Source organism: Nilaparvata lugens, chromosome 6 (genome assembly GCF_014356525.2).
Source record: "Nilaparvata lugens isolate BPH chromosome 6, ASM1435652v1, whole genome shotgun sequence".
NCBI lineage: Eukaryota > Metazoa > Arthropoda > Insecta > Hemiptera > Delphacidae > Nilaparvata > Nilaparvata lugens.
Window position 1 is genome coordinate 23,226,770 of NC_052509.1, and position 72,089 is coordinate 23,298,858.

The 72,089-nt window shown below is 34.9% G+C and overlaps 1 protein-coding gene across 3 annotated transcripts; it reads left to right on the top strand.

Annotated features, from left to right (window-relative positions):
* Positions 1–16,782: 16,782 nt before the first annotated feature.
* On the top strand, positions 16,783–32,765 carry LOC111048519 (translation initiation factor IF-2). 3 transcript variants are annotated; one of them, XM_039430463.1, is made up of 4 exons: positions 16,808–16,926; positions 28,901–29,076; positions 31,077–31,606; positions 31,637–32,765. In XM_039430463.1, the coding sequence occupies exons 1-4, from the start codon at positions 16,897–16,899 to the stop codon at positions 32,518–32,520; spliced, it is 1,620 nt and encodes a 539-aa protein (XP_039286397.1). In that variant the 5' UTR covers positions 16,808–16,896; the 3' UTR covers positions 32,521–32,765. The 3 variants fall into 3 exon arrangements, with proteins under 3 accessions (XP_022190115.2, XP_039286397.1, XP_022190114.2); XM_022334423.2 differs by having other exon boundaries at positions 16,783–16,920; positions 31,077–32,765; XM_022334422.2 differs by having other exon boundaries at positions 31,077–32,765.
* The last annotated feature ends 39,324 nt before the right edge of the window (positions 32,766–72,089 follow it).

Consider the following 72,089-nt stretch of genomic DNA (forward strand, 5'->3'; position numbering starts at 1 on the left):
GTAGCAGACACACTGCAGACGGCGATAGTAGCGGAGATCGACGCTGAGGGGGGCGCGATGGAGTCCAACGCCCAGATATCTTCAATCACCGCCAAGAATCCTGTGAACAGTAATAAACCGTTAAATGTCTCCCAAGAAGCAATAAGGAGGGTTATAGTAGAGGGGATGATCAAGTCATTTTCTAATAGTTTAGAAAAAACAATGACCACAGTAATGAAGAACTTAAAGGCGGAAATGAAGGAAATGCGGGAATCACTGAAGGATACATCGGTAAGAATGGGTAAGGAGACTGCGGAAAGAATAGATAACCTACCAGCACAAAACACTTCACAAATTCATGAAATAGCTACAAACAGGAACAATAGTCAACTTATTTCCATAAATAAACAACAGAATAGTAAATCTACACAAATAGCTCACCTAAATTCTGATATAAATCAAAACAAAGTACAACTTAATTCATTGGAGACAGCCGTTGGAGAACAGCAATTATTTTCATCTGAATTAAATGCCGAAGTAGTAGATAATGAAACAGAAGCTTCTAGTCATTGGAAACAGGCCCAAGAGAAGTTAGTACAACTTGAAAGTCAAATACATCAATTCCGCACGAGAATATAGAGCCTATTCCCATAGCAACGTTTGATTCACTACACAGTTTCAATGAATTAGGCCGTTTTGACAATACAGACCGCTATCTCCAACCTAAAGAATTTATAGATCAGATAAAACTAGTTCAATCATTAACACCCACCTCTTGGAATTTTTGGCGTCTTCGTTTGACTAGTTTATTGATTGGCGAACCCCTGATGTTCTTTCGGAGTAGAGCCCATGAATTTACATCATTGGATGAGTTTGTAGCTGTCTTCCTGGAACAGTATTGGAGCAGAAGTAAACAGTTGGACGTGCTAGCGGACATTATATCATGCGATTTCAACCCTAACTTAGACGGTGCATGTACCACTTTCGTCACTGCCCTACAGTTTAAAAATTCTCAATTGAGCGAGCCCATTAATGAATCGGCATTAGCAAGTATTATTTTAAAGAAGCTACCGTATCAAGTTAGAATGGCACTCGCCACACAACCCATTACTGATTGCAAACAGCTGATAAATCATTTATATGGCATACAGTCTGTGATGGCAATATCAAACCACCGTTCAGACCAGAGATACGCACCAAATCAACATAACTCAAAATTTAATCAATATAACAGCCAAAATTATGAATCAGTACCATATGATTGCTCACGATCTACTCCTCAATTTGAACGCCGCTATATCATAAACACAATAATAATTGGAATAATAGAAGCTTTCAAAATTGTCAAACAAATCATTATCCACAGCAAACCTACAAAGAATTATTATTATGGCCGTGATCGATTTAACACAAATAATGATTACACTCAGAATAATTACAATAGAAATTACAAACCGCCACCTCATCAAATAAGTACAAACTACACATTAGAGCATGCGTCCAGATCAAATAAACAAAAGACACAAGATAACCCACCACCAAACGCAGAGAAGACTACAGCTAAAAAATTACGAATACATGATAACCCCGATACAACCCACACAAGCTCAGAAAAATAGATAGAGAAAATAAAGATACTACAGCCTCATATACCACCTTTGTGAACGGTTTACCGAAAATATTAGAAAAAGATTTAATACAATAGAAGATACACCACCACCAAAAACCGCCGCTCAACATGCAATTAAAACAGCCCGAAAACATCAACCCCTCTTGAGCCTTATATTCCCCGCCGACGATCCATCACCGCAGGAAGAGCAGCCCGCATATCCAGAGACCGCCACCATGTGTCTGCTTCACACCCGCGCATCAAGAGACCGCCACCGCACCCGCGCATCATTCGACCCCACCAAGGCACCCCAATGAACCCAGATAGAGGACCAAGAGGATGACACCAGGGAGGACGGACTACCGGACAAGAGGAGCGCCCACCGCAAGGCCCGGAGACGGAGCGCCCGAGGACACCCGACCGGCATCAGGACGAGAGAACGGACTACATGACAAAAGGAACATGCATCGCAAGGCCCGGAGGCGGAAGAAACGGAGGAACCGCGCGCACCGATGGAGGCCGCATGCACGCTTCAAGGGGCAAGGAAGAACACCGGACCGACACCGAGGAGGACAGGAGCGGACCGACGGCATGCATCCGCGGCACATACGTTTTAAAGGCTATGATCAGCGATGTGACCGGAAGAATAGGCCAAAGGAATATGACAGAAACAGAACTGATAGGAATACTATTATGGATTCATGCCGGGAAAATAATGGAGTGGACTACTTGTGGGAACTAATAAAGGATAAACGGTGGCTAATAAGAATGGAAGCAATAAAAAGTAATATAAAGAAAGTGGAAGTACCTGGATATTATATGATGAGAGATAATACTATTAAAGAGATGATAAATGTTTTGTTATGGTGTGTATATTTGTTATAATGGCTGTGATATTAATAAAAGACTGTGTTGCAGATATAATGGAAAATATTGTATTGTTATTGATAAATGAACTACTATTGATAATTGGAAATTAATATTATAAAAATGTTTATTGTTGTGGGCATAATGATTTATGACAAACTGAAATCAAGAATATTAATGAGCAAGAAAAGCAGATGCATTAGACTACAGGATAATGGGAAAAGAATGGATTAAAAGAAACTAGTATAAATGAAGCTTGGAATTGTTTAAAAGATATACCAGATACCAGGGCTTTAATTTATGATGAAAAAATTATCAATAGGACAGCCTCACAAATCAACAGCAGATAACCTAGCCAGCCTACAACAGCTACAAGCAGAAAACCAAAAGATACGGAAAGCCACGAAATTTCTACAAACCACATCACAGAATTTGAAATAATATGATAAGAATCAAGGAAAACATTATTATCAAACCGATTACTAACCTTCCTTAATAAATTTAATCTTGGCATAGGACCGCGTGGCAACAATCCAATGTTTTAATTCCTTCCAACCGTTAGAAGCCTGCAATAAGGAAAAGAACAATTTTTAAATATGTAATTAAATTATATACATCAGATAAAAAAGGACACAAGCGGGGATAATAAAATTAAAATTTGTTAATTACCTTTTTAAGAGAAAAAATTGAGCATTTAGGTTAGTTATGAAAGTCGATAGCAATTCTGATGTAACATGTAACACTATGAATTGTAGAACAGCGACCAGCTGACAAAGCCACCCAAATCAAATGAATGTAATTCTGTTGAACATATGTTTATAAAAGAAGTACTGTACCCAAAGAGTTATTTATTATTGTTATTTATTATATTTATTAATGTCGATATATTTATTTATATGTTTTTATATTTATTACTTTTAATTATGCCACGTTTGTTACCTGAAAAGACTTAAAGTGAATACCAGTTACCAAAACCAAAGAGCCATTAGCAAAAGAAAGTATTGTACCTGATGTATAGAAAATTATTTATATTAAGACCTAAGAAATACTATAAGATATAAGCCCAGAAGTTTATGAATCGAAATTATTGTCTAAAAGGAATCATTTATGAGAATTATGAAATGTGTGTAGTTAAGTTGGCGGCCCTGCAAGCGGCGAATTTAAAAATTACTGTGTTGTAAATGTTGTCAGGAGGAGTGCGTTTAGAAGTTTATATTTATGATATTTTTATGTGTGTTGAGGAGGAGAATTTGTTATTGTATTTGATAAAGGTATAAAGGAGATGCAGCAAATATGTCTGCGATCTGTGATAGAAGTAGGAGAGTATAATTTATAAATAAAGTATAGTGTATATCATGTATTGAAGGGTGGGTTTTCATTAAAAACATTGTGATTCTCAAATATTTTGAATTCAAACCCAGGGGCGCGTGTAACATATTAAATCTGGGTAGATGAAAAGCCCTAACAGAAATAGTAATAGGTCTAAAAATAAAGTAATTGGCTAATATCGCCAAGCAGATAATAAACAAGATTAGATAGCATCAGCTTGTTCTGCTAAATGGTACAAGAACTTAAAAAGATTTGAAGGAAGTTTACTACTCATAAATAGATTATTTATAAAATATTTGAAGATTGAGGTTATGTAGATGTATTCACGGATCGGTGACCTAGAGATCGATCAAACCGAAGAACGTAGAATCTGACCAAAACCCCTTGGCAGAGCTTTATTGCATTCGATGGTGTGCAATGTGAAAAAACACCCGTCCACGTGCTAATTATTAGGTAGCATGGAATTAATATTAATATATAGAATATTAACTAGCATGCAAAGAGCATAAATAAAAAACCAAATAAAAATAATTAATGTATTCAGGAAATAAGAGTTACCAGGCGCATGAATACCTAATAAAATTTGCATGCACCAATAGTAAAACGGCAGTTATAGGCGGCAACTGTAGGCCAATTCAAAAATATTTATATATATTTATATAAATGTACTAGATTTTGTGTAAAAATTTGTGTAATCTATGTTATCAATATGGCTCGAATGCAAAGAAATTATTAATCATATAATCTAAGCAATATTTTGGCATTTTTGTAAGATCTATTTGAATTAATGGCGGAGGATTGGATATTTAAATTTTATGCTAATTTGAAAGTCGGAAAGAGGATCTGTAAAACTTGAGAAGGAGAACCAGCACTCGCCAGCCAGATGCCACCATAAGAGGACCCCAAATATTTTAGAGCGAAGTACCTTATTAATAATTTTGTAAAAATTAAAGTTAAAGTAAATTATTAAATTTCTTAAAAGACTTCGTGATGCTATTGTGAAGCAGAAGTCATTTTTCATTTTAATTAAATTTATAACCCCTTGGAGGAGACGATTCCGGCTACCATATCCCGGACCGCATGGAGTTGGATCGACATCGGCGGCTTACAAGAAGATTTTCGACACGTGAGTGATTAAATTTGAATTTAGTGATGGGCGCCCTAGTGCTTCGAATTAATCTGATGATCAAAGCTAGCTCGCCGAAAGGGTTATTATAAATTAAGAAATTAATAAGAGTAATACTTGCGCAAGTAAAAATTAGTATTAAAGGTATTTAATTGAAAGAAAAATATATAGATCAATATTTTAGAAATTTCTATTTAATCAAAGAAGTACGAAATCTAGGCTATCAAACGTATGCATACAATATTTAATTTTTTGCAATACAATTTGCGATAATTTATCATAGTTCTAATTCACTAGATGAATGGCTCTACCTATTCCGTCAGGTGCCGAATCTTGCACCCTGAGATAAAAATATATATTCGATACAAATAAATCTACTAATACTAGAGATTTTAATATATATATATATTTGGATTATTAGTGGCTAATTTATCAAGCTGATCTTAGAGCACATATTTTTGATTGAATTATCCAAGCCGACAAGTATTAGCAAGTACATGTCACAGCTACATGCAAAAGAATGCATATGATTTCAAGATAAAGGCACATGGTAATGATTCGTGCCACAATCTAGAATATAAAGTTTAGCCTGTGATATTTTTATTGATTTCAATTATTGTTCTATTTTTATATTATATTTTTTATCGCTCTATATATATTTTTTGCCTCGATTTATTTTTGCATTATTTGTGTAATATATGTATGAAGCTTTCACGGTGTGCAATTTATTTTTATTCCTCAACACTATAGTATAAGTATCATTTATATATATATTTATTATTTATTGAATTACAAGAGTTATTAGAGAAGCCCATATCTAGACCTAACAAGATTTTTTAAGACTGAATACTATTAGAAAAACCACGACCTAATTATATTAAATCTCATGCTTTACCGACTGATGCCAAGCAGGAGGCTAATCGTTATTTAATATAAAGAATAACGTGACAACTCATACACACACACACACACACCACACACACACACACACACCACACACACACACCACACACACACACACACACACATACAGACCAATACCCATAAACCAGTTTTTTGGACTCAGGGGACCTTGAAACGTATAGAAATTTAGAAATTGGGGTACCTTAATTTTTTTCGGAAAGCAATACTTTCCTTACCAATGGTAATAGGACAAGGAAAGTAAAAACATTGTAATCAGCTGACTGTAGAGGAAAGCCGTTGGAATCATTAATTTTGTCTGAACAGACAAAAATTTTGTTTCACAATTTGTCCCAAAATTGTCTGAACAGACATCCTAATCAAAATGTTCCAAGTAAACAATGGTTTGCGTAGCAATATTCTAAACTGACTGATGAATTTACAATAGATTGCAAACAAATAAAACACCCCAGACTGTTAAATTAATAATTATACAATTCACTTATGGCTTTCTATTTATTTTCTTGCTTCTGACTCTATAATCAATCAAAATATTACCTTGTACAAATTGCTCCCTGACACCCCACATTATATATCATAGTGGGTTCACTTGGATGAGCAACAGCTTCATCGGCCGATCATTTATTGCTTCTTTTATAGAATCTCAATGACAGTAAAATTCTGAATATCTAAATCCTATTATATTAAGCGAGCAATTTCTGTATTTATATATCTGGTTATTTTTATATCTGGTTATTTATGTTATACGGGTCTCGAAAACGGCTCTAACTTTTTTCTCGAAATTTGGAATAGTAGGTTATGATAAAAAGATTCGATTGCACTAGGTCTCATCCTTGAGAAAACTCGCTGAACGACATTAGAAGGATAATACAGCTTTTACTATTATAATACAGATTTTCAATACAGCTGATAGTTGCAGTGATAGTAGTTTTAATTTTTCTGCTCAAAATTTTCAAGTTTATTTCAATATTATTGAAACTTTCGGATTGTTTAGTGTTATTTCCGGCTCTTATCAACCCTTCGAAATTCAAAATTCATCAGTCATATCTCGAATACGTATTCTCTGAGTGTTAATCTTTGGTGAAAACAGAATTTTAAACTTAACCTCACTTTGGACTATTTATGTACCAAAATCAAGGAATTGAAGAAGTTTTGGGCAATTGCCTGTTTCTCTTTCCAAATATCGTGTTTGTGACTGTTCTAATAAACAAATAAATAATCCATCCTTGGCTGAAACAGCTGTGGATAGTAAGAAAGTGAGTATGTGAAAAATCAAAATATCGCATCCCTGAAATTCATAAGATGACGTATAGCCAGCTGTGAAATATAAACATGATCATTTTAGAGAATATTGTGTTCTGCTTATCAATAAATAAAAATAACGAGCGAAGCTCGGTGCCCCGATATTAGACTATGAATAGAGTACGTGGAAGAATGATAAATTTAACGAATTTATTATCAAAAATCTGGTGTGGCGCACTCACACAACTTTCCTTGTCGCTATGAAAATTGATCACTGACGTTAGTGTTCCCGCGCATCTCAAGTCTACTATTCAAATATTTGAGCCAGCTGGTGACAGGGCAATAACGCTGGAGACACATGATGCTATCTCTTCATAGTGAATGATTTGATAGAATCAACAGTTGCCAACAGTTTGCAATTGATCAATCACATTTTCTCGAATTTCGAGCATATTTTCAATTTTAGGTGAATATGCTACTGAGCAATTGTAGAGATTTTTATGCTGAATCTTTTCCACTTGAATTTTTTTGTTTTAATTGTATCTCAAGCCTGATAATTGAGAATCTAAAATCAAACTTTGCATAGATGGGGCAAAGCTCCTGGAATTTTTACAGATATGGGACTTATGACAGTTGATAGAGCTTATCAATAACTATTTTAGGTATAGCTTTAATCGAAATCGTTGGAGCCGTTTTCGAGAAAATCGCGAAAAACCCTGTTTTTGATAACATTTTCACCATTTTAGCCGCCATCTCGAATTGCATTTGATCGATATTGTTCGTGTCGGATCCTTATAGTGGAAGGACCTCAAGTTCCAAATTTCCAGTCATTCCGTTGATTGGGAGATGAGATATCCTGTACACAGACGCACATACACTCATACACACACACATACACATACACACACACACACACACACACACACCACACACACACACCACGCACACAGAACAATAAACAAAAAACACTTTTTTGGACTCAGGGACCTTGAAACGTACAGAAATTTAGGAATTGGGGTACCTTAATTTTTTTCTGAAAGCAATACTTTCCTTACTTATGGTAATAGGGCAAGGAAAGTGAAAAATAATTTCCACACAGGAAGCTTCTAGAGATGAATCTTTTGACAAATTAATTTAGGCTACATGTAAGGATTCTACAATCTCCTAATTGTAGAATATTTCGTCACAATGAAAATAATGTAAGTCAAGATAATCTCAAGTAGAGATTGAGATAATCATCACCAATGATCAACTCAACATTATTTCTGTATCATCATCATCTGAACGCAAAACGTGAAAAAGCTTACGATTCTTCAATTTAAAATTTGTAACTTTGTATTTTCTAGTAAACGTATTTTTTGTATATTTGAATTAAGTATAACATGTTCTGTTCATAGACCTGTATTCTATGATCCACTTAATACAATTTGTGAAATTATTTCTTTTATAATCAACATACCAACTACTCGTATATTATCTTCTGTATTTGTTAGACATATTCTTATTGTATGGATTTTCCTCATTACCATGGTAAACCAAAAGATCATAGTACTATGAAGACCCTTTTCTCTCGAAATTATGTCACTCGCAATATCATGACAATGATAATCATTATTAGTATCATAGTTCGCAGCCGATCGTTTCGTGATTCAAAAAGTGGTATTGATTTAACCTGTAGCCTAACGTGCAATTATCGATTGTGAGCTCCACTGAAACGCAAGAGCTACATTTTCACCATTGCATGATTCGAATTTAGACTTATAATTATCTATATCAAGCAGTTGTTAGTCCTCATCTGTTTTTATTGACTGTGACTTGTGTTAGGTTGTGAACAGAAAGGGTCACGAAAATGAAAGTAGCCTATAAAATAGTTGTTGCTAATTGGACAACCTTTTCCTGGTTTGGAAACTTCTATCATTCGATTCTGAACAGTGAACATCTTCAAATTAGAACACCAATGTTGCGTAAGAATTTACTTATATTAATGACTAACAGCACACTGTAATGCAATTTATAAATTTTCAAATAAAGTTTTAACTGAACGATCATGATGAAATCTCTCAGATCGAGTGCGTAATATTTTTCAATTGATGTAGGAATCTCCTCTCAATCAGTCCTCTCTTTAGTCTATTAGAACCTGAAAGTGCATATTTTATGATTGAACCTAGAAATCTTCTATAGCTTTACATTATTGCGCTCTACACTTTATCTCTTAGTGTTATAGTTATTCCTGTAGTGTAGTATTCGCTGCATTTGGTAGTGTCAGTGTAGTGTTCACTGCATTTGGTATTGTCAGTGTAGTGTTCACTGCATTTGGTAGTGTCAGTGTAGTGTTCACTGCATTTGGTAGTGTCAGTGTAGTGTTCACTGCATTTGGTAGTGTCAGTGTAGTGTTCACTGCATTTGGTAGTGTCAGTGTAGTGTTCACTGCATTTGGTAGTGTCAGTGTAGTGTTCACTGCATTTGGTAGTGTCAGTGTAGTGTTCACTGCATTGGTAGTGTCAGTGTAGTGTCACTGCATTTGGTAGTGTCAGTGTAGTGTTCGCTGCATTTGGTAGTGTCAGTGTAGTGTTCACTGCATTTGGTAGTGTCAGTGTAGTGTTCACTGCATTTGGTAGTGTCAGTGTAGTGTTCACTGCATTTGGTAGTGTCAGTGTAGTGTTCACTGCATTTGGTAGTGTCAGTGTAGTGTTCACTGCATTTGGTAGTGTCAGTGTAGTGTTCACTGCATTTGTAGTGTCAGTGTAGTGTTCAGCGCTGAATATTCATTTATTACTAGCAGAAAACCCGTGCTCCGCGGTCTATTTAAATAGGGTCTATTTGAAAACTATACAAACTGAAAACTTGTATAAGCCAGCTCTTTCTTTTATTGAAGTATAGATTATATTATATTTTTTTATTACGTGGTCTTTCTGGAAATGATATAGTCAGACTTGAGAGCGATTTTCCAACTTAAAAATGTAGAGTTTAATTCGTATCTGAATCCACCTTTCTATAAAAAGACTGAGGTACCTTCAGTTCTGTGATAAATGATCAGATAGTAAATGATCATATATTCGATGTAATAGAATATATCTGTTGTACTTCATTATTATGGAAGCTGATGAAAAGATACAACAGAATAGGCTTCATGATAAGCCCTAAATGTAATATTAATTAGGCTACAATAAAAAATAGATAATTTTCTTCTATAGAAGAAGTAAAGAAATTTTAATGGATAATAAATTACATAATGATATTACACTAGTGACTCCCTGGGTTGGAGAACTCACTAAACTCACTCATGAACTGTTGTATTGAATTTTGAAATCCGCAACTTGTGATTAAACATGGTAGATGAAAATTATGGAAACAGCTCAATATTCCTCTCACAATGATGGTTTGACATGGATTCCATCAGGGATCCTATTCGAATTAAAAAAAAAATGTTTTTCTGGCCCTTCAAAGCCTTTGTCATCCATCTTGGTCCGTCAAATGAATACAACTTCATTTTTTTGATGGGAAGGTTGTCTTGTGACATGATTTTAATACAGAATTTGAATAAGGGAATGAATGACGAAAACCGCACATCGATATCTCAAACCGTTTAAAGATTTAAACATTTAAACATACTATGGTACGGTCCACGTTATAATGGCAGTATTTGAATAACATTGGTATTGCTATCCTTGTCTTTCATTTGTCAAAACAGATGGCTCTGCAACGATTCCAGATCGTTTTCTAGCAATGTAGAAAATGAATAATCACTGAATAAAAATAATATTCAATTTCAATTATAGGAATTTATCAATTAATCAGTGGAAGATATATTTTCCTGACGAATAAGATATAGTTGATTATCTTGAACAAAAATGAACAGTTAATATAACGGTATATCATTGTATATACCGGCATCAGATAAGGAAATGAATTCAAATCCAACACATTCTGAGGGATGTCTGATGATTATTGACAAAAAATTAGCTTGTATTGGAAAATCTTTTACAACATTTTTATAGTGCATTTACCGGGATTTCTCTGAATTAGAGGGCGTAGAGTCTCGAGTTCAATTTCTTTTATTTCTGAATAAATTATGATTGATATTTTTTTCATTGTTTTTCCCCAAATAGTGAAACATTGATCCATTGTATAAAATAGTTCATTATTATTCACCAATATGGATGCAGAATTATTTGTTATACAGTAAAATAAAATAATACTTTTAGTATGTTTTCAATTATTTATCGACTACAGCCTTTTTTCAATTGTGGAAGTTTTTTTCTCTATTTCTCTTATAAATTTGACAGAATGACATTCATGTATTAAATATTGACTTTGAGTCAAAAGTGTTTAATCACAAGTTTTCAATCATGAAAAGTCCTGAACTGTCTGTCATGTTTAACATGATCCTTGGATTATTCATAGTTTCCCATCATCCAAATGTAGCAATGAAATATCATGATCATTTAAATGGAATCCGAATGCCACCAAAATTCGTTCCCATATATTGCTTTTTTGCGTTTAACTCCTCAAAGTAGATCTAAAATTTGTAATGTGTCAAGACGACAGTTATCGTTTCAATGACTTATTAATGGAAAATACTTGTAGCTTCATGGATAAGCTTGGACCTCAAGGAATTACTCATAAGCGACACTAAATTTTTGAGGAGTGAGGAGATTAATCAATTCAAATCAATCGAACCATTATACCCAAATGATAGGTCGTTCCCTAAATAATTGAGCCACTCAGAACTACTTGTATAATAGAATTTTTCCAGCCGTGTACTTAATGGCAATTGAGCCTGAGACGTCAATTATCACTTGTAACTGTGGAGGAGGAGAAGCATCTGAGTAATGGTTTCTCTAATGGATCGTCACGATGATGAAATAGTTTATGCTACCATACCTGCTTTCCTTACAAGACATATATTCACTCATTCCAACATAACAAGTATATATAGTAGATAACATATTTTAAGTAAACACATACACACAAGGATGAGAAATTGCTTTCATTTAGTTCATTAATTTTCTGATGGGAAAAGATATTGCAAGTTGCATTTGAAAGAACACTCAGATAGCATCATTATTTTGTTGCTAGAGTACATCAATTTTGTCAGGTTGTGCAGTAACCTACAGCAGTTGTGTGGCAAGCTATGTAACATCTTAGCATCTTTCACATGTGTGGAATTAGCTGTTTCCTTATTGTTGCTCAACGTAAATTGAAGAGCAAACATGATATTTGAATTGATGGAATTTGTTTGTTTTTGATTTAATGTTCTGTGAGGACTAATGGATGTGACAGAGTGAATCAAACTACAAGAATGAATATTCCTGATTTTGATTTCAGAAATCACTCTTCATTGAGCTTTGCAACTTGTTGAGAAGAGTTTCTCTTCTTTCTGGAATTTATTCGCAATAGCTGTTTCTTTTAAAGAACCTGATTGGTTTTTCTAGGTTCAATCGATAAAACTCTCTTGTCACAGTTAGATGAAAATACAAATGGATTTGTTCGATTTATCTCAAGCTCCAACATTGAATTGAGGGATATTAATGTCATCAACCTTGCACTTCCAATTACTTACAAACAAGCAAAACACTCATTTGGACATCAACCACAAAAATGGTTATAAGTTACTTGAATATTATAATGCAGTTGACTGACTACTTAATGTGAGGTCCACGTTCTAATAGCAGTATTTGATAAATTTTGGTGTTGCCATCCATGTCTATCATTAGAAAAACAGATGGTGCTATCCTTCTCTAGCTCTGAAACGTTGCCAGATCGTGTTTCACATTGTAGGAATATAATAAATTCACAAAATGATCAATCTCAATTATTAAAATTTATTATTCAATCTCATTGATGTGAATTTCATTGGAAAGATTATCAAATCTTATTTGACAACTTTGTACTCATCTGTTCCAATTTCCATAAGACTATTTTCGTGCGGTTGACTATAGTCAATAATTGACCGAGCGTAGTGAGGTCTACATTTTAACTTGAGCGGATTTTGTTTTATCTGTATGAATATCACGCTTTATCGGCTTGAGGCTTGAATAGATTTTTAAAAGATTTGGCAGGAATGTTCATTTTTTTAATGCATAAGTATTTTGAAATTTTGCATAAGACCTTGATTTGGAACCGAAATATACTTGTTTTACGAAATCATTGAGGTTTCAAATTTTGGTGGTGGGCAAGAAGGTGGGGGAAGATAAGTATTTCGTGATTCCAGGCTATGTACCATGAATACGTACTACATGAAACATTCTGCGACAATTCAGCTTCCCCTTAGTTGCGCCAAATCCTGTTTTCTTTGTCTTCGTTGTTAAATAATTCTTCCTTGTAGAATACTCGATATGAAAGATCATAAATCCAGAAGAGATTGTAGAGACTTTCCTCCTCAATCAATAATCAATTTATTCCTTGCATGTACATTTTTTACAATATTTGGCAGTTCATCATAATAATTATAAAAACTAACAAAAAAAAACAATAACCTCTTACCATTCTATGAATTATTCTATTCATAGGATTACAAATAAGAATTTGCAGCTGAATAGAAAAAATTATGAATATCTTTTTTTCACGATTCAACTAATAATAATCAACAGTTTCCAAATTGAGACTGATACATGATGGTAACTTTCGATTGGACTTGAATTGTGAAGCATGAAATTCTTTAATCCATTTTGAACCATATTCATTTTATGGAAAAACTACCGATAACGTTAGAACCAATTATAAATAATCTCCATTTTGTTGATTTTCAACGAGCCAATCAAACTTCTCAGAAATATTTTTCCATGAATTAAGTTATGTTCTGATTCAAGATCAAGTAAAATTTTGTATCATCATGGGTTTCTGAATGAATTCGAAAGATATTAGAACAAAAACCTCGTTTATCGCTTTAAAAAAGAAATGCGCCACTTTTGGTTTATGAAAATATAGGTTCAAGTACAATCGGGAATAAATTCCCGATTATTCGATCAAATTTTACTTATGGTTCGTGATTTCGAACCCCCTGGACGAACCGAGAAGAATGAGCTGCAGTACGAGAGGACCCTATCATTGAATAAAATGTTGTCAGTGATTGATCCTTATGCGAGCATCTCCACTCAGTTATAAATATTACTGCAGAATAAGTTCATCTAACAGATGGGAACGATAGAGGTTGAACCCATCTCATAACCCTATATTATTGTACAGAATCTCAATTTGACAATCTAAACAACGGATGATTTTCGAAACATAAGAAGCATTGTTATCAGGTGTATCTGGAGATCTTCCTAAGATAGAACGGATTACCTGGTCACAGGTTGTAGAGCACAAAATTAAGCTCAGAGGGATTTCAAATCATGAATTTCAAATTGTAGAAATCGGAAGATATAGTTGATTAAAAACGAAATTACCTCAGAATTTCGGTCTCTCTGAAAACTCGACTCAAAGAACTGGAAGAGGAACAAAAATTATGTGGTTTTTGGGACACTCTGTAGAAAGATGCAGGGCTGAAAGGTCAAATTCTAATATTTGGGATGTCCTATAATACTCTCGAATTATTGCACGAAAAAAATTAGCGTGTTCGGAGATTTTTTCCAACAAAAAGTACCTGGTGACTGGACTAATAGGAAAAATCAGACTACAGATTAATTATTGAAATAAATCAGCAGTCAAGCACAATAATACATGAAATTGATAACTGAGTCTTGGCTTTGAACAAGGTCATGCGGGAGATGGACCCAAGAGGCGCAATAATATATAAATCAAAGCAAATTAATGCCTATGCTGACGATATCTTGTTGGTGACCCGGAATCTAGCTACACTTAGGGAGACGTTTTTAAAGATAGAGCAGGAAGGAAAGCCACTAGGACTTAAGGTGAACGAATCTAAGACCAAATATATGCTAATGTCAAGTTCGCAGGCCCGAAGAAGAAGAAACGAACCAGTTAGGATAGGACAGTTCTTGTTTGAAAACGTGAGCAGTTTCGTTTACCTAGGCACAGAGCTGAATGTAGAAAATGAAATGTATGAAGAAATAAACAAACGAATAATCAGTGGTAATAGAGCATATTTTGCAAATGTTAAAATAATTAAGTACAAGCTGATAACGCGTGACACTAAAATAAAACTCTATAAAACAGTAATCGGGCCAGTAGTTACATATGGCAACGAAGCATGGACATTCACTGTAGCCGATATATCCGCACTTAGAGTTTTTGAAAGGAAAATCATCCGAAGAATTTTGGACCAGTTCGGCAAGATGAAACATGGAGAATAAGAAGCAACAGAGAGATAAACAATATCCTTCAAAACCAGGACATAGTTCGTTTCATCAAATCACGAAGAATCAGCTGGCTGGGACACGTCTGGAGAATGGAGCAGAACAGACTCCAGAGACAACTGCTTGAGGGTGAAATTTTCCAAGTAAGAAGAAGAGGGAGACCCAGGAGAAGGTGGCTGCAGGATGTCGAAGGAGATCTGAATAGAATGGGGATTCGTGGATGGAGAAGGATGGCGAATGACCGGAACGAGTGGAGGCGAGTGACGGAGGAAGCCAAGGCCTACCCAGGGCTGTAGTGCTAAGAAACAACAACAACAATTGATAACTCAATGCAACTTGTTATTTTTTACTTTTTCTCTAGAATTTTCACTGCTTCCACTCGGCCAGTTGACAGACTACTTGGAAATGTTGCAATTCTCCCCACAGTGAGGTCTACGTTTTATGGCAGTAGAGGAAGATTGGAGAACAGCGTTGATGATTCTCTGCCTTGCCACTGCCTTCTGTTGGCTGATAATCAGCCAATAGGAGAGCTTCCTGCCCTTCCGACTCTTCATTCTGATAAACGCTTCGTGTGGCTTGGCCCTAACGTGGTGTCTGCTGTGTGAGCAGACACTTAACACTTAAATAGTTCACTCAATGAAAAAGACCTTCAGTTCATCTTTTATCAGAATTCTTCGGATCTTTTTAGTTCTCTATAGCAATCAATTCTCTATAGCAATATTATTCTTCACATCACTGTGATCAAATCGAGTATCATAAATGAGTATTCTCATAGAAATATTTTCAACAAGTTAGACCTAACAGTCAATAATTGCTATATTTTCAATTTTTAATTGAAAGATTTGTTTATCTTCAAAATTCATTTTCTGGTGCTATAGCTCTATAGGTTATCATCACTTTTATCTATAACCCTTAATTCACTCTTGATTGAAAAACAGTCAATTGCAAATTTGTAGATGTTACGTGAATCCAGACCTGGAAACATACCACAATCACTTCTCCTGTAACTGACAACATTCCAACAATATCCAACCGGCATCCAACAGTCAAATAAGCTTTAATTTATTACGACTTTCATAAGCTTGTTTTGGCAAAAATTATGCCGGTAAGCTTCTGTGTTGAAGAGAGAAGTTGAACTGCCCCACCTGCGGCTGGAGAGTTGAAACCTCAACACGCGCTTGCTTCTTCTTTGACGCTTGCAGCAGGTGATTACAAAGTTGCATGCCTTTTTGAAACAATCACATTAACAAAACTAGACCTGGACCTAGACCTAGACCTAAACCTAGGATCGAAGCCTTCAGTACAATAGATTTCATAGACTTCTTCTGTCTTTGGTAATGTAAATTTTGTGTATTGAAGGTTTGGTGTGATCAGACGTGTTGCACGTTCAGTGTTGAACGCAGTGTGGCTTAGCGCATGCGCTATTGAAAGCGCAACCGTCAAGTGAAGGGAGTCTGGCATGAGAGTAGCGGACTGAGACATGGTATAAGACGCGTCGGCAGCGTTGCGAACCCGCAGTGTAGTCGCTTCTACGTTTGTGGACACATCCGCACCAGCCAGCCATGAAAAGCGGCGTCCACACATTGGTCAGTGTAAGTGAGAGTGATCTAACATTGTGCGTTCATCCCCTTATCAACCACCCTAACGTTAACACCACCTCAATCCTTTGTGTGATCCCACGGAAAAGTGTACTACGTCCTACGAGGTTTGGATTTAAGTGAAGAGTTTTTCAACTACGGGGTTTTTATGATTATTTTGATTTACAACTGATTCATATATTATTATGTTTGATATCTCATGCTTTTACATGCTCCAAAAAGGAAGAAGCTCAGATATTTTAGATTATTTATAGCGAACCCAATCATCAACAAATTTTCAAGTTTTCAACTTTCATTTGCATTTTTTACTGTCACATATATTTAAAGAAAAGCTGTTAGAACTCTTGGTGAGTTGAGTCACTGTCAATTATTCCCAATTTCAAATTAGATTGCTGGTAGATTATTAAATTTATTTTGCGTACTCTGCTACTCAAATATTTCATTCATTAACTGATTAGGCCTGTTGTATTTTCTATAAGAAGGTAGATGAGGTATTATGATTATTTTTCACTTGTTGAGTTAGTCACCGAAGATTATAAATTTTTATGTGAGATTGGCAGTAATTGACAGGAAAAGTCTTACTTAAGAGAAAATCATTCTTTCTGATTTGATTTTTTTCATAATTGAATTATAATGGCCTTATAGTTTATTTGATTCCAGATTTTGTAATTTTTGTGCTGAGAATAGAGAATGGTGATAGAATTTCATAGAGGAATTATATCTTACTCCACATAGGAGAGTGATACAGTGCTAGAGCAGACTAATGTCTGCAATAGTTGGAAACTGATACTCGAAAACTCGAATAGTTCTGTATGATAATATTGTGCTATTGGAATCATTGAAATTCAGATATCCTTTGCGAATCAAATAGAAGTTGATTCTCTTAAAATGGTTACATGAAATTTGTTCTTCATAGGACAGAATAATAACTGATAATAAATTATATCATATCCCTCTGAAATACATCATTAATGAAATGATACATAGTCTATGAACGATCTTTTCTACGTAAATAATATTCATATATTGAGAAAGAAAATACCCTCACATATGCCATCGCCTGTGAGTAAGGGTGATTCTGAAAAGAAAAATTGAATGAATTTGAGAACAAAAAACTTATACAAATAATATAAAAACTTTGTATGGATATAGGAGAAAATGATTAAATTTTGCTTTCTAATACTCATGACTGTAATTAGATAGAAAAAATGTATTCTAAACTTCATTCATCAATATTCTTCACATAATTATTTTGAAAAATCACAAAAAATTTCACGATTTGGAAAAGTTTCTTTCACATTGGATATACTTAATTATTCTGATATGAGCTACAAATTACTAGCAGAATGCAATACGTTTGTCAATTATTCTCTAAAATTGAATAATTAGGGCAGTTGTGAGAGTATACTAAAATAAACTTTGAATATCATATTCAAATGAATATACTTATGAAATCTTTTAGAATTTCTCATAAAAATCAAAATTTGAAAATCCATCATGTGATTTTACCATTATAAAAGTCTAAAAATGTATTCGCAGATCCCAAGGATTTTTTCTATAAATATGAAAAAGATTTATTTCAGTATCATTGATCAGAAGATATTTCTTAATTTTCAGTTCAAAAGTTTAGAATATATCAAGAGTCACTTTCTTAAGCAAGAACTATAGAAAATTTGTTCAAAGTTGAAAATGAAATCTTAGTTTCTGGAAGGAAGAATTCCGCGTAGAGAATGAAGTTGATTGGAGAGTTTATTCGAAAAGATTAGATTGGGTTTTCTCTGAATTCATATAAATACACGATCACTTCCATTTCATTTGGAAATCAAGAATCTACTCTTAATGTTTAGTTCTCTGCTACTGTAATCAAATATAACAATAGTCACTCAATGGATTTTCAATAAAAAAATATATCTTTTAATCAATAATCGTTAAATAATTACGAAATAATTATCACTCCATGTAAATAATTCATAACGACCATGCATGGAAAAAATAATAATCTCCAAGAACTGCAACTTAATTCTAATGGAATAACAAAATCTAAGTACATTTGATTGGAGTCTGAAATGAAAAGCCATCTCTCAGAAAGTGTTGTAGTTTTCCAGACAGCAAAAAAGTAATGTCCGAGATAAATTGAGCTATTTAACATACAAGTAGAAAATTGTCAATGGTTCAAGACGTAAAGCGGATAAAGAATGGCTGAAAAGATAAATTATAAGAGGCTTACACCTTGTAGTTCACTTGCACCTCTTACATTATCCAACTTCCATTTTCCTATGTGCAATTTCCGGACGATAGTTTTTCAACCATATACATTGTTGTCATCTATGCCATTTATGGACTCAATCATTATGGCACGTGATACTGTTATGCAAATTTAGTTATACAGATAGTCAAATTTAGTTATACAGTTTAGGTATTAGTTATATTCTGAATGACTCTATTAGTGAGGTATAACATGTCTAGCATTGAGAAAATTGAGAAAAAATTAATCTTAGTCGAGTAATAGTAGTTGAATTTCCATACTGCAAAATGATGGTGATGCAGCAGATTCTTATACTCATGGCCAGCTTCAAATCATAAGGGCGTAGTCTTTTTCCGTGATTTCAAATAGTTTCATTGAGTTGCAAAATGGGAAGAGCTCTCAGATCTTTACTGAGCACCTAAATATATTTGTCTCATTTCTGAAGAATGTCTATTATTACTCCTTATCATGGATAATTAACGTCTCACATCAATAATAATTATCATTTCGTAGCATACAACTTAGCTCAGACATACATACATACATTGGAAATTTACTAACAAAATTATGATAGCTTTCATTAGAACTAAATAATAATATAATATTGGCGTTGTCAACAAAACAAAGTTTGTGCTAATTTTTTTATTCATTTAAACCCTTCTTCCAACAGATCATTGGATATAGGTCTAACCGTTGTATAATTCAACCGACGATTTTATAAACATCTGAGCAGAACTTGACACTAAAATAATAATTTAAAATTTCGAAAAAAAATCTTTTTTTCAGATTTATAAATCAAGTTTTGAATTATACCGGAGACGCACATTGGCCAAATTTGGAGTTGATCGGTTCACGCTATCAGCCAAATATTTTGTTAATCATATTGTAACAATAAGTATTACAAGATACAATAATAAAGTGAGTGTTCTACTAGAAGTTGTTTGATGTTACGTACTGCCGTTCACAAAGATACATGATTTGCATGAGCAGCTAGCTGCTCGAATCTCCCATTACGGTATTCTTTTGATCTGAGAATAATTGCTCCATTATGTTTGTGCAGTTGAAAATAAGTATCGAGAACCTTGTTACGTATTGTGAGGGTATCGTGTATTTTGGATTATCAATTATAAGTGTACTTCCGGATTAGAATGTTCACGACATGGTAATACAATGGTAATGCCGAATACGGAACGAAAGCGAGATGCAAAGCTAAGATCCTTTCGCCGTCAATGCAACAAACTCATGCAATATTGGTCACGTATCACAATTATACAACTCAGAGTCAGAGATCAATGCATCTGTTCAATTACTATTATTTGCGTTAAATATGGGGGAGCCTTGGACGTTATGCAACGGGTCTCATGTATCATGATGAGCATCATGGATTCCCTAGTTCTCAAATGAGACATCTTCTCCTACCCTCGATCTCTAAGCTTCTCATTTCAGAACTATACTACATTGTACTGTAATACAGTAGAGGTGTGAACAGAACGAGTGAGTCGCGGTGTAGATTTTGGTTTTGATCGATACCACTAATCAGCTGTAATTATAAAAACAAAAATTTGAATTTGAATGTTACCCTAGTGAACAGAAATCGAGACGTTACCGTACTGTTCACACCCATGCTTTACAATGCGTTCGTGTTAAGGTGCGTACAGACTTATGCGCCACGAACACGTGCATTTCGCTTTTTATCAGCTGAAGCTCAGCTTATCAGATCTGTATTTGTACAAAAACAGTAAATTACAGGTACAATAAACATGGCATCAGATGATGAAAAGCGAAATGCGCGTGCTCGTGGCGCATAAGTCTGTACGCACCTTCACAAATGGAGGTCGATCGTGATCGCGACTTACACTGAAAGCTGAACATCGACCTGACCGTTCTGCTCTACCCTGAAGTGATTTTTCCTTAAAGAGTCTATGCTCCAATTTATTTATTTATTCTTATGGCTTTTATCGGCAGAGATCCTTTTGGATGTTCTCCCTTGCCGTATTACCCAATGTCATTTCCTATCAACACTCAAATTAATAGGTTATGTATTTGGTTCTTCATGTTTTCTCACTAGAATTTGCACTTTAACTTCTTGAGTTTCCATTCTATAAAGTTTAGAACCAAGAAAACTATGTTCAAACACAAATTCATATTTAAAAAGCGAACAAATATAACATTTTGATGATAATATTGAACTGAAAATTTCACATTACATATTTTTCCATAGCAAACAAAAAACAATAGGATTATTAACATTATGTTCCAATGATTTCTGAATACAATATATTCCTCCAGCCCACTAGTAGCCGAATCTCTCACCAAATCTCTTTGCCGAAACTTCCTGTTAACTCTTCTAATACCAAAACTATCCTTTGTTGGCAGTGAAAAAAACGTTTCATTGACAGTGAGAAACTCCATCAATTACACTCTAGATGATTATTTCTGTAAAATAGTGATGCATATAATAATGATTATTGAATATGAAGCTTTATGACTATTCTGAAATTGCATTTAATTCTCACTTTTTAAAGTAATTAAGATCGAGATATCAGTAGAAATTGAAGAATGAATTCTTGAAATATGTAAAATTACTCTATTCAATTTCACTTTCTATTACGAACTGCTAGTTGATGATCAATTTTTCAATACTTTATATGCAACATTGCATTTTGTATTTAGTGAATAATACATTTTTTAGCTTCTACTAACATTTCCGTTGAAAAGCTCTTTTGAAATATTGTGCATATTATAGTTTATTGAGTAGTTCCCCGTATCTTCCACACCAAAAGTTTCAGAAATTCTTACGATTCCAAAATCAAAGGGATTTTTTTTCAAATTGGTATAATTTTGATTGTGGATCGTGAATTGTGATGTTCGCGGAGGAGTAGTGTTGGACATCATAAGATTCCTACATAATGATATTTCAAAGGATGATGAGATCCGTTGATCTCGCTCCATTTGTCTCGCATATTCTCTTCTATTATTTCTTTGCTTCGTCATGTACTTTCTTTTCCTTGACAGCAGGATTCTCTATTCTAAAATTAACTCTTCAATTCCTACTCAAAACAGAATATGCAGAAGGTGACTGATATTCATGGAAATCTTGATTAGAAATAAGAAGAATTATTGTTTCATTTATTACTGTTTTACTATTCTGTTTTTACTTGAACTTTTTGGTACCAATTGTTGCTCTGTGTCTTCACATGATTTTACCCCATAGTTTTCTGTCACGATCTTCCTCGTCACAGTAAATTTGCAATATTTTTAATTTTGATCCATCTTATCATTAAGAAATATTATTCTGACGAGGTAGAGGAGTTTCACAAATAATAAATCCATTGATTAACTTATTGTGAGCATAGTTTTCTCATTCAAAGCAACGAAAAGGGACTTGGGAAGGATTGTTATTGGATAATAGCCTTAATGATAAAAAATAGTAACATCGACAATAGCTTTTAACTATGATAATAATAACTGCCTTTATCTATTGTGTTCCCATCTTGGTCGTTTGCGTTCCCTTGTTACGAGGATAAGGTTGTGAAACTTCATGATTGTACGAATTAAAGAAGGTGAATGGAATACTCACTCGAATTCAATTCAACCATTTGAATTCAAAAGCTAGGACAACAAGAATTAAATTATTATTATGATTAGATCAATAACTTCTGTGAATCCCTTCCATCTACTTCAATAATAATGACTGGATGTTAGTTATTCAAGTAGAAAACTGTGTATGGATTTCTCAAGCTCAGCATCATAGGATAAAGCAATACATGGGAAGTACTCAATTAAGAATGAAGAAGTTTCGACCAGATGAAGAACTCTTATGAGAAGGCTATAGTATACAATAAAATCATGGAGAGAAAAAACACTTCGCAAACTACCAATTAACTGCCAAGACGTTCAAAAGAGCTATCAGTGAAAGCAGATATGAATCTTCTGAGGAATTAATCAAGTTTTCGGCTAGGATGTTTCAATCGCTGTGGGCTAGTCATACAACTTGACACCTGTTTATTTGGGGATCAGAGCCGAAACTTCGCTGATGTTTCTATCTGAAAGTTGATAAATACAAGATATTAAAAGGGAGCCCATTCGATCATTAAAAAGAAACCGAATCGTTTAATTTGAGAACAATCTAGTCAGTCCAGTCGATTAATTACTAGGCTCGAAAATTCTATACGATATTGCCTATCGAATCGAGGTGACTGGGAAAGTGAATCGATTTGTCTTTGAAAACAGGAAAATGCAGTGAAAGTTGGCCCGCATTCGAGCAATTCATGAGATTCAACAACTTGATTTCGATTATGAATGAGCTGTTACTTATTTTTCGATTTGTTGATGTTATCGAATATGATCTTATATCACTTCCAAGTGGCTCTGATTATTCAAATTCGTTTTGATCGAGTTGGAATGTAGTCGATATGAAGAAATTCATTAATTAGTTCTGGTTATTTGGTTGTGATGATGTGACAAGTTGGATAACTCACAAGAAATACTAGTTTGTAATCCATCGAAATTGACAGCGGACAGATGCAATGTAGCCTATAATGCAATGTAGAATGAATTCCACTGTCATTCCACAGTTTGACCATTCTGAGAGCTCGGGAGTGGTCTTCCCTACTGTCATATTTGTGATATTATTCCATAACATTGAACATTTTATTCAAGTTGAATGATATTCCCAACTCGGAAACTGTATTTTTCGATCCACCCGTATAATCCTGAATAATCTCGATTTATTGTAACTTGTTTTTGGATTGATTTATGATGAATGAATACAAAAAAATATTCGTTAATCATATATTAGAGAATATCCTTGTGATCAAATGAAAATGATCCATTCTAGTTGTATTACTTTCCAATGTCGCAATTAGTTAGGAGCTGATGCACAAGTAGCTCTGGACCTACAACTTTATATTCATTTTCATGAATAAAGAAACAGTTGCTTTCCATTCTAATACAATGAGATGACATGGATGAATCTTTTTGAGTTCTTAGATTATTGCTCATTTATTCCAACGAATCAATCGCGTAGACGAATATTGAAACGCCAAGAACATTTTTCAAACCTTTCACCTCTTATTCGATAAGAGTCTACAATAACAATGTATGAAATCAGTTGCATAAATAAAATAATATTACAAGTGGGTGGATGAATTTTTCTCCAGCTTCAATAATTATAATTTGAAAACAAAAAAAAATATCGGTGTGTATCAAATTGTTCATAGTTTACGCATATAGTTTATATCGACAAGACTGTATTTTTCAACGCATTAACGCATCATGGAAGAGGTGTTGCGTAACCACACTTGAAAAGCATTTTGTGATTATTACAAGAATTCGACATACATGTTTCACGCAAATTTACGTCAACTATCTTTTGAGGAAAGTCTTTGAAAAAACTAATTAATACCACTAAATACTGCAGGAAAACTTGGCAACGCATACTTTCTCCTTGTAAACCTGCTATCAAAATACTAATTCTAAAACTTCCATGCAAAGTTGAAATTTATTACTAGAAAGTGGCTTTGAAAATGTTTGAATTATAAGATGCTCTTTACTCACGATCATTGCTCATAAAATTATTTTTCTCATCTATCTGTCAAGCCATGCGAGAGCTATGTAAAACAAATGCTGAATAACAATTCATCAGTTCATGAAAATTCACCATGGTAATCCAATCTAAATTTTTACAGATAAACAATATTCTTTGATGGGCCCAAAAATAAAAGCTAGTTGTGATTATAAGAGAATAGTAATCAATCATTCATGGTATCAGCATGGCAGCATTGACCAATACCAAGAAGCATGATGATACTAGGTAGTAATTATTGGCTGGAATATATTAATAATAATGAATTTGACTCTATTTCTGTGTAAAAAAAGTACAGTACAAGTAAAAAATTAACAGTAAAAGCAATAATAAAAATATAAAGCAGATATTTTACTCCACCATTCAAGCCAATGAAACTTCTGCAATATGAGCTTGTATGCTCTGTTTATAATTGATTCTTAGATTTTGAGAACATTAATAAGTCAGTCATTCATTAGTAAATTATTGGCTCTATATCACTTTTATAATAATAATAATAATATAGATGTATATGAACAACAGATGTATGTTATCAACTTTCATAATGATTATAGAGTAGTCGCTGCGAAATTTCTGATACAAGCAAATAATGTTGAACATATTCTATTGATGCGAAATAACTACGATGATATTGTTTGAACGATATTATCATCGTAGCTATTCCTCCTTGATGGTATATATATATAGATATATTTTCTACATCTTTTTTTTTCATCTTGTCAGAAATTTTGCTGCGAGTGAATAATCATAAATTCTATCTCAAATAATGTATATAAATTAATAGATAATAACATAAAATCAAAACTTCTTCAACGGAGAAGCTATTCTTCACCAAACTGAAGAATTTAAACTTATCTATGTACAAAAATGTTTTTGCAATGGATTCCATTCAACTATTCAATTATCAGGGATCCAATCATTCATTTGACTACTGATATATAAGGTTATTATTCGCATATGTAATGAAGAGAGTAGAAAGGTGAATTGATGGAAAAGAATACATTTTACTTTGAAAGTTCAATAACTTGGGAATTATTGAACTAATCACCACTAGAGAATGGAGTGTTGAGATTGATGAGCCATTCTGTGTGCGTCCAATTGGAATTGATGGTGTGAGGTGCTGAGAGCGAGAGCAGTCTGTTGTAGGCCTTTGCTACCTTGTCGTCGTCAGTAGTAGTCGATCGATCGCTGTGGCCGGTGGCCTGCTCAGTTCATTTTTAGTCTGCAAAGTGAAGAGAGAAGAATGGAATGGAAAAAAACGAGGAAGAAGATGAAAAGGAGCAAAAAGAGACGAATAAGAAGAGAAAATAAAAAATAGATAGATTGGTGGGGAAGGTTGAAATGAGGAGTGGTGGATGAAAGGGGATAGGAAGAAGATGACACAGAAGAATAAGAGGAGAAGGATAAAGAGTGACGCTAATAAGCGGTGACAGTCAAATAATCGATAGCCAATACTTATTTAGTAGCTTGCGTGCTGTCTAAAAACTATATTATAGTGACAAGCCAACCGTCAGGACAGAAACGAATGTATTGGCGATGATGAGACTTGTCATTTTCCCCATTACACGGCGGTTAGGGTAGTGCATTTTTCAAAGTGGGACTCATTTATTCATTGGGTTGTCGATGATTGACAAGCTCCTCCCATCTTTCGTCATTCAGTGCCTCTCACAATACCTGCTTCTTATCACCCACTCAACTCCTTTCTGCCAGTGTTATACATAAATAATCATTGTTGACAAAGCCAATATAGAAAACATCAATGGAAATATGGAAGCTAGACACTCTATGTTTTCCACAGTGGGCGGAATGTTTTGATTAAGTGGAATAGTCTAATAGCATGTTATCAAGCTGCAAACAAAGACCGTAGTCAAACCACTAGTAATAATTAAATATAGTAATATAAATTTTTGATAAAATGAAATAGTGTAATACAATGTTACTGAGACCATATTTAATATTGGCCTATACGTCAAGTTGTAAAATAAACATGAATTCGTGATAAAGTGGAATAAACTAATACCATGTTCCAAACATATTTGGAAAATACACCGAAAAGTTACTCACTTCTATGAAACATATCATTGCATTCGTCAGTCAACTGTGAGGTTCATTGGAGGGGAAATCCTCATGATTTTTCAAAAGTCTATAATTCATTCCAGTGATAATAATAATCATGATATAATTTATTAATAACATTTTATCGTTTGATGTTTTCCAATAACAGTATTTTCAATGACAATATGAATACAATTCATGAAGAACAAACAGATTTTTGATCCGAACTCTCCCCATCAACAAGTCAAATAGAGAGTCCAACGGTTATAGGATGTGCTTCTTCGAGATCAGCAATAATTTTATGTTCAAAATAATAGGAGACTGAATGATCCTATTTGTGAGATTGATACGAATTGCTTCAAGCACAAAAGCAATTATCAAAAATAATGAAATTATTGAACTTCATAATTTACAGAGTGAATGTAATGTAATCTTTTATTCGTGTAAGTAATTGGAATTCTGTTTTAAGGAGTCTTGTCAACCTCGATAACTCTTAGGCTACTCTGATAAATACTCTTTCATGGATCAATCTTCATGAGATTTACGCAACGGATAACCATCATCCATGAATGATTTCGCAATTCAATAACAGCTGAATACTGAATCAAGTTACAGAGGTGCTCTAATTATTACAAGACATCGTTGGCCAGGAAGCTCAATGGCTGTGAGAAGTTTTGTCGGAAATGTTACTCTGTGAATGCGATTCACTTCCTGCTGGTGAAAGATACTTCTCACCATAGAAACAAAGCACTAATGGCTGAAAGCACGCCCATGTACAACTCGCCGCACATCCAACCAAATTATTGTTTAATCGCAGTGATTCTTCTTCCTCTCTCACTCTTCTTCAGATTTCCCTGGGAATGAAAATGAAAGCAACTCGCATCTCCTTTTGTGTTTTTGATTCGCAAAAGTCAGCTAAGCCATCACATTGTGCTAAATTAACGCACAACTCTAATCTAAGTCAAACAGATTGTGCTCCATATAATTATCACTGCGCCCTACATTCGTACACCACACGTTGATTAGGGATCATCAACGTATAACGGTTGAAGAAAAACCTGCATATAAAATTACCTGAAAAACTCGATTTCTTTAATACATTAATTATTATTTTTTTCAACAAAAATATTCATGGGATAATACCAAGGGTCAATAAAAATCTCACTTGCCCAATTCCATTCTATCCACACTAATGAACCTGAACTTACTCAATGAATCACTTTTAAATTTAAGTTGTTTTAAGTTTTAAATTTGAATTGTTTTAAGTTTAAATTTGCTTCTTTTTTATGTACTATTATTAGGGCTTCTCTCTCTTTCCTTCCTCTGCGGATGATGTGTGTGTGTGTGTGTGTGTGTGTGTGTGTGTGTGTGTGTGTGTGATACATAAGTATATTTTTACAATAATTTACAATATAAGGCAATGAATCAATAAGCTATTCATTGATTGAAGTGTATTTCCAATCAATTTTCAGTAATTGAATCCATTCATCAATAATGAAATGATAACTAACATCATTTGCACCTACAGTACTTGAATAAAATCAATAAGTGAATTATGTAAATATGATGAATCTAGTGAAAATTGATATTCCATAGTTATGTATAATGTGTCTCAAACAATACCTAACAATAGCCTACATGAATAATTAAAAGATGTAAACCAATGATTGTTCATTCAACAATTTGAATAAATTTCTGTATTCATAAATACAGTAGGTAATCCATGATAATTAGAACTTTAATGAAATGAAATTGAATGAATTGAATTTTCTTGAACATAAGGAAAGCGTTCAATCAACTGAAAAAAATCTTCAATACAAATAAAAATATTCATAATTGTAAAATAACACTATGGTACCGTTTTTGAGATCTTTTTGAAATGAAAAAACAAATAGAGAAACACAATTTGTTAATTTATATTCAAAATGTCTTTAAAATTGTGTTATTCTACAAAATAAGAAATTAAGTAGCCCTGAATATACTGTACCGTATACATTTTCAGAAAAAAATATTCATATATTAAGATCTCAAGAAAACGAAGTATTTTCTATATATAACCAGAGATATTAAATTTGTTGCAGACTTTGGCAGCATGCCTGATAGGAGCAGTGCTGTCAGGTCCTGTGGCTCGTCCCGACGGTGATGCCAAGAAGCCAGAGCAAGCACTTCAACCCAAGGAGCAGCAGCCTTCGCCCATTGCTGTGGCTGCCTCAGCGATCGTCACATCCACCAATGAGGCGAGCAGAGAGAAGAAGAGGTCAGTCCAATGAACCAGTCGAATTCATAGAGAATAATTGCTTTTATTAAGGACGGAGCTATAGGACTCTGTCACACAATCCACTTCAATAAGAATGAAGGAAAAGACGCAGAGTTCTAGGGCTTAGTAAAAGAGAGTTTTGGGGAACAAGTTCTACAGTTTTATGACAAAGCGTTTAGAGGGAAATAGTATGAATGAGAAACATAACATTTGAATAATTGCCATTATTGAGGCGTAGTTAGGACTCTTGGTCCTCTCTGTCACACAATACACTCCAAGTTTGAAGACAAAGACTCCGCGTTCCAGGGCTTGGAAAGGAAGAGATTTAGGGAAAAAGGTCTAGAGTTTTATGAGAAAGCTTCAGAGGAAAACGGTATGAATTGGGAAGGTGCAGAGTTTGAAGGAGGAGTTGCAAAGTTTAGACGAAAGGTTTGATAGTTCCAATGGAGAGCAAAGTGGGAGTTCATTGTGTATTATAAAATTTATGAGATAATAAGAGAAACAATAATCAAGAATTGATAGTATTAGCTTTAGAAGTCAGATATGGATTGATTCATGGAATATTCTTGGAGATTGAATCAAATATGAATAATGAAAAATGAACAAGTATAGACAGTTTGCAGCAATAAATTTGTAAAAATGGACTTCTAGATAACAAAACAACACAATCAATATTTGAATAAGTAATTATGTGTAATTCATGATTGAGTGAAAGGTGATTGTTGTACAAAGTATGTAGAAATTAATCATTTTTGTCTACAGAAGAAAGAACAAGAAACGAAAAGGTTTCATCTCCTCCATTCTTGATCACTTGCTGAGGCGTCTTTCTTATCACTTCTCTGTAGGTCTTTAGGTATCACTGAGGGATTTCTCTGGAATCAAGAATTCTCTTGACTCAGTTGAATCTTGACTCTTGACTCTTGACTCTTTGAATCTCTCCCTTACATATAATCGTTAACAAAATATTATTAAGAGTCAACGCCTGACACACATTTGTATCACCTATAAATTGTGACATTGAACCGAATTGAAATCTACAAACGATATCATTCAATTTGAACACAATTAAAAACCCAGAAAATATTGATAGCAAGCTGCTGTTCAACTAACATCACTATTTTGTGGTATATATGAATAATCTACTAAATTATCAATTATTATTATTGAAAGGATGAAATGGACATTATTTCACTTCCACTTGACTTTGCAAGGACAAGAATTCCTTTAGACCAGCAGAAGTCGAGAAGAAATGTTGCTCCTCACAGCAATAAAGGAGTGAGAAAGTGATACCTATTATGGATAGAAAATTCACTGAACGTGTTGCTGGTTTTGGTAGTGACAAAATGTTAATTGAAGAATCATTGGAATCTCGTCACGACCACTGGTCTTTTGCTCTGATACACCTGTAGGCCATGAGTCATGAACTTACTGCTGCAAGCTAAACAGCTCTATAGATCACTCTCATTGAATCGTGTCATACGGGTGGCATACAGTAGAAAAAGAACGTGAGTAGAAAGTATTAAGCATGGAAGGGAGGTGAATCTCTAAATTAGTTTTATTGTGTTGCATCATTCATTCTTTAATGCATTCTATATTGTGTCTCGGTTTTTAAAATAATTTCGAGCAACAAATTTTTTGAACACGGAAGAATATCATCCTTATAACCTACTGAATATCATTGAATACTTCCATAAGTATAAATTATCATCTCCCTTTTCTATTCTCTATTCTATGACTAGAAGAATTGATAAGAGTCTCTACGTAGGTAGTCTACAGTTCACTCATAATATTCTGATCTTATATTCTTCATCTTATAAAGGTGTTATGAACATCGCTTTTGCTAAGCAATTGAACCGTCTTTTTTTTCACAATATAATATATTATATATTATTCAGTGCAAAGTGTATTTCTCCAGATATAATGCTGCTGTTGTAAAGCATCAATTACAGCTGAAGCTAATGACATTTTGAATTCTTCTTATGTCAAAATTTATGTTTCAGTATCGCATCAAACCTTGAGTCCCGAACTGGATGGGTTGGAGGCGGCGGAGGAGGTGGAGGTGGAGGATATGACCATGGAGGCGGCGGCGGAGGATTTGGTGGCGGTTTCGGTGGAGGCCACGGAGGAGGCGGTGGTGCATACGGAGGCGGAGGCGGTGACTTTGGAGGCGGACACGGAGGTGGCGGAGGTGGTTATGGAGGAGGTGGCGGAGGCCATGATGTAGGAGGATACGGAGGCGGCGGCGGTGGATTTGGTGGCGGAGGTGACTTTGGAGGTGGTCACGGAGGTGGTGATCACGGTCATGGAGGAGGTGGTGGATTCGGAGGCGGCGGTGATCATGGCCATGGTGATGGAGGTGGATATGGAGGCGGCGGCGGTGGATATGGAGGTGGAGGTGGTGACTTTGGAGGCGGTCACGGAGGCGGTCATGGAGGCGGCCACGGAGGCGGAGATAGCTACAGCGTAGGAGGATACAGCGGAGGAGGGGGTCATGGAGACGGAGGTGGATTTGGAGGTGGTGGACATGGAGGCGGCGGACATGGCGGCGGTGGATACGGAGGCGGCGGGGGATACGGAGGTGGCGGTGGAGGCGGATTCGGTGGAGGCCATGGAGGTGGCGGCGGCGGTGGATATGGAGGAGGAGGAGGTGGAGATCACGGAGGTGGTCATGAGCACAAGAAATGTGAAAAGAAGTTAGCCTGGAAAGAAGAATGGAAACAGGTATGGAAAACTGTTCAGAAGAAAATATGGAAGCAAGCCTGGAAGAAAATCCAGGTCCCAATCTGGAAGGAAGTTCAAGTACCCATCTGGAAGGAAATCCAGGTACCAGAATGGAAGAAGATTCAAAAGCCAATCTGGAAGGAAATTCAAGTCCCTGCATGGAAAGAAATTCAAGTTCCAGACTGGAAGAAGGTCCAGAAGCCCATCTGGGTTGAAATAAAGGTGCCTAAGTGGAAAGAGTACCAAGTACCCGATTGGAAGAAGTCGTACGTGCCAGAATGGGTGAAAGAGTGGGTGCCAGGGCCAAAACCACTCGGCAAAGACGAGCATGGATGGGAGTACACTGCTCATGACCTCTGGAAGAAGAAACTCATCTGGAAGCCGATCTGGAAGAAAGTGTGGAGAACTGAGAAGAAACAAATCTGGGTGCCAGAGAAGAAGCTGGAATGGAAAGAAGAATGGAAACAGATCTGGAGAACCGAGAAGAAACAGATCTGGATTCCCGACAAGAAACTAGCCTGGAAGGAGGAGAGCATCCAGGTTTGGAGAACGGAGAAGAAACAGGAGTGGGTGACCGAGAAGAAGAAAGCATGGAAGGACGAGTGGAAGGCAATCCAGGTGCCCGCCTGGAAGGAAGTGCAGGTGCCCGATTGGAAGAAGGTCTGGAAGCCAGTCTGGGAGAAGATCTGCATCACAGTGCATAGAGAAGAGCATTGGGACTGATCGGCCATTTCACGACTGAGAGAGAACAAAAAAGACCTTCCCCAATGCGAGCTCCTCGTCGAGCGACTCAAAATATACCATCAATGAAATCATACCATGAAAACCTACCATTTCCTTATCGTCCTGTCTATGTAAAATAATGTTGTGTACAGTTTCTTTTGTATAGAACGTATTATTTTTTATACTTGTTGAATTTGTTATATGATTGTACAAAATAGGTTTAAGTAATAAAATTCCAAAAAATATGTGTGGTTTCATTTTCATTTTGTTCATCCTCAGCATTTCAATACTCTTGTCATTTTCTACTGGTGATATTACTGGAATAGTATTACATTTTCCACATGTATCTCAAGTTCCAACTGGAAGTTTAGTGAACTTATTGACCACACCGAGAGTAGAAAAATGTTATAAATGTAGTGACATGATTCTATGGGTTATAATTTCAAATATTAAAAACTATAAAATTTACATAATCCAATTTATTTTTGAAAGGTGAGTATTATATGAGCAACCATTATGTCGATGCTCTGTATTCGAACATAGAACTAAATTATCTAAATGAATTTCTCAAGAGACTATTGAATGTTGAACAAAGAAATTGAGGCCGGAGTAATGAATAGCAGGAGAATCAGTGCCGAAGGATCAATTCAAGTAAGAAAATTTGTGAAAAACTGAGCTGATGTGGAATTTTAAACTTGACTTTAATTGCGTTAATATTCGAAGCATTTGTAGAATATTCGTTGATTTTGTGGAACTCTATCATAAATGAAAGCAGTGGAATATCGTCTATTGAAATTTTTATTTTAAGCAGTCTACTACAGCTCCATGCTTTCATCGCTCAATCGGTCACATTTTCAACAGTAGCCTACTTTGAAATAAAGAGTGAAATAAAAAAATTTCAAGTGTTCCCATCCTCTTATAAATATTTTCAAACAATATAGTCGGTTAGTTCTGTAGTTATCCTGAATTATTAAGAACAATCCCACTTCCTCACATGGAACATAATTCCTGTTTGAATTTGATAAAATTTGACATTTTTATGCAATGATGAGTCAAGGGATCATTTTGTTTCATAATATAAGGTTTCAGTGAGTCCTAATGTTGGGAACATTTAATTCAAATCTTACTAACGAATAAATAATCCGACACTCAAATAATTTAAAGTTTCACGTCTCTATTGTAGTATTTCCATATGAATAAGTAGAATGGTCGATTGAGTCGATTCGTCGTCTTCCTACTAATGGTCGATTAGGCAATTTGCCTGTTCCGACTTCAAACTCCCCATCACATCCATATTTAGCGGGGTCTGTCTACACTTCTCTTCCCAACCAAGTTATTCGACATCACTGCCATGAAAATCCTGTCGCTCTTTATCCTTTCAACATGATCTTTCCACATTAGCCGATTTTCTTCAATCTTCTGACATATGGAGACTATGTTGAGCTCACTTCATATATCGAGTTCGATATTAGTCAATTGAGTTGATAAAAAAATTAAATAATGTATTCTAATATTCTATTATCGAAAGTTAATTTTATAATTAATCACATAAGCTTGAAGGAGCATCACTCCTCTATAGCCATTGAGTCATTTCAAGCTCAATTGTCACACTTTTCACAGTTAATGATTGAAATTAATGAGAAGATTTGACGTCGAGCAAGATCAAACCACAACGTTAAGGCTGTGCAAAGGCTGAAAATAAACTTTCTATTGGTGAACTTTTTCAAAGTTTTTCGATTTGTATATCATCAAGCTATCAAAATGAAAAAGTTTTCTTAGGAAAACATTTTTTTTTTCGATCATTACTTTTTGAGATATGAGCGCCTAAAGTTTAAATTTTTGGGACAGAACATTCCAAATTCGGTAAGAGATAAATCTATGCGATTTAGAGGATTGATTCTTCATGGTATTGTTGATCTATTAAAACAAAAATTTTCTGAGAAATATCAATTTTTAATAAAGTTATTCAATTTACCAAAAATAACTTTTTGAGTTATTTTTGGTCTTTTTTGGTAAATTCGATAACTATATCAAAAACTGATATTTCCAGAAGAATTTTGTTTCACTAGATCAAAAATAACGTGAAAAATCAATCCTCTGAATCTGATAGATTTATCTCTTACCGAATTTAAAATGATCTGTCCCGAAAATTTAAACTTTAGGCGCTCATATCTCAAAAAGTAATGATCGGAAAAAACATGTTTTCTTTAGAAAACTTTTTTATTTTGATAGCTTGATGATATACAAATCGGAAAACTTTGAAAAATATCACCAATAGGAAGTTTATTTTTAGCCTTTGCTCAGTCTTAAGTAGTGGAAGTTGCATTCCAGTTTCAGTTACGGTTCCGTCCTCTAGGAAAACGTTCGTGGCACAATTCGGAGCACGGAATAATTTATTCACACGAACAGCCTGGATCTAGTGTGGGAAAATGGGAATCGAAAATAACCGAGTTAAGAGAGCTGAGTAGTTGGGTCTAGAATTTTATCAAACTGCAAAACAGGTACCAAGATTGGAAATGTTCCAACTCCATTCCTTCCTTTTATTCATGTGGTATGATAGACTACGCTACGGGAACGAGTATTTTGACTTCAAATCAGCATTAATAGCGACTTCATCACCAAATTCTTCATAGATTAATAGAACAGATTTATTCACAATGATGTATGAACAAATTTTAGTACAATGTAAACGACTTTCCACTCACTAGTCAGTTTATTGATCCTAAAGGTGCAATTCCTTAGTGACGACTCGAGACGCGTACATCAGTATATTGTACATATCCTCAAACATTTTATGAGTAAGAATATCAGTTGACGATTTTTTATCACTTCAGCCTCACCTTGATCTAGGGGTGCCCACAGGGGAAAGACTGCGTCATAAAAACTCTTGTGACAGGGGGGGGGTCGAAACCAATCCTTGTTAGGGGGGACAAAAAAAATTTCAGCAGCGTTTGAAATAACGACTGACGACCTTTTACTTACAAGAGTGCCTTATTTTTGGGGTTGGGCTGGTACTAGAATGTGAGGGCGCCCCGCTTGATCCCAAGCAGCACCAGTAAGCATTCGTACAATCGAAATAATACATTATTTATATTCATCAATTTACTGGAATACAGAAGTTTAGAGGAAGGAATGACAACAAATATCTCTTCCATTATTGTACCATACCACTGATAAAATTTTGTCCATTCACACTCTGCTGTAGCATTCAATTCAGGAGTCGTTCAATCAAACTGCAATCAATCTAAATACAATCAATCATAAATCAACATAATCTTGATTTGATTATGGAATTATTGCAAATTATAGCAGCGTATACCTCCAATCCATGCCTATATATTAATAAACTGGAATCTATACTCCACCTCAATCTTTCATACTCAACTCTGTTCTACAGAAGGATGCGTTTAACGCAAGTCTTCTCCTCAAATAAGTACAGAAAGAGAAACAAAGGGAAAATTAACTGATGTCGAATGATTAATTCGTTAAAAATTGGATTGAATTTCAAACCTTAGGCATATTAAATTTCTCCTTTTCAACTCATCAAATAAGATCTTATTGAAAAGTCAAATCAAAATCGTATTTAATTTTATCGTTAATCCAATTGAACCCAAATCGAATCAATAATGTAATCCAATATCAATGAGATCTTATCGAAAAGTCAAATCAAAATCGTATTTAATCGTTTTCAATCGTTAATTCAATTGAACCCAAATCGAATGAAATGTAATCCAATATCAATCAATAACCAAGTTCTCAAGCAAGTGATTGGAGTACCGTTACACAAGAAGTAAGATGAGTTCAAGAAACTTGCAGACAGTTGATGATTGGCAAACCATTTTATGGTGATATTCGCAGGTGTGAATACGACTCTTACCGAATCATCATAACCTGACTGAAGGATTGCATTCGTTGAAGAATTGATTACAGCGATAATTAGAATGAATATTGCTGGTCGCCTAGCAGCTGACAAAAGATATGGAAATTCACTCCGGCGAAAAAACCTGTCTGCTTATTATTGCAAGTGTGAACGACGGTTAGATAAAAGTGCGCCATGATGTAACGACCGTGGAGGGGGAGGCCTTTGTGAAGCGCCGAGACGGCGGGCTACTCGCTGCTGACAATGAACAGTGCTTTCAAGTTGCTGCTATTTATGGCTTTTAGCATGTTCGGCTCGACTCGCTTTACCTGAGCATCGATAAACTTGAGACTCACTCACTTTCTCTCAGAGACGAACAGCACAATCCTAGAGCAAGGTCGCTGAGGGCGGTCACGATCTCTGAGTTGTCTGCAAAGAAAAGTCATGACTCGGGTTTAAAAGAAGAAAAACGCTCACAGGAAGCGGGATCCGTGGACCTCTTTCTATCGATGAATGATGACCCATTTGGTTGCCTTGCTCGAAACCGATAAATGGCTCCAGTAACATCTGACAATCAGGCTCACAAGAATGAACGGTTCACAATGCGGGCCCGATTATTGAAATAGGAACGCATTATGTAAATGTGTTATGTCTGTTGATGATTTCTTTGCGAGACTCGTGTTCTACTGATGGTTCTGTCGTATGTTCTTCAACTAATCATGTTTTTAACGAGGTGGATAGTTCAATTGAGACACGATCTTTTACTCGATGATTGTTCTTCTTTTGCTAGTAAATCGATATGATGAAGAAAAATGATATAATCCAATCTATGAGATCTCTTTCGCCGTAATGAATAAATAATCAAAGAATTCTATGTAAAACACAATGTTCAATTCAAAACCCCAGGCTCTTTGACTATAACATTTCCAAGTTCTAGGAATGATCTGTAAAATGCTGAGTTTTCTCTTATCCTATGAATTCTTACTGTACTGGATAGAAACAGAATTACTATGAGAGAATGAATCGAATTATCAGGGGTGCTCACCTCCAAACACACCTCTTATTAAATTGAGAAAAAATCAGCTTCCATTACACCCCTCCCCCCATACTAACATTAAGTAAAAAAGGAAATGTGGTCAGTAGTCATTTTTAACACTGCTGACATTTTTAGGACGCCCCTCTTCCCAAGATAAGATTTTGACCCTCCGCCCAAAAATCTCAACGACGCAGCTTGCTGGGATCCACCCCATCCTTGAGAAATGAACTTTGAAACCTTCTTCTCGAGGTAGAGCAGTTCATTCAAAAATATCGGGGCACCGAGCTTCGCTCGTTATTTTAATTTATTTAAAAAGAATAGAATAGAATTTCATTGGTCATAAAATATTCACATGAATGGACTTCGTCAATTTTTTAACATTAAGTCAAAACAAACAAAAAAAAATTAGAATAAATCAGTATTAGTACAATACAATAAAATAGCATGAATCACATAAAACGATTCCAATCTATTCTAAAAAAGTAATGTACGTTGTACAAAAATTCATCAATTAACACTGCTTTCAATATTTTTTAAATTGTGTGCAAGTGAGTAAGTACTTTCAAGTGGTCAGGTGTGGAGTTATATAATTTGATAGATGTGAAGTGCCAGTTTCTTTGTGATTTAGTATGACTGTACAACGGAATTCTCTAACAGTAAACAGAAACAGAACACAATTCTCTGAAATGATCGTGTTTATATTAATTCACAGCTGGCTATACGTCATCTTATGAATTTCGGGGATGGGATATTTTGATTTTTCACATCCTCTCTCGCTCACTCTCTTTTTTACGATCCACAGCTGTTTCAGCCAAGGATGAATTATCCTTTAAATGTCGTTCAGCGAGTTTTCCCAAGGATGAGACCTAGTGCAATCGAATTGTTATATCATAAACCATCTATGTTCCAATTTTCGTGAAAACCGTTAGAGCCGTTTTCGAGATCCGTTGAACATAAATATATACCCATTTAACCATATAACCACATAACCACATAACCACATAACCAGATAACCAGATAACCAGATAAGCACATAACCATATAAATATATATATACATATTGTGATGAATCTTTCAAATAGATCTCATGAAAAGAGAGAAAAATTGTGATTACCTTTTAAAATGAAAGAATTTGCTAAAGGAATAGTTAGCGACCGAGCGATAAAGCTTACTTATCAATAACTGTATATTTGATAAGAGTACCATTCTGTACTGAATATTTTTCTAGGAAAATTATTCAATAAAATTATAATTATTTTGCAAATAAAGCAAAAATTGTTTATGAATCGCTCACTGATTTTGAGGTTACACTTTATTTACTATCGATCAGATGTTTTTAAAACAGTTCGAACGCAGCTGACTGATTCAAAGTATTGTCAAATGTCATGCTAGCTTCACGTAAGATGTAAAATATCATTCCTAAAAATTATAAAACTATCAATAAAGGACCAAGAATTTCAAATAAAAAAAAATAAAATGTATGTGTTATCGTTGAAATTATTTATTATTTAAGAAATTATATTATATGTCCGGTCTTATTGTAACTAAATAGGTCATAGCATGAAATTATATTATTGATAAAATGGCAGAAATTAATTATAACAATCTCAAACCTAATAAAAATTGTATAAGAATATTAATTTATTAATGATTTAATTCAACTGAACCACATGGTAATTAAATCTCTTTGGCAGGTCTAAGCCAATCACAGTGCATAGAAATAGCACCAAGAAGGTGATCGTTTGAAAGCAACACATGTTAATCTATTATCAGACACCAACCCTGCCTTATCATTTACGCTAGCACATGTACATTGTATGAGAGGAACTATGTATATAAGATTAAGCAGTTTTAAGAATTACACAAATTGAATTATTATTGTGATTAAAGAATTATATTCTACTGCCTGCCATTGACGTCACGTCTACGTCACAAGCGTTCTACCAATGGCAAATTTTTATGCAAATTATTACATCGAGATTCTGAGAAGAAAGGTCTAGCCAAGAAGCTGAGAGAAAAGACAGCACTTCCCTTTTGAAATCCTCACCGTGCAGATCTCTTTTTATAGTTACCAAGACCTATTTGTGAAAATTTCTTGTTCGATTTTAAATGTTCTATTTGTGAGCCGATATTTTAGGCCAATTTATTTGTTATTCGTAAATTTCTGTTTTCATCAATCGATAAATTAAAAGCTTAAAGTAAATTATCCCTTGATTAATTCGGTGAAGGAGATATTTAAATTAAAATTCCCCACGTGCTGAAACCGAAGCCTGGATTGCCGCCGATCAAACGATTTTTGATCTAAAGAAGAAAACCACGACCGCCAAGGAAATTCACGTGAGTTTTAAGTTTTAAAAGGGGCCCCAATCTACGCTTGGAAAAATATTTCAGTGCAGAAACATAAATTTTTTCTTCGTTAAACTATTGGCCACGCCGACAAGCGCTTTTAGTTATTAAGAGCCTAAAATTTATTCAATATTTAATTCATACGAACTTGTAGTTGATTAGCTATCCTCCGCTGCCTGAACCACGACCCCTAGCAATTTTAAAATATTTTATAATTCATTTTTTCACTATTTTTTCAAAACTGTTCAATTTTATCAATTGTAAAATTCTGTTGAATCACGCATGGTATCATGCAAGCACAAGAAAATTTTTAACTATTCTGTTAATGCCAAATTATTATCAACCTGTGAATCAAATTCTGAACCTGCACTGTATAATTACATATTTTATTATAATATATATTTCAGTTTTGTTAATTCGCTTTCTGAGTTCGATTATTTCTTAAGCCTGTCAATTATTGTGTCTGATACGTTCTATATCATCAAGAACCGATCGAATACGATCATTGGAATAATTGAATTAAGCTGGATACTGGAGCAGGTCTAAGTGGATGTAGCGAGTGGGGTCAGATCGAGATATTTATTCTTTGTCCTTACCTGCTCATATATCAGCTTTTATCTGTTACCTACCTCGACTTAGGAGCGAACGCATCAATTGTACAGCAGTGGCAGCCATAGATCATATAAATTCCTACAATAGAGCTTAAAACCCGACAAGACTCTGTTCTCGAAATATATTCTGAACGATATTTGGTTCAAATACCGTATTTTAATCCTTCAGAACTTATTAGAGACGCAGTCCCGTAAATTATCTACATCGGGATTTTTGCTCGACCTGTATGATTTTGTATGCTCATTCTTCACAGGTAATAATTTTAAGGTATCCGTATTCAGTGTTTAGCGTCCGCTACACTACTTATAAAAATTTCATCATTATACAATCTGTCATTAGAAGAATCAAGGGTGAGCGAGCGTTTAGGCCTCCCGCGATTCTGACAATTGTATGAATCTTGTAGTGAATCAATCAGTCTGGTGTTCACTCAGCGTCCACGCACGCAATTATAAAATTTATAGCCTCTACACCATTGACTCAGTACAAGATTCACCCTACATGTGTGAAGCCATCAAATACCGCTCCACATGATTTGCCGGCCCAACGTGAGGCATTTAGATTCAGCACTACATGATTTGGCAAATCTCTCTACATATGTGAGGCGAGTTAAAAAACGCACCACATGATTTGGCGCCCAACAGTGATAGGCATTGAAGAGGTGGATAATCGACTACGAGGATTATTTAGTTGCTCAGTATACTATAGCGCTGACAACGAGAAAATTTTGAAAAATTCATGGTTGTGAATTTTTTCGAATTTAATATTAACTGTTCACTGTTATATAAAATAACAAGAAGTACCATACCAAATTTTTGAACGGAAAAGAAATTTATCGATTGATGAGTTTTTAGAGAAAAAATCGAACTCAGAATTTTATTATTGTGTTATTCGAAAATTGGTCATACTATAAGTCATAGGTTTAAGAAATACCATAAGAAAGGTGATATTATTTGAAGAATATTAGGTCTATATAGAAACAATTCATAAAAATTTACAGAAAAGAGGATTGAAGTTATTTACATTTTTAAAAGTTTTTAAAGCATAAAGAGGGAAGTAAAATTAAATCACGGATATATTGCGGAATAATTCAAACAGAATACTGTTCCTTTTATATAAAATTTTGCAAAGAATACTAGCCCTATATATAGAATTGCGGCAAGAAATTATAAGAATAAAATATTTATAATAATAGTAATAATAAATTATAAGAGGCGTACCTGTATTACCGCATAAGTGTTCACTGTGTATCCTGTATGTTCTTGTCATTTTTATGTTAACGATATTGCTAACTTGACTCATTTTATCACTGAGCACATTGTTAAACCACTTTTTTCTGTATTTCACTCACTACGAAGCTATAGCAATTTCTATTGGATTTCTTATTAATTATTTTGTATATCACAACACTTTCACGTTTTTTATTCACCGCACACGTTCGTCGCGTTATTCTCTCACAAACCATGGCAGGAAACGACCAGGTCAATCCAAGTCTGTCGGACAACGAGGACATCTCACCCGATTGTTTGCCGCCATCCGAATCCATCACCGCAGCCGCCGATTTCCATCCCAATGTACTGGATGATTTATCTTCGACACAGGTGGAGGAGAGCTGCATCCTAGTGGAAGATCCGTCGGCAGCCCAAGAGCCGGAGGACGAAACATCGGGAGAGCATACGGACGACGACGCCCCAGAGACAGGAACTCCCATTTCTCGTACCGTTGCTCGGATGAAGAACCAGCGGATGACCGTTAGATGTACACCCGATCCCGCCATGGATATGGACACCCTCCTGAAAGCAATAACCAAGATGAATGAGAAAACAAATGAAGCAATAAACGACTTAAAAGAAGACAACAAACGAACAAAGGAAGAATTAAAGGAAGACAACAAACAAATAAAAGAAGCATCGAAGAAAACAAATGAAGCTATAAACAATCTAAATGAAAAAAGCGACCAAACAAAGGAAGAATTAAAAAAGGAAGTTCAAGAAGCAAAGAAGGTAAATGAACAGGGTTTGGAGAAGTTGAGCCAGCGAATGGACAGAGCATTCCATGATACCGATAATACCATCAAAAAATTAGCTGAGTGTCTGGATAAATCAATTTTAGAAACAAATAACTGATTGGATAGGATATCTGAAGATATGCATATGGGAAAAATCAGCGTCGAAGTCAGCATTAAGAAACATATACATGTGGAGAAGGATACAATAAAGGTGGTTAAAGTCAAACAAGCAAGCGAACATAACACATGTATGGAAAACCAACCCACAGAGAATGTCAAGACTGAAGTCGCGCCGCACCCCGCAGAACGCCGAGAGGGACCAGCCGACATCACCCGCCAGGCCGAGGACGACATCCATCAAGCAGAGGGACAGCACATATCACCGCCCGCAGAATGCCAAGAGGAGCCGGACGACATCGCCCGCCAAGCTGAGGATGACATCGATAGCGTAGAGGGACAGCCCGTACCACCGCGCGCCGGACACCAGGAGTCCAAGGACGTTGCCCGCCGCGTGGAAGAGCAGCCCGGACCGCCGACCGCCCACATCACCGTCCATCCACCAAGGACAGCGCCTGCAACATATAAACCCAGCATTCATGAAGATAGTCACCTAAACAATAGAAATGAAACAGAAACCCACAACAAATTGAAATCACAACTGAAAATAAAAACCTCTAAATCAAAACAACACACAAGTAAAATAGCAGCTCCACGGAAAAGAAAAATGGTCTCAAGAGAAATTTATCTACATCGCCGTCATGTTAGGCTGAAATCGTACATCAAATCTTTTACAAGCATGCATGATAGGAGAAAAACCATATCAAGAAGAACCTACAACCACCGCAGTCATGTCCGGTTAAAATCAAGTAGACTGTACACCGGCATGCAAAAAAGGAAAATATCGTTTGAAAAAACCCACAGACACCACCGGCATGTCAGGTTTAAAAAGATCAAACTACATGTCACCGGTCAACAAGGAAAGACAACATTGGCTGAAGAGATCTACCTACTTCGTCGGCACATCCGTTTTAAGCAAAGTTTAGTAAAACGGATAGTTGCAAATTGGAATTGGACCTTGAATGACACCGAATCAAATTTAGATGGGGGCTTAAAAAAATAAATTTGAATTAACTGGAAACTACATTTGTGGAATACACCAATTATCAAACACTTCATAATCACAGCCTACCCACCGAATCATATCTTTGCAGCTAGCATTTTTCTACTGCAGCCTAATCAACATAGCCTAAACTTCGCCGCATCTCAGTCAATAAGGAAATATTATTAATTCACTTCAAATGAAGAAACCGAAATCAACTTTAATAACAGAAGAAAATAAAACTACAAAACAACTTTAAAAATTTACCAACCTAATCAAGCCATCCGCCTCATGTTACAGTCATCACAGAAGAAATCGCCTAGTACAATCCTCACAACTGAAAAACAGAAACAAGAGTTATATTATCCACGGAAAATAATTATAAAAATTAGAAATAACATGAAATTAGTAGTGAATAGGAGGAAAGAAAATAAACAAAGTTTATTTGAAAAAATGTGTAAATCTAACCTCGAAATACAGAATCAATAGAAAAATCTACTCAGAACCAAAGCCTGTTCAATAATTTTCTTCGTCACACCAACCAATGTGTGCGAAATCACAGAGTCAATGTATAGGAATCAAAGCAATATCGTTATTTAATTAATGTAACCTATTATTTAATGTGAAAATTATAAGAAAAAACGCAACCAAAAATATATATTTATGTTAACTTGCACGAAATGCGCATGTTTTATGTCATATGAATGTATCTCTAAAAAACTCCAAAGAAAATGAAATTCTTACCTTCAAATGTGAAATTTATTACTGTTGCATCAAAAGATCATGAATTGAAATTCAAATTGATAAATGTAAGACTTAACATTTGTAACCAGCATTGATAAAAATCAATAAAGCCGTTTCAAGTGTAACCCTGTTTGTACACAACGTACTAAGCGCAAATAAGAAATTGCTCGGGTCAAACGGTGGACGATTGTCAAGTCACCGAAGTAAAATCACACTCTCACCCAATTTATGTAAAAGCCAGAATAAAGAGTCGAAACCTGTAATAACTATGAAAAAATGATGAAAGTCTATATTTGTTGCAAATACTATTCAAATCTTAAGAAGTAATATGTGAAATCTTGTATATTTGTTATAGTTATGGGTCTGCTCATAAGCCACCCGTGAATGGAAGTTGTGGAGTTGTTTTAATGAAGGATCCAAAGAGACCTCATTAATTATTGTATTTCGATTGTATCCAATGAAAGGAACAATCAATTATTTATTTTCTCGTAGCCAAAAGTGCACGATATATTGTTTTTAGTGTTAAGTGTTGAGTTTTCGTAGAAGTAAGGAGATGAAATAGTGTATTCATCACAATATCGGATTTTTCAAATAGTCATTGTTTCGACTCGTCTCCCAATTACCTATTTAAAATATCCTGGGGGCTTTTGTGTGATGAATCTTTCAAATAGATCTCATGAAAAGAGAGAAAAATTGTGATTACCTTTTAAAATGAAAGAATTTGCTAAAGGAATAGTTAGCGACCGAGCGATAAAGCTTACTTATCAATAACTGTATATTTGATAAGAGTACCGTTCTGTACTGAATATTTTTCTAGGAAAATTATTCAATAAAATTATAATTATTTTGCAAATAAAGCAAAAATTGTTTATGAATCGCTCACTGATTTTGAGGTTACACTTTATTTACTATCGATCAGATGTTTTTAAAACAGTTCGAACGCAGCTGACTGATTCAAAGTATTGTCAAATGTCATGCTAGCTTCACGTAAGATGTAAAATATCATTCCTAAAAATTATAAAACTATCAATAAAGGACCAAGAATTTCAAATAAAAAAAAAATAAAATGTATGTGTTATCGTTGAAATTATTTATTATTTAAGAAATTATATTATATGTCCGGTCTTATTGTAACTAAATAGGTCATAGCATGAAATTATATTATTGATAAAATGGCAGAAATTAATTATAACAATCTCAAACCTAATAAAAATTGTATAAGAATATTAATTATTAATGATTTAATTCAACTGAACCACATGGTAATTAAATCTCTTTGGCAGGTCTAAGCCAATCACAGTGCATAGAAATAGCACCAAGAAGGTGATCGTTTGAAAGCAACACATGTTAATCTATTATCAGACACCAACCCTGCCTTATCATTTACGCTAGCACATGTACATTGTATGAGAGGAACTATGTATATAAGATTAAGCAGTTTTAAGAATTACACAAATTGAATTATTATTGTAATTAAAGAATTATATTCTACTGCCTGCCATTGACGTCACGTCTACGTCACAAGCGTTCTACCAATGGCAAATTTTTATGCAAATTATTACATCGAGATTCTGAGAAGAAAGGTCTAGCCAAGAAGCTGAGAGAAAAGACAGCACTTCCCTTTTGAAATCCTCACCGTGCAGATCTCTTTTTATAGTTACCAAGACCTATTTGTGAAAATTTCTTGTTCAATTTTAAATGTTCTATTTGTGAGCCGATATTTTAGGCCAATTTATTTGTTATTCGTAAATTTCTGTTTTCATCAATCGATAAATCAAAAGCTTAAAGTAAATTATCCCTTAATTAATTCAGTGAAGGAGATATTTAAATTAAAATTCCCCACGTGCTGAAACCGAAGCCTGGATTGCCGCCGATCAAACGATTTTTGATCTAAAGAAGAAAACCACGACCGCCAAGGAAATTCACGTGAGTTTTAAGTTTTAAAAGGGACCCCAATCTACGCTTCGAAAAATATTTCAGTGCAGAAACATAAATTTTTTCTTTGTTAAACTATTGGCCACGCCGACAAGCGCTTTTAGTTATTAAGAGCCTAAAATTTATTCAATATTTAATTCATACGAACTTATAGTTGATTAGCTATCCTCCGCTGCCTGAACCACGACCCCGAGCAATTTTAAAATATTTTATAATTCATTTTTTCACTATTTTTTCAAAACTGTTCAATTTTATCAATTGTAAAATTCTGTTGAATCACGCATGGTATCATGCAAGCACAAGAAAATTTTTAACTATTCTGTTAATGCCAAATTATTATCAACCTGTGAATCAAATTCTGAACCTGCACTGTATAATTACATATTTTATTATAATATATATTTCAGTTTTGTTAATTCGCTTTCTGAGTTCGATTATTTCTTAAGCCTGTCAATTATTGTGTCTGATACGTTCTATATCATCAAGAACCGATCGAATACGATCATTGGAATAATTGAATTAAGCTGGATACTGGAGCAGGTCTAAGTGGATGTAGCGAGTGGGGTCAGATCGAGATATTTATTCTTTGTCCTTACCTGCTCATATATCAGCTTTTATCTGTTACCTACCTCGACTTAGGAGCGAACGCATCAATTGTACAGCAGTGGCAGCCATAGATCATATAAATTCCTACAATAGAGCTTAAAACCCGACAAGACTCTGTTCTCGAAATATATTCTGAACGATATTTGGTTCAAATACCGTATTTTAATCCTTCAGAACTTATTAGAGACGCAGTCCCGTAAATTATCTACATCGGGATTTTTGCTCGACCTGTATGATTTTGTATGCTCATTCTTCACAGGTAATAATTTTAAGGTATCCGTATTCAGTGTTTAGCGTCCGCTACACTACTTATAAAAATTTCATCATTATACAATCTGTCATTAGAAGAATCAAGGGTGAGCGAGCGTTTAGGCCTCCCGCGATTCCGACAATTGTATGAATCTTGTAGTGAATCAATCAGTCTGGTGTTCACTCAGCGTCCACGCACGCAATTACAAAATTTATAGCCTCTACACCATTGACTCAGTACAAGATTCACCCTACATGTGTGAAGCCATCAAATACCGCTCCACATGATTTGCCGGCCCAACGTGAGGCATTTAGATTCAGCACTACATGATTTGGCAAATCTCTCTACATATGTGAGGCGAGTAAAATACCGCACCACATGATATACAGAAATTGCTCGCTTAATAATATAATAGGATAACACATAGTTGAGATATTTTACCTGTAGAACAGCTGTTTTGACGACTTTTGAAAAATCATCAAATTTCACAATATTTACACAAAAGAAAATATACTCTGAAAACAATATGCACAATAGTATGATCATATAGTTTTAAATATGCAGCCGCCAATTGTCATTATATTGAGTTTAAGAATGAGGCTTACAGTTCGATGTGCAAGGAAAGTTGTATGAGTGTACCACACCAGACTGTTTCTGGGACTTGTGGCAGTTGATAGAGCTTATCAATGACTATTTTAGGTATAAATTTAATTAAAATCGTTTGAGCCATTTTCGAGAAAATCGCTAAAAACCCTGTTTTTGACAACATTTTCGCCATTTAAGCCGCCATCTTGAATTGCATGTGATCGGAATTGTTTGTGTCGGATCCTTATAGTGTAAAGACCTTAAGTTCCAAATTTCAACACACACACACACACACACACACACACAACACACACACACACACACACACACACACACACACACACACCACACACACACACACACACACACACACACACACACAAACACACACACACACACATACAGACCAATACCCAAAAACCACTTTTCTGGACTCAGGGGGCCTTGAAACGTACGGTATAGAAATTTTTTCGGAAAGCAATACTTTCCTTACCTATGGTAATAGGGCAAGGAAAGTAAAAATGAGAGACGAATTTTGAAGGAATATGGGTGAGATAAAACAATCTTAAGAGTAATGATGAAAGAATTCACAAGAATAGGACAAGTGAGCAGCCAATTACAAACAAGTTCAGGATCACGTGACTTGACATAACTCTAGACTCTGTCTACTCACTCGCTGAGGTCATCGTGTCGCGATATCTATTTCTGAGTTCTAGTGATAGAGTGCAGTAGTAATTGGGGGACTTTTTTTGTCGAATGTAGATTGAATGAGTGACGATATAACATGTAACTACTGTACTGTAATATAACTTTCACCCCCTTCCGGTTTGATAGTCAATACTCTTGGACTTCAAACCAGGAGAAGTGACCTGGATATTTTTGAATTGCTATTTTTTTTTCGATTCGTTTAGAAACTGATAATGATAATGTTTCTATGAATGACAGTTGAATTCAATGAACGAAGATTAAATCATATCTTCAATTGGCCAAATACGTTTCAGATCGTTAGATATTAGACCTGGAAGTATATTAAGATAAATTATTTTATAATACCTCAACACTGTGATCGAGGAATGAAGCTGTAGGCTAGTAGTCTTTCGTGATTGCACATCATCATAATTTATAGGCTAATAGTTATGTAGACTATTTTAAAAATATTTTGCTCTAGATAAAGCTCACTTACGTCACTACAATTGAATATATCAAGTAAGTAGTAAGAAGTGGACACTACATGAGCTCTTCTTCCATACACCACAATGATCAAAGTGGGATACCTTGTATAATGATTGTGTGATTAGGTAATGTCAGAGAAAAGTCCTATAATGCTTGTAAGTTGATACTTTTACAAAAGGTATTTTCATTTTTATTTTTTATTTCAATTGAAGAGTATCCCTAATGAAAAAAGACAATTCTTTAATGCTGTATTCTGTGGTAATGTGTAAAATGTCTGTTGAGTTGTAAAATGCAATCTCCTCATTTTCAGGAAACATAAAAAAATTATACATTATTTTTTCAAAACTACGTGGATAATCTTCATCAGAGTTGAAAATCCTCGGAAGAAATGAGTAGGTCTCCAACTCGCAACCTTAATACATAAACCGCGCTTGTTACAAATTGTACAACATAATCACTTGGAGAGAGCTCTGTTTGATTGCGATTTTAATATAAATAAATAAACTTTGAATTACAGAATGAATAAATTTGTTTTTGTTATGGAAATTATAATTTTGATCATTAAATTTCAAATTTAATTGATGAACAAAGATTAAAATAGGCCTATAACCATCCTCGGTAAATTAAGAATTTATATCATGCAAAATTTCAAGTAAATCATATCACAAGAGTGATCATTTATCCATATTCTTCTCCTATAAAATAGATTTGGATGAGCTGTTTGACGCATCGTCGACCCTAACTATCTGCCTGATTGATTGAACATTTTTCTGGCCTAATTTTATAACAGGTCTATCCTTATTCAATAATTCATCATTTCAATAATATTTGAATAATGTATATTTTCAAAGAATGGAAGGGATGGAAGAAACACGCTTATAAATATCAGGCTGGTGTTTAGGCCGCGTACTTTCTATGTACAAACAAACAGCGCTCAAATACAAACGCTCCAGATTGATTCCACAATTGGAGAAAAACAGGACACTGTCCACAGAGATCGAGCTAGTATCTGTAGTCTCAGTATGAAATTTATCAATAATATTGATAACGTTTCTCTCGTGAAATTGATTGTTCATTCTTGTTAGAAATAATCAATTATGTGGGTTTTGGAAACGAGATGGGGCCGCCGAAAACAATGGATGGACAGATACAAGTTCAAGTGACGCTTCAGCGGTCACTTGAAATTTTTCATGAAGATTCTTGATTTACCGGAGACTGTTATATGCCTATTTCCAGCTCGTCAAGTTTTAAGTACGTCAAGTTTTCAGTTCATCGAGTTTTGAGTTCATCAAGTTTTCAATTTGGCAAGTTTCCAGGTTGTTATACTTTGCTTTTCGTTTTGCAGACGATATAGCTATATAGTCCAGTCGTTTTTCAGGAAATAGCCCAGAAAGAATTTTTCCCGACGGTTCTATGTGTATTTTGGGGCGTTGAATTCGAATCTGAAATTTTCTGACACGCCAGAGGGCGGCTTTACCCCCAAAACCCCCAAAAAACCCTATAATTTTGGACTTCTCCACATTTCTACATTTAATATCGAAAACTTCGAGTTTTTAGAGAAACATAATTTTCTATATAGTTAAAGATGATGAAATTTCGAATTAATTGCGTGTAGGAGGAGGATTCTACCATTTTTGGTTCCGGAGCTATGAATTTTCAAAAAAGGGGTATTTTTTAAGGGGTTTTCAAAATTATGCAAACCTACCACTTCTACCCTATACAACTTGGATATTTTTGTAGTATAGATAAAAAACCACAATCACGTGAAAGAACAATTCATTATGAACAGGATTCCTGAGGAATTTTTGAATTTTGTATTGGGGGGGAGTGGGAATACACCCGAAAATAGATAATCACATCCTACAGCCAAAGTAAAAATTTCTCATTATAATACCTTTTCAAGGCCTTCATAACAAAAAATACATATTTCGGCTGAAATCATCTCACGAGGGTTATTTTCTATGAGAATCACCCGTTATAAACATTTAATCCCAGAATTTCCTAGTAGGGGGGTACGTCAAGGATCAAAACTTTAAACACTCATGACTTTTGACAGAAAGATCAGATCTCCTTGTTATACAGCTCATTCTTCTCAGCTCGTCAAGGCGGTTCAAAATCTTGTATCATTACTGGAATTTGATGAAGAAATACAAAATTCCTCCTTTAGTGTATTATGGCCCATATTTGAATGGCCCAAAGTGTTCGACGGTTTTTCGATAATAAACATTCAAACATTTAAACATTTAAACATTTAAAACATTTAAACATTTAAACATTTAAACATTTAAACATAAACATTTAAACATTTAAACTTAAACATTTAAACATTTAAAATTTAAACATTTAAACATTAAACATTTAAACATTTAAACATTTAAACATTTAAACATTAACATTTAAACATTTAACATTTAAACATTTAAACATTAAACATTTAAAACATTTAAACATTTAAACTTTAAACATTTAAACATTTAAACATTTAACATTAAACATTTAAACATTTAACATTAAACATTTAAACATTAAACATTTAAACATTTAAACATTTGAACATTTAAACATTTAAACATTTACATTTAAACATTAAACATTTAACATTTAAACATTTGAACATTCAAACATTTAAACATTTAAACATTTAAACATTTAAACATTTAACATTTAACATTTAAACATTTAAACTTTAAACATTTAAACATTTAAACATTTAAACATTTAAACTTTAAACATTTAAACATTTAAACATTTAAACATTTAAACATTTGACATTTAAACATTTAAACATTTAAACATTTAAACATTTAAACATTTAAACATTTAACATTTAAACATTTAACATTTAAACATCTAAACATTTAAACATTTAACATTTAAACATTTAAACATTTAAACATTTAAACTTTAAACATTAAACATTTAAACATTAAACATTTAAACATTTAAACATTTAACATTTAAACTTTAAACATTAAACATTTAAACATTTAACATTTAAACATTAAACATTTAAACATTTAAACATTTAAACATTTAAACATTTAAACATTAAACATTTAAACTTTAACATTTAAACATTTAAACATTAAACATTAAACATTAACATTTAAACATTTAACATTGTGTGTGTGTGTGTGTGTGTGTGTGTTGGTGTGTGTGTGTGTGTGGTGTGTGTGTGTGTGTGTCTGTGTACACGATATCTCATCTCCCAATTGACGTAATGACTTGAAATTTGGAACTTAATGTCCTTACACTATAAGGATCCGACACGAACAATTTCGATCAAATGCAATTCAAGATGGCACATTTAAACATTTAAAGATAAAGAGTCGTCAAACCGTCGTCTCGAATCTTGCATGCATCGCTCGATTTTAGTAGTCGCCGGCGAATCGCGGTTGTAGTCCGGGCGGCTCGATATACTAGAGCAGGCATGAGAGCGTACACATGTATACAGTCAACCGAGCGGTTTCGATCAGAGCAGTAATATTTGTTTAAGAGTAATTATAGTGATTAAGTACATAGATTAAGATATTAAGATTGAGTACATAGATGTTGTACCTAGTAATTATTTATCATAACGGAGCGCAAACCGCTCATGAATCGCTGTCATGTGTACGAGGCTGGCAAACCGAGCGATTTGCCTATCGAGCGACAACCTAGCGTAAATGGCTGTCATGTGAACAAGCTCTTTTCACTTCGACCTCACTTCGCGATCGCTTGGTCAAGAATAAGACTATAGAATAATATTATTAATCATAAGTAATCAGCTGTCGAGTGTATTATAATTAATATTGCTTGCCATGACGCATGCATCTCAATATCTGAATATAACTTGGTGAAAAATCAGCTGCTGTGTGTACTATTAATAATTGTCATGCCTCATTGAATGCAATTTTTATGCACTATTAAATGAACTTTCGATTGCATGCAATAGTGCATGCAATTAATAACCAAAATAACATAGTATTGATCTCGACTTCTCCCAGCTTTGAACTCGGGTTGTCCTGTTGCCAGTATGTCTTTCTTGAAGGAGATTAGCTTTTGATTTTGACATTTTTTATACACCAACCTCAACAGCCATTAGCCGTTTTCACACCGATACCTCGCCAACATGACATACAGACAGGATTTACTCTGATGGAAAGTATAAGAAGAGGCTGTGTTTTATAACTGTGCGTGGTCTACTGTTCACAGAACTACTAGTAACAATAACTTTACAAAGAAGTGTGGGCACAATAAATTCATTATCATAAAAAATGAATGACATTCAAGATGAGACGCATAATGAAACATCATAAATATAAGGTGAGATGATAGCAGTAGTTACATTTTCTAGGTCATGTATTGGTTTACACAAACTTCTCATGACAGAAATATTTTTATTTTCTATAATTTGATATTCCACAATATATTTGTCAATTTCAGTTTCTTAAAAGGAGAATATCGTGACACTAATTTTATAATCATTATAGTTACAGTGTTGTAGTCATCACGAGATTCAGTACGCATTAAAATCATACACATGCTTGTGCTATCTAGCGGTGAAAGTAGAAAGTATTAATCAAGATTTTTTCAATACTGTTTTTAGTGAATTATTAAATGATTGAAGATAATAAAGCTACAAATAATGTTATTCATTGTCTCATATCTCATACAATTTAGAATGAATCGTGATTCAATATTAATATTGATAATTGAAACAGCAAATTTCCTTCCATTCTAAAAGGAGGATGGTGATCTTCTGTGAAAGTTACTCTTTTCTCTGCTAGGTAGCGGCTGCGGCACTTTTCAAGTTGGGAGTACTGATGAAATAATATAATAGTCACTATATTTTTCATAAGTCACTGTCGCTGAAGTGACTGGATACTGTGAAGTGATTGGAGAGGTTATGACAATATCTTGTCTCTCATTGTAACTTTATCAGCCATCAAGTATTAAAGTATCCTAATAGTTGGTAATTCATAGAAGGAGTTTGGCTCTATTTCCTGGTTCCCTGAATCCTGAAAAGAACATTAAAGCTGAGGAAATTGTTCACAATAATTTCATTATTTATAGAGGAAATAATAAATCCATAAAGTTAATTTGCTATTTTATAGAAAAGAGGGACAGCTGAAAATCATTGGAACAAATCACAAAAAAAATTTTGATTTTAAATTGAAAGCTGAAAAATGGTCTTTCAATCTGTGAAAATGAGGTTCGGTTGCACAAAAGGCTGTTAAATTTCAATCGTGATTGTATTCTCACGAGAACCAATCTGAGAAGGCTATTTTTGAAAAAGGCTTCTGTGATTGGTTTAGGTGGCATTCAATCACGTTTGAAATTCAACAGGTACTTTTGCAACCAGGCCATAGTCTTTCAATTCAATATTATCAATATTACGTATGCATTTGGCTAATAATAAAAATACCCCTGAAGATGAGTATTATAATAAAATATGAGAAAGAACTAAAATAATAGGAATAAATTTGAATTTTTACATATCCACTGCCCATATCTACATGGGAAGTAGTTTTTCATAGGATAACTATTTTAGGCGGAGTAATCTAATCGGACAGATTAAGTCAGCTTGAGAACACTCTGACAACACACAGATTGGCCCCCAATGTGAGAAACGAAGCAAGGCGCTCATTCTTCAGCTCAAATTATTAGTACTACTTTGTATTGTATTACTACTGATTTGTTCTTACTAATATCCAATAATGTATCTAGAATACATTCATTGCTACTATATTTATCGATAGTCTACTTAAACTTGAGAGTATCAAACCATCACTCAACCTTCTCTAGATATCTCAAGAGCTTCAAACTTGCTTCTAACTGGTTTAGATTCAACCAGAAAATGAAGGTTCAATGATATCTTATCATAGCCCTACCCAAGAACAAATATAGAATTAATTTGAGCACCATTATTAGCAAAAACTAATTTGCGAAATATTCCAAGTTGCCTGTTATTTTGCCTAGAAAAGTGTAATCTCTGGAATAAGAAAGTGATCAGACTTTGAAAGTGATAATTTACTGAAATTATAGCTGGCAGCTCCTGTAATGACGGTCTCATTATAACTAAAATATTTTTGTGAAGATAAATATAGTGTTTGGGTGATAATATGAATCTAAGACTAGAATCAGTAATCATTCCTTTGAAAGGAATGAAGCTATGCATTTTGACAGTTTGTCAAACATCTACCAGAGCACCGGGGTAGAACTGGTCTAATAGTGGAGTGACACTGAAGGGGTGTGAATAAGTGAGTCAACAATCTTGCAGAGAAAAAACGTTAATTGGAAGAGGTTGACGATACAAATCTTCTCAAAGGTACGTTTTCGTTTGTGCGTGAATGCCAACGTTGACCATGACAGGGTGAGGATCTCAGATTGGGTTGATTTCAATAATCTGTCTAAATAATCTGAAACATTATTCAATGGGGAGGTTAAGTTTATACCTTCAAACGTCAATATTTTGATATTATACGAAATTTTTTACTCGAGCAAGTCGTGTGGGCATTTCGCATCCATCATATTAGGGACACCAGCTACCCAGTCAGTAAAGGCTACCAAATTCTGGCGGTCAGTTGGTGTCTCTTTCTGGTTGCCAGGTTGGTCACCTCTGAGACACCACCATTGGTACTGCAACTTGCCTCACACACTATTGGTGTTCCAGTGGCAACTCAGACTTCTATCTCAATGTGAAAAGGGTCTGTAAGTATTAATAAGAGTATGAAGGTGATAGTGTCTGTATGAGGGTATGTATTTCTACGATATCAAATAGGGAAGAGTATTGATTTTATGGCATAACTTGAAATATACTGAACCTCAAATCAAGCAAGTGGAATGTACACAAATTCCATCTAGATAGATCTAAATCTCAAATGAAAAATGCAGGTCAACCTGCTGGTCTCATTTCTCGATTATTCAGTCATGGGTCCAGACGAGTGAGCGAAGCTAGCTCCAGGGGAAGCTATACCATAGATTTGAAACCCCAGAATGAAGCACATAATTATGCAGATAAGAGCTTTGCTAAACTAAGATTTGAACCTTTTCTGTTCATTTTCGTTTTTGAGAAAGGTTAGGGAACGAAGAATCACACTGGAAGACGCCGGAACGTGGATGTACCTGTCAAATTTGATCTTACAATAGGCTAGGTCTTTTGATCTTTTGAGAAGTGAGTAATTGAGTTCCATAATGTTTTTTATAAAATAGGAATATGTTCATATTGCACTAAAACCAGCTTGTTTCAAGTAGCTGTATTTTTTAGAAATTAATTATTATTGATCGATTGATGATACTGAGTCCTTGATTCCCTCTCAGTATATTTTAGACTTTCTCATTATTTTTTAGACTTCACTGTCCACTGTCAGAGCATCGTTATACATGCGCCTTTTCGTGCCGTATCTTTGTATTGCTTCTGTAGTTCTCTTATTAATACACATTTCTACAGATTCACTCGAATCAACATAATCTAATCACTTATTATTTCATGTAAAAAATTATTGGTCCATTCCATTATCATTGATTTATGTCAAGAAAATCATTTCCATACGTTGCAACAGATTGGTTGTACATCATATACTATTAAACGAGCAGCTTCTGTTTTATATATTTTTAGATGTTTGTATTTCACTGGATCACGAAAACGGCTCTAACGATTCTCAAGAAATTCAGAACATAAAAGGTTTATAATATAAAGATTCGATTGCACTAGGTCTCATCGCTGGGAAAACTCGCTGAAGGACATTAAAAGGATAATTATTATTCATCCTTGGAAAAACAGCTGATAGTAATTATGTCGTCGTCTGTTGGTGATGAGAGTGAGTGAGCGAGTTCATGTGTGTGGGACTGTGTCAAAATTATGACTCAGCTTCTGAACTCTTGTAATCATTCAATCAGGTACTTAGTGCCAGTTGCAAAAAACCTGGGTTATTTTCAATCCTGATTAATTACAGTAGATCCATCTTTTTGAAATGGTCTTCTCAGATTTAGTTCGAGTGAAATTAATCAGGATTAAAATTTAACCGGTTTTTGTGCAACTGGGCCTTGTGAGGGAAATTTTTGCATTCCTCTGGGAATTAATCTCAATTTACTGTGATTAGATAGAACACTTCTGTATGAATGTTATCTATTTCTTCTTTCGTAATGAATTTTTCATGCTTTTGCACTCCAGAGCGAAGATCGGTCCCTGATATTTTATTCAATAAAATTGATGAGAGTTTGAGAAGTTCTAAGCATCAGCTGGGAAAATTGATAAAAGAGTTTATTATCATTGAAACTTTCCATTTACATTGTTTCAGAACTAGAATAGCTGAAGTATGATAAAAAAATGGTAAGTACATTGATCGATTTTTTCTAATATTTTTAGTTTCATGAGGGGAACAGATAGGAACTCTGTTCAATAATGTATACGGTCTATAAACTATCCTCCTAGTAAGTTTCTCTGGAATGATAAGCGATCAAGAGTAGAGCTCAAGAGTTGAGAAGAATTTGTGTTCAATAATAGGCTTACCCAGGGGAGAAACAGGAGGCTGGAGTAAGTTATTGAAGTATACTATATCTTATGGACACTCCAAGACACTTCAAGGGATGAACTTTTTTCTGAGCACAAAATAAGAATGTAAGTTTTCTTCAAGGAATGATTGCTGAAAAATAACCCCTAGCCAGCTAACACCCTACTAATTGAAGAGGGTTCATGAACAAAACTAGAGTATAATCAGACTGGAAAACACCAATCTAAATTTATATACAGAAAATATTCCTTTTCTCTGAATAATAATATTTAACTGGATCTCACCCAAATAATACAGTTTATTTCTTATTAACAGTATTGGTGCAAATGTGTGTAGTTTTTCATCGTTTTCTATCAATTATTTTTCACTTACATTTCTGTTCTCATGAGAAAAACGTGCAGACATCTAGAGCCGAAGCTGAGAAAAAGACGTCTCCAGCTTTTTCAATATGTTCAAATTCACACACTGGATAAGCCAAAATTTCAAGAGTCTTCTTTAATAATCTCGAGCTTATCCTATATAACAGTGTAACGTGTTTTGTTGTTTATAGTGAATAATGATTCTAGTTCTATATAATTTCTTTGTAGTATCTAATATGTATATTTGATATTATCAAACATGTTATAATCGAAAGAAATCTCTTTTCCACCTCATAGATATTATTGCAGAGCACCGATTTTCATGCGCAAGTTCATCAATTTGCTCCGCTACGATGGAGCCAACAGTTCTCTCAATTTCATCTTGTTTACCATCACTGAGTTTCTGGTGATCTCAAACATCTCCTGGTATTCTTGAATGAAACAGACAACGTGGAAAAATGTGTTCTAGCAGCGAAAGACTTTGTAACGTTGGCATACTTTACACAATTGTATACAAGCGATTCCAGCAACCACAAGCAGGCATAAGATTGACTGAGACAATTGAGGAAGAGTACCTCACGACTGCTATCGGTCTGGATTACACGAGCAAAAATGGAGAGACATAAAACAGCATTACGAGAACAACAGGAGTCATTTAGAACAGACGGGCCGTTTATTCAACAAATTGACCATATTGTATGGCTGGAGTAATAACCAGATACACCATTTTGATTTAGAACCAAGTCACTTTTTGGAGGTAGATCGATGAGAGGCAAGCCAACTCCTTTCGTCGCATATATTCCGCCCGACGTCGACCAGACAGATTTTATCGTTTACATATTTGTGTTGCAAGTTTTTCTAACAGCTATATTTCATATGGAAGGTTATTTCATACATTGCGCTCTGTTCCAATGTTCCCAAAAAATATTGACAATTTTGAGACAATGTACATTATCATAGATCAAATAGCTGAGAACTACCCAAGTTCTTCATCACTTGACTATAATGACAAAATATTGAACAAGCGAGAAATAACGGTTCTTCAAACACTGATAATGCACGAACAGAAAAGCTTCGAGAAGATATGAGACTCCTGGTTAGATCTCACCAGCATCTCAACAGGTGAGATAGTAGAAGAAGATTTAAAGAAAAAACTAAGAAACTGGTAGTAATGAATATTGAGGAGACTTTTTTAAAGAATTTTATCCACCTCAGTGATTCTCAGAATGATGTACACTTGCCCTAATGAGGTTCGAACCGGCCCTATTCATTTGTGTTTATATATATCTATATAATATTATAGTTACTATCTATTAATGTTAACGGGCCTATTAATTTTTTAAGGGCCCTATTAATGTTTATAACTTTAGGGACCCTAGAGTTCCTGATTCTCAACCAGACATGACTGAATATCTCCAGCCAGGTAACTCTCATGTTATCGAATGAGACGTTGAACTGTCAGCTCCCGGCTAAAGCATAAAGGCTGTAAGACTGGCAAAGTTCAATGCCAACAGCGCTATCTGTCAGCAAAGTTGTAACAATGATGAGCGTCTTATGAAAATGATTGCCGACTCCAAGTTCGCGTTCCAGATTTGAAAAATATTTGAAGAACATGAATTATTTAAAATATATATATATTTTTTTATTTTGTATATTCTACTGAATTGAGTATGTAATAAATACAGCATACAAACGTTTCTTTCATGAGTTGATCAATTTCTGGTTGAGGTCTTGAATCCAGTGGCTCAATGACAACTCTTCATGGTTCCTCATCATCTAACCTCTGACCTTTCACCCATTCCCAATGTGAGTTTTCCAAATAGCTATTATTTATTCTTCATGATTTATACAATAAGTACATCATGAAAATGATAGGGAGAGAAAAAAGAATGCTTCCAATGTTATTCAAATGGCTTACTTTTACTCTCTAGGGAATTTTTCAGTTTTATTGATCTCGAGGATGAATTTACCATTATGTTCCAGAGAGTAAAGTAAGTACATAAGACAGTAGGTGGAGGAAAAGTGAATTGCAATCGTTTTCTACACATGGTGATAAAAGTATTAAAGAAGTAGAATCTCACTCACTTGGTGACTAAGGGGAGTGAGAGTGAGGGGAGAGTTCCAACATGAATACAATAATAAATTAAAACGTAGAATAATAATTCAAATCGGATCAAAATTGTTTATTTATCCTTAGTAATAATAGCAAGAGATAAACACTTAGAAATAAGAATTACATTGGAATGATAATACACAGTATTGAATTAAATAATACAATAAAAATAAGGAAGGTCCCCGCAAGGTTGAAAAACCTGTGTGCAGAGGCCGAGTGTTTGAAAATCTAGATATTCTACAATTTCAGGAAAAAAGATAAAATAAATTAATTCAGTGAAAGGAAACAATAAAAAACTGAAAGAAAAATTACTAAATTAGAAAAGAAACTTTTTAAACTTAAAATTAAACTAAAAACGTAGGAGGAAAAGTAAGAAGGAAAAGGGGAGTAACAGAGGATAGATGAGAAAGCAGAGGGAGACCTGATAAAATTAAGTTTTGTTTTTCAAGATAAATATTGGAGAGAATAAGAGAAAATTTACATGGCTTTTGCAGCCACTATTTAAATTATTATGTCATTCGAAGCTAACCACTCATTATATCTCTTACCAGCTTTTCTCAGCTTATTGGTGATCAATTGACGAGGTAATTTTATTATGAGTTTTGATACAATGTATGAGAACTGTCTTCAGCAGATAGATAAATTAGTGTCAGCAGCCTGGAAAGTGATGGATGAGGGACGAAGATTATATATATAGATTCACGCAAATTGAATAGATCTTTATGTTTGTTCATATAATATGAGAATGGAAAAAAATCTCAGTACCCTTTTTTGAATTACTTTATCACATTATGTTTCAACATTGATGCATTTTCAAGTCAAGACTGTCAAATGGCATCAATGTTGAAACATGTTATGATAAAGTAATTCAAAAGGGGACTGAGATTTTATTTTTTCTATTCATATTACAAGTAGCCCTATACAAAAGAGATAAGTTATGAGAATATTAATATACAACTACCTTACGTTAGAGCCTTGAATTAAAAAAAAATCTCCACTCGGATAGCGTCTAGGCTTTCCTAGTATGGCTTTGATTAGGGTTTTTTGAATGACAAAATTTATCTATATGATTAGAATAAGATCCACCCCAAATTCTAATCCCATATCCCAGAGACGATTGTATAAGGCAAAATAAGCTTTGAAACCTCATTGTCACTAACTTGGCTAATATTACGAAACTTACTTATCCAATGTTTAAGTTTATTACAAGTAGTGTTTATGGGACATTCCATCTTAAATGTTGGAATCATCTTTAATGTCTAATCAAGTTGTACTTTGTAATAAAACAGCATTACATGACTCTTGCCACAAAATCCATTCATCATGATAGTAGCTGTAAACAAAAACTTTTTAGTCAAATTCCAGGAAAATATTAGAATACATCCTAGTAAGATTCACATTTAAACTGTCAGCATTGCATAAATGTTATTGGTGAGTAACGCTTATTAGTATAATATTATACTATCAGCTTTGATGCCTTCAACTACTATGAATGTTGAAAAATGTTTTTTTGTCTCGTTTTACAGATCCGTGAAAAGTTGTGTAAAATGCTTCGAATACGGAATACTTGCATTAAGTGTCCTAATAAGTATGGATACATGCTCCATTTTCTACTTCATGTTACAGGTAGTACTACTTCATAATTCAATCAACAAATTTACTCACATGTTAATATATTATCACTGCAAACTAATATGGCAAATATTTGAATCTCTCTGCTGAGCACTATTCACTTTTTATATAACATATTCATTGGGATATCTGCAATCATGGGTTTCATTTATGAAACCAGTTAATATTCAAGTTGTATAAGATCTGAAAATCCTCCAGTACATGTGATTTAAGAATAGTTCTAGCAAACATGTGAAAATACCAAAAACTTGGCAACAAAGAGAATTAATTAATTAAATTGGCAACAAAAATTATTTGCAAATAGCCATTGATATGAATCATTTCAAAAGATGATATTAAAGAGATGAATTGTGTTTTACACCTGCTATATAATATTAGTGAGCTATTTAGCTCAATAACCTAAAGTGCAATACACTCAAAGCTATTTCACCGTTTCCTGATTTATAGTTCACCTTTCCTGATAATAGAGAACTAACGTATTATTTAGAGATTCAGTTATTTGAATGGTAGAAAAATACTAAAATGATTCCTTTGTCAACAGGCAGAAAGTAGCATAATAGTCATGAGCTACCTACTATTATGCTCAACTTACACGACTGTGTTGCTTCTGGTTTATTACATAGGACAGCGTGTTACAAATCAGGTAAATAATAAAATTCATCATACACTTTAAAACTAATTATGATTTTTTTTAATGTGTCATGATTTTTTAAGGTACCCCAATTTCAAGTTTTCTATAAGTTTCAAGGTCCCCTGAGTCCAAAAACATGATTTTTGGGTATGGTCTGTATGTGTGTGTGTGTGTGTGTGTGTGTGTGTGTGTGTGTGTGTGTGTGTGTGTGTATGTGTGTATGTCTGTGAACACCATAACTCAATTCCTAATTAACCGATCGACTTGAAATTTTGAACTTAAGGTCCTTATATAATGAGGATCCGACAATAAGAAATTCAATAAAATTCAATTCAAGATGGCGGATAATTACTAAAAAACATGTTTTTCAAGGTTTTCTCAAAAATAACTTGACCGATTTTTTTCAAATTCATACCCAGTATAGTTATTTATCAGCTCTATCAACACTGGCATGAGTCTCCTTTCTGGGAAAACAAAGGGAGGTCCACCCCATTCTTGAGAAATGGACTTTTGAGGATGCTATAGACGTCGTGCGCTAAAATGTCTGTAAAGTGATGAACTGAACTCCAAAAAAAAAAAAATAAATCTATGTCTTAACAATTAGTAATTACAATTAAATACATTACTAACAATGACCACACAACTTGTCAAAGTGGTCATATAATTTCCAAAACTTAAAATGAATGTCAAGTGAATTTTATGATGGAAATAAAATTATTTATTTATTTTATTTACTTAGTAACCTCCTTCTCGTGCATGAGGTAGGTAGGTAGCGCAGTTCATAAAAAGAGCACATAGTCGAGATATTTCATCTGTAGAACAGCTGTTTTTACGACTTTAAAAAAATGACGGCTAAAAAAAAATCATCGAATTTCACAATTCACACGACGAAAAAGTTCTCTGAAGCAATTATATAATATACACATATACAGAAGTCTGATCGTAGTTTCAAATATGAGCAAGGAAAGTGTTGTGTGAGTGTACCACATCAGATGTTTTTTATTGTTACTTTTTTGTTACAGAATGATCTATTCCGTCGAGGACTAGCCAAGCTACAGTGGATAGGCAAACCGACCTGGTTCAAGCAGACGTTACTCATAATGATGATAAAAGCAAATACTGACATTGAAATAAAACCATACAGCCTTTATGTCCTGAACCTAACATCATACAAAGATGTCAGTCTGATTATATACTGCACTTCTTTGAATTTCATTATTGTGTAGGCTAATCTACTACTAATCTAGCAAGACAGTCATACGTCATCAATCATCTCTCGATCTCAATCGCTCTTTCTTTCTCACATACTCGCATTCTCTCTCTTCCACAACCATAGCAGTCGCTGTAATTTGGTATTGGTGTGATCAAAATGAAGTGGCCCTTCTTTGTTGAGATGTTAGATGGATCTGTTCAAAAAAGGCATTTTGTTACCAATTTTCTGTAGTTCAAGAATTTTCAAAAATCAGACACTTTCCAGCAAAATGTTTAGAGCAAGAGGAAAGTGATGGTGAAGGAGGTGTCTCGCTGTTGAACTTATAGTTCTGGAATAATTTTATTTTGTTATTTCACCATTCTATAGTCACAAAGTGAAATTGTGACGAGAAAATAATTGATGATATTTTTGAAAGACGCTCGACTATCAGCAAGCTAGCTGACCGCGGAGATAAGGAGGGTACCGATGACGCACCATCCTCCGCGCATTGAGAGGATTCTTACCGCATCTGGCGGCGGCCCAACTCCATCCCCTCTACTTTGGGAAAGTATAATAACGCCTGACGAGCCCCAGACCAGAGCATTCCACTCCCAACCCTCCTGCTCCTTGTACAGCGGCCCGTTGGCTGCCGTACGTCCCTGACCTCCTGTCCTGGTACAGTGGCCCATTGGCTGCCGTATGTCCCTCTCCTTTCATCCTCCCAGGGCACAGCGGCCCGTTGGCTGCCGTCCCTATCCATCCATCCTCCCAGGGCACAGGGCCCGTTGACTGCCGTCCCTATCCGCCATCCTCCCAGGGCACAGTGGCCCGTTGGCTGCCATCCCTTAACGTCTATCATCTCCAGGCACAGCGGCCAGTTGGCTGCCGTCCCTCCTCTCTATCCTCCCTCTTTCTACTATACTGGAGCGGAATGGAGGCCGTAAGGCCAATACAAAATTACCTCGAAGTGGTGTCATCAGAGTAGAGAGCGACCTTCACGCTGTCAGAAGCACCAGGAGGTGCTATCCACGCCAGCTAAGGCACAAAGAAGGAAGAAGAGGAACTTCGACTTGCCTCCTTTCCCCGCCCACATTAAGACTGAGCTAAGTCATCCAGGAGCAACACCTGGGTATCAATCACCTACCTCTGAAGGTACTCAGGTGTACGTGATACTATCATTGTACTGCATGACAACAAACTCTGTGATTGACGTGAAGAAATTGGTTGTAGAAAATGAATTATTTTGGGCATTTATTCCAATCATAATTTCTCAATATGAATATATTGTACTGGAGAAATACCTTATTCATAATTTTTCCCTTCTTGCTTCCAGCACAACTCATAATAATGCGTTACTTTTAATTTTCAGATCATGAAGGCTGCTTTCACTTATGGTAACATAATTTACAGCAGAAAATCAGCATAGTGCTGTTGGACGATAATGATGAAATATGATAATGAATTTTGTAGAATCTGCTAATGTGCACTAACAATATACATAATACATGTATTACTAACAATGCATTTATAGTGATAAAGGTCTGAGCGAATTTGTGATTGTGAATTTATAATTTGAAGTGTGTATTTTAGTGTAAACTTCAATTTGTACTTAATTTGAATCAATGTATATGTTTTTATCAATATCAACTGGAGACCCCCGGGTTGAAGAATTCACTCATGAACTGTTGTATTGATCTCTGAGATCTTTCACAAGTATGATATTACAGTAGTAGGTTCCATGAGGATGCTATTCCAATTGAAAATAGTTATTTGTGCAACTAGTGCGCAAAGTGAGAGTTTGCTGCACCGAAAGAAATGTTTACTTTCTGGGTCTATTTTCTCAAATGGTTTCTTTAGTGCAGCAGAGGAACTTTGCTCACGTATTTCACATTAAACTTTTCCTACAGTTACTATTGAATATGAGAAGTGGTTGATTATAGGTAAAATGATGGCTGAAATCCATCGAATGTTTGTGTGTGTGATGCTGTTATTAATAACAACCTTAATTCATTTAAAAATTAATAATCCGATTGAAGTTGATAATTCTCAGCCAAGGTTCTCATTTTCATTCATTCAAGAATCAGAAAAAATACAGATAGAACAAAAAATTCGCATTCAAAATACATGCCAACAGCTGATTGGGATGGCTGCAAGATGGCTGAACTGACAAGCGCACGACCTAGCGGGAAGAATCGTACCTAAGTTTGTTTCATCCAGCTAAAAAGTACTGGAACAGGTTTCAGAAATTTATACTTTTGCTCAAATCACCGAGAAAAATGCTCGAAGTAAACTGAGAAATATTTATAAAAATAACATAGACAACAGAGAATATTGATTGTAGTATTCTTATGTTTTTTTTTATTTTTATTTATATGGGTATTGAACAGTAATCATTTAACCTCAAAATTCGAATTTTATAATGTATATTTGCTACTTTTCTCATTGCTTGCAGTTGAAATAATAATTATCAATAAAAAGAACTATTATTTATTAATAAATGATGAGAATTCGTAAATGATGATTATTCAATTATGATTCAGATGAACTTTATTCTTTTTTTGGATTTCTAGATTGGGATTTTATCATAAATGTGGGGTAGCCATTGAAAGAGTTAGTCTCATTTGGAGCAAATTTCAAAAATTTTGTATTGATACAGCTAAGCAACATCTTGGAGTGTCAAAAAAATGGCAAGGATACTAGCTGGTGGAATCCAGAAATAGATACTATTTTGAAGGGGAAAAAACGTCTCTTTAAACAATGGCAGTGCAGCAAAACACCAGAAGATAGAGAAAGGTGCAAGCTTGAGTATGCTATAGCCAAGAAAGCGGCAAAAAGAGTGGTGGCACAGGCGAAGGCGCTTTCAAACGAGAACTTCTATGCAAAGATTGAGACAACTAAAGAAGCTCAAAAATATTCAAAATTGCCAAACAGAGACATTACAACTGTCAGGATATTAACATGGTTAAATTTATAAAAATGAGGAAGGTCAACTTCTCACTGATGATGAGGTCATAAAGAAAAGATGGAAGGAATACTATAGTCAGCTCCTTAATGAAACATTTCCAAGTGAAGAACTGCAGCCAGCTCAGCCAACAATCGGGCCAATTCCATCTGTAACCTTGGAAGAGGTTGGTCTGGCTCTCCAGGAAATGAGTAACAACAAAGCCACAGAACCAGATGGAATTCCAGTGGAAGTGTGGAAGAAGTTGGATAGGATGGGATTGCTTTTTCTTACTAATATCTTCAATGGGGTGCTAAATGAAGGCATGCCAGATGAGTGGAGAAAAAGCTTTATTGTTCCATTCTATAAGAATAAAGAAGATGTACGACTCTGTAAAAACTTTAGAGCAATTAAACTCATCTCGCACACAGTGAAAATCTGGGAATGTGTAATTAGCAAACGCCTACTTGGAATTACAGCTGTTACTGAGAATCAATGTGGTTTTGTCCCAGGGAGGCCGGCCACAGATGCTTTGCACTCAGTGAGAATCCTTATGGAAAAGCAGAGAGACAACAAATCTGACCTGCACATGGTTTTCATTGATCTGGAGAAAGCTTTTGATCGAGTGCCCAGGAAGCTCATATGGCAAGCATTGATGGCACAGTGGGTCCCAGAACACTATATAAACATAGTGAAAGACATGTACCATAATGCCACAACAAAGGTTAGGAGCCCGGCTGGGACTAGTGGGGAGTACAGTGTAAAGGTGGGGGTGCACCAGGGTTCTGCCCTGAGTCCACTCCTATTCAACCTTGTGATGAACTACCTCACTGCAGAATCGCAGCTCGCACCTCCATGGGACATCATATACGCTGATGATATTGTCCTTATCAGAAAAACGCGAGATGAGATGCAGCAAGCACTTGACATGTGGCGAGACAAACTGGAAGGAGCTGGCCTCAGAATCAGTAGGGAGAAATCAGTTTACATGCACTGTGGTTTTAGTGGCAATGTCAGTCGGGCACCACACCTGTAAGGTACTCCTTTGGAGGTTGTTCAGCAATGCAAGTATTTGGGGTCGATCATCAGCAATGATGGAAGCATTGATGCAGACATTTCGAGCAGGATTAATACGGGTTGGATGAAATGGAGAGAGCTGACAGGAGTGCTTTGCGACAATAGAATGCCCATACACATTAAGGGCAAAGTGTATAAAGCTGCAGTGCGTCCAGCAATGATATATGGTGCAGAGTGCTGGCCTCTGAAAAAGCAACATGCAGAGAAACTTCATACTGCTGAGATGAGAATGCTGAGATTTGTAGCACTGAGGATCCTATCAATAAATAATATTTCAGTAACTCACGTGCGTCGACTTTTCACAAATATGTAGCATGGATTCACCTCGTGTGTCCTATGCCTTTCTGGTGGGCTGCTTTTGTCCTCTCCAATGGGGATATTTAAATTAATAACTCATGTCATAGTGCGACTTCACTGAGTTAGGTTTATTACTTATTAGAAGTCTTTGATACTTAGACTTTGGCTATAAATAAAATTCAATTTTTATAAGGGATTCAGTCTATTGCTCTCGTGATGGCTGGCGTCTTGGTCAGTCTCTGGCAAGAAAGTGGGCAGTTAGTCTTCCCCTATTCTCTTTCGATGATACTTCTGACTCTAAATTTGCATAAAATTTAAATATCTTATCTTGGATATATATGGTCCATTACCCATGGCACAATACGGAAAGAAATACATATTCGTGCTTACATGTATTTTCTCAAAATATACAATGCTATTTCCCATAGGTAAATTGACCGGAGAAGCTTTGGCCCGATGCATAGCTGGAAGATGGACTAATGAAGTGGGAAAGCCTAAATGGATCTTATCTGAAAATGCAACCTATTTTTGTAGCAAGCAGGGGAAAGAAATACTTCACCTGGCTAATATTAAATGGTCGAGGACATCTCTTTACAACCCCAGCGCTAATCCTGTGGAGCGACGTGTGGCAGAGATCTCTCATTTTATGCGGACTTACTGTAACAAAAAACATCAGCAATGGGTTAGATATGTACCATTTCTAGAAGAATGTTATAATAACAGCCTAAATGAAAGCACTGGTCATACTCCTTACGAAATCATGTTCGGTAAGAGAAACAATACATTTATCAAAAAATTAATTGATTTTCCAAGCTCAGAGATAAATAAGCCAACAAGTTCTAATATCCATCATCTAGTTAGATTAAAGCTAGAACAAATGGCAAATAATAGAAAGAAATATCATGACCAATCTTACAAAATATTTTCGTATAAAATTGGAGATGAAGTTTGAGTAAAAAGCCACAGATTATCAAATGCTTTTGAGAGAGTAACACGTAAATTCTTTTTAATTTATTCAGGGCCATTTAATGTTGTAGCCATATCGCATCACCTCACAGTCCAGTTGCAAGAAAAAGAAGATACGCACACTGTTTGGTGGGAAAATGTAGCCAATATTAAACCATATCACAGAATTTGAAGTAAATACGATAAGAAGTCAAAGGAAAACATCATTATCAAACCAATTACTGACTTATCGTAATAAATTTAATCTTGGCATAGACCGCATGGCAACAAATCCAACTTTTGATCCCTTCCAGCTGTTAGAAGCCTGAAACAGTCAATGAACAATTTTTTAAGTATGTATTTTTGTAATCTACTTCATATAAAAAAGGACACAAGCGGGGATAGTAAAAAATAAATTAATTAAATTACCTTAAATTAAATGTGGAAATTGTGATGAATAAGGTTAGTTCGTACTGTAGAACAGAAAGCCAGAGGATTATGACGTCAGAGACGGAAAGGTAGAACAAGTAGTCAGCTGGTTAAAGCCACCTAAATCAAATATGTAGCGCTTGTTGAACATTGTAACGAATCAAAATTTGGATGGGTAAATAAAAATCCCTACTTGAAAGAAATTTACAGGTCTAAGTGGAATAATAGGCTAATATCGCCAAATGTGATAATGCTTAAAGATTAGATAATATCAGGCATCATGGCTAAATTTATAACGGCCGAATAGAAATGGAAATAATTTTGCTACTTATATAATATATTATAAAGTATTAAAAATTTGAGGTTAGGCGTAAAATATCTATTGATCGGCGACCTAATGATCGACTGAGTCACATAACATAGAATCTATCCAGACACCTTGGCAGAAATTTATTGTAACTAAATGGTATGCAACTGGAGGAACCAAAAATCCACATGGCTAATTGTTATAATATGAGAAACAACCTATAATCTTTGGAAAATAACTTTGCATGTAAAAAATGTACTGAAAAACCCAGATAAGAATAATTTAATGTATTAAGGGAGTAGGAGGTTTGTAGGCGCATGTAGACTATAATAATTTGCATGAACCAATCAAATGGTAGCAATTGATGAGCGGTAATAGTGAGCTAATTCAAATATATTTGTATATATTCCTATAAATGATAAGAGTTTATGAATTATTGTTGTTCAGTTTATGTTTTGAATACAGCCCGAAGGCAGATAAATCATCAGAGGTCTAATATAAGTAATAATTTGATAGATTGGCACATACTATTTGAGCCTTGAATGGCGTAGTAACAATTATTTAAATTTTATGTAAATTTGCAAGTCGGAAATGAAAATTGTGAAAAAGAAAGTAGAACTTGCCCACTTGCCTGCCAACCACTACCATGGAATGTCACCAAAAATTGTAGAGTGCAATATCTTACTGTACCTTTTAATAACTTGAAGTTAAATCAATTATTAATTTTTCATAAGACTTTGTGATGCTATAGTAAAGCAAAAGTCATTTAAATATGTTTAATCCCTTGGAAGAAACAACTCCGGCCACCAATATCCAAGACTACCAGGAGTTTTGATTGCCATCAGCAACTTATAGAAAATCCAGCACGTGAGTGAATAATATTGAATAGTGATAGGGCATCCTCAGTGCTTCGAATGAAATAAGAAATAGAAGCTAGCTCGTCAAAAAGGTTTTAAAAATTAATGAAAATACTTGCACAAGTTTTAAAATGGTATAAAGGAATACTAAGTTCTAAGCTGATATTACAAATGTTCACATGATCATTAATTTTATAATGTAATTTGTGATAATATAATGTAGCTCTGGTTCATTGGATAAATTGATCTATCTATTTCTGTCAGGTGCCGAATCTTGCACCCTGAGATATTTATATATATTTGATGGAAACCGTAGGAATTAATATATATTTAATTATTGATTTGTCAATTTATCATGCTCTGATTTGAGAAGTTAATTTATATATAAGATAGGATTATCCAAATTGACAAGCAACAGCAAGTTGAAGCTACATGCAGATAAATGCACATGATCATGGAGTGAAAGCACATGGTAAAGTTTCGTGTTATAGAACTAACAAAATAGTATTAATCTGTGATATTTTATTTGATTTCGTTTCTTGTTTCATCATATATTTTCGTTGCTCTATATATTTTTTCTTTGATCTAATTTTTGAGATTATTTGTTAATATATGTATCAAATTTTTCATGGTGCACCATTCATTTTATTCCTATCCTACTATAGGATATAAGTTATATTTATATATATATATATTTTTTAAATTATCAGTATTATATTATTGCGAAAGCTCCTGTCTGAGCCTATTAAGATTTTGGTGAGATTATATCCTAGAAAACCACGACCAGATTTAATAATTATTAGAATAACTCTTATGCTCTACTGATTGACGCCAAGCAAGAGGCTAAGCATTATTCCACCAAAAGTAATGTGATATAAAAACATGTTGCCCAACGTGATAGGCCACGGATACAACATGAAAACATGTCATACCCAACGTGGGACTGATGATGAGAACAGAGCTCATTAAATAATTATTGAAATTAAGTCAATCATATTGATGATAATAACTAAAGACAAGTCTGGGCATATTGAAATTTGTCATGGATAGATAATAGAATAATAAGTGTATTGGGGAAGGTAGGCAAGTAACAAATTACTTTTTGGGAATCAATAGCTTTAAACAAGAAGAAACTATTTTATAAAAAATTTTTATTATTATTGTTCTGAGTAGATTTTTGCCCACACCTTCTTCTACTAGAATTCCCAGTGTCGCTCTGGGCCGGCTAAACTCAGTCGGCGACTGGGGTGGGCCGCAGCAGGGGACAGGAGTCTTGGTGGGGCGTTCGTCAACCACCCTCGTTCACGTCGGGGGTTGAAACAGGGTCTTGTGTACTTTGGAGAAATGTTTCCCTCTTTTAGGTAAGAGGGGCCGTGCTTTCGCACTGCCAAACAGGGTTGGGCGTGGAATGAAAGGAGTAGGAACGCTGCGGTGTCTGCAGTGAAAAAAAGATCTCTGTGTCAGGACTAAGTCCTGGTCTTCGGGCACCGGGTGTTTTCCCGGGGTCCGGATCGGTCTCTGAGCTCTCGCAAAGGCTTTCCCTAGCCTTTCTGGAGGTCCTATTTCGATTCTGGCTGGAATCGGTAAGCTGCGGGAGCCCGCGCACCAGACTTCTCTTGCAAACGCTAAGTCTAAGTCATCGGGCACTGGGTGGCCTCCTGGGGTCTGGATCAGTCTCAGAGTTCTCGCAAGGCTCTCCCTAGCCTTCCTGGAGGTCCTCTTCCGATTCCGGATGGAATCGACACGTTGCGGAGGCCCGCGCACCGGACTTCTCTAAGTCCTAGTCGTCGGGCACCGGGTGTCCTCCTGGGGTCTGGATCGGTCTCGGAGCTCTCGCAAAGGCTTTCCCTAGCCTTTCTAGAGGTCCTCTTTCGATTCCGGCTGATATCGACACGTTGCGGAGGCCCGCGCACCGGACTTCTCTAAGTCCTAGTCGTCGGGCACCGGGTGTCCTCCTGGGGTCCGGATAGGTCTCGGAGCTCTCGCAAAGGCTTTCCCTAGCCTTTCTAGAGGTCCTCTTTCGATTCCGGCTGATATCGGCATG

What these genes read in the sequence shown, in the direction of transcription:
- LOC111048519 (XM_022334422.2), top strand. Translation starts at nt 16,897, where the DNA reads ATGAAAAGCGGCGTCCACACATTGGTCAGT. An exon ending in GCGTCCACACATTGGTCAGT is followed by an intron (nt 16,927 to 28,900) that starts GTAAGTGAGAGT and finishes AATTTGTTGCAG; the next exon opens with ACTTTGGCAGCATGCCTGAT. An exon ending in GCGAGCAGAGAGAAGAAGAG is followed by an intron (nt 29,077 to 31,076) that starts GTCAGTCCAATG and finishes TTTATGTTTCAG; the next exon opens with TATCGCATCAAACCTTGAGT.